This window comes from Amphibalanus amphitrite, unplaced genomic scaffold (assembly GCF_019059575.1).
Source record: "Amphibalanus amphitrite isolate SeventyFive unplaced genomic scaffold, NRLGWU_Aamphi_draft 001910F_arrow, whole genome shotgun sequence".
Lineage (NCBI taxonomy): Eukaryota > Metazoa > Arthropoda > Thecostraca > Balanomorpha > Balanidae > Amphibalanus > Amphibalanus amphitrite.
Window position 1 is genome coordinate 40,838 of NW_024883403.1, and position 52,800 is coordinate 93,637.

Below are 52,800 nucleotides of genomic sequence, written 5' to 3' on the forward strand. Positions count from 1 at the left end.
GTTTTGATCATAGATGATGTCTTCGAGCATTAGGGCCAGGTCGGGTCAGGTCAGGTCAGGTCAACCAGTAGGGGATTGTGACGGGTTTTCGTAGTACGTGTCAACCGCCTATGACAGCTTTGTAACATGTTACAAAGGCACCAAAACGACTTCGTAAATGTTCAAATGGTTGCTAAATTCGAACTCAGCTCCAAAAACTAGCCTAGAAACATGTAAAAATCAAAAAAGTGAACCGAGGTCACCAAAGGTCAATGACCTGACCTGACCTTCAGGTGACCTTGACATCCACCCTAATGCATGGGAGCAACATCAAATCACATATTTGAACGTTTGAAACCACGAAAAGCTTGCATTGCGCGGCTAATGCGAGCCAACATACGCCGAATCGCGATTCAGGCCAAACATGGTCTCGGAAAGTTGGTCACAGGTCAGAGGTCATTTGGGTCAGGGTCATTAAATTTCAGGGTAGGTGTAAAATTGATCAATGCGAGGGTACTGAAAGTTTCGTCACGATCGGCCGCTTTTTACGCGAGCTATTTACGAAAAAAAACTTAGAGGGGGGTTGCATCAACCCCCTGTGCCGGCGAGGGTTAACATCTTTTTTGTTACGAATCAGAGCATGTTTAGAGTTCAATTACAACTCTCATTTTTTAGAAATGCTTTTTTTACGTCGCAATACACGAGACGGAGCTCCCTGTAATGGCAGTCTATTATGAGGTTCGTTCATCATATCGTGCGTAGTACTTAGCCTCCCTCCCCCCACCACCCCTAATAAAGTTTTAATTGAAACAATTTGAGCCCCTATTGACCGAGAATGCACCAGGGGCGGATCCAGAAAATCTCCAAGGGAGGGGCCATTAGAAACCAGGAGGCCCCCCCATAATCCCACCTGTTGGAGGCCCCATCTTCCCACTTGTTGGGCCCCCCCCCCAAAAAAACTGCGTCTATTGAGCTTATCTAGCTGTTCAGGCAACATCTCAACATCTGTGCAGGCTTGGAGGCCCTCTGTGCAGGTTAGGAGGCCCTGTAAAAGTGGTCATCTCTGTGAGTATAAGAGACCTCCAAGTTATGAAAAGCTTTACCAATCTTCTAACAAAGAAGTCTTCTCAGCTAGTCTTCTAAGAAATAACTAAGTGGGTAGGTTAAAAAAAAAAACTCATCGGATTTCGGCCACTTTATTTTCAGGAGGCCCCCTTTTCAGCTTTTTAACTTTTTAACTTTTTATTTTATTTTTGAAAATAATCGGCCAAGGGGGGGGGCCATGGCCCCCATGCCCCCCCCCCTTGTATCCGCGCCTGGAATGCACTCATGGGGGCAAGCTGGGCCAGCACGGACGCATACCAGACTTCCCTGCGACAGACTGATCCGCATCTGATCCAAACAGATTCGTTGAGGCATTTTGACCCCAGCTGATACGGAGAGCTTCATTGTTGTGACGACTTGAACCCTAATTGACTCAAATGGACATATAACTGTGCCAAACTCATTCCTAACTGTTCTCCATAATTTTTCAGTGTTCTGACGTGCATCAGACCCGACAGTCAGAATTCAGTGCGGTATTCTTCTTTTCTTTTGTTTTTCTTTTCTTTTTTGACTGACCAAGACACACAAATGTTATCTGCTTTAATAATTATCAAGCTGTATTTTGTGACAGGTTGGCCCCAGTTGACACGGACGGACTTTGCCAGAGTAGTTCAGTTGACCTGTAACTAAACCAGAGTTCCTTATGACAATTTCAGGCCCCAACAGACTCAGGCAGAGTTTGTCGAGTCATTTTTACCCCTAACTGATACGACATACATCATTGCGACAGATTGACCCGCAACTGACCCAGACTGCCTGGTTTTCTGCTCCGCTAACACCGATCTTCTAACCCGTCTCCGATTTCACTCGCGAATGAATCAGCCGTGTGTGCGTCAACCGACATAAGAGTACAGCGCTTTACGTTTATTTTTGCTAGTTCCAGACCCGTTCTCTTGGGACCAAACGTAAACAGAGTGCTGGTTTCGGCGAGCACTGGTCACTAAGGTGTGTATGTACCCCCGCCGAAGCCTCCGTTTCGTATACGGAGGAAGACGCCACAGGAAGTGGCCATCTGCCCGCAGAGCGACTCTGTTTGGTGATTTCAGAAGCGGCCACCACCTCCTCTGGGAACTGGGCAGATAGTGAACCAAAACAGACCCTCCGCCGCTGGTCGGCCCGCAGATACCGAGAATTGGCCCTGTGTGGCGGAGATGAAAACGGGACGGAAGACAACGCGGCGACATGATGTGTCTGATCGAAGTGGTCTGGAAGGACGCTGGGATACATATCCACAGGAAGTTGCAATCGGTTCCAGCGCTGCACCGCCACCCGCGGCGGGCTCCTTTGATCCGGTGTCAAGTGTGTCATCGGGGTGTCACCGGGGTGTGTCACCGTGTCACCCGGTGTGTCACAGCAGAGCAGCAGCACACTGCGACGCGGCGACAGCTCAGGGGAGTGGTCGACAGTGCCATCAACACACAGTGACATCGATGATGGGACGCAGAAACTCGGGCTCTCTGGTCGCTCAGGGGTCGGCCACTGCAGGTTTCACCGGCGACGCTAATGCATGGGTCGGCTTACGGAGCCAGGCGTGTGTTTACTATAAATGTTTAGCCTATAAAGTGAGGGGAAATACAATGAGGTAACTGCAGGGCGCTGAGAGATGTCATTGATAGAAGGGGAGTGGGGTACGATTGACAGAAGATGTGTGCAAAAGTGGCAATAGCCGTTTTCACGACGGCCATCTGGTACACATTTGGTGCAGATTAGGTGCAAATTTCGTCAAATTAGGCTCAGTGTGTTCTTAGTAGCTGTCAGCTAGGGTTGCACTAATTGCTTATATGCCTGCTTTGTCATATTATCAGATAGTATCATCGAATAAAACACTAAAATAAATTCATAAAATAAAGATATTTGCTGTAAAGGAGATTAGGAGAGATTTGGTCAAACTAGGTGCACTCGCCGGATAGCCCGTCGTGAAAACGGCTAATATGTACTAAAGTCCTTACAAGCAACAGTTCATTGCCAATTTTACAGAAGATCTTTGAATTGATCGTAATCGAGATATGGGATAATATTTTGTTCATAAGGTAAATAATGTGCATGTGTTGGTACTTGGCGCAAAATGTTACCAATTTTGAAGGCGTGATGAAAAAAAGGATTTGAGGCAGGCAATTGCCAGGCAGAGTGAATCGTAGAACATGGGTTGTACATTTGCAACAGGCAATACATCGTGTTTCCAATGAATCGCTCGAACAAAGAAAGGCTGCATCGCCGCTGAACAAGATGCCAGGTGGTCCAAAACAGCTTGCACTGCTAATTTAGTGTCATATTTACGATCGGGTTTCCAAAAGCTATGTTCAGTTGCAGCAAAAACAGCTATCGCAAAAATCGAAATACTTGTATGTGTTAGCACTACCCTGGGCGGCGGTAAAATTTATTGACAGAGCCGTTAGGCATTTGTTTACTTTTATTCTGACTTTGCTCACCTGTTCCCATCCTAAATCTCGTATGCTGCATTCCAGGCATCCGTCTATATTTTCAAGTAGTACTTGAGGTTGCACAGCAGAGTTTTACGATGAAAGTCATGAGAAAAGGCATCACTTGCAACACGGCCAAATTTTTTATATCTTTTATCTGGGAGACGGTTTATGATGTTGATATATTTATGACAAAGATGGTACAAAAAGTCCCTTTGTTGTAAAGTTAGTTACCATACCCTATAACCTAAATTAGTCAATCAAATAATTTTTAAAATGTTCGATGCATGCCGAACAACCACGCTGTTAACTAAATGTTAGCACCGTATGAAAAAAACAAATACAGAAGGCTTGAAGCATTGCCTAAACACTTATTTATGTATAATGCCTACTCGTGCAAATATGGGCGTAATATCAAGTATTTTTCAGGTTAGTAAAAAACCGTTGCAAACCAAAGCTAAATAAAGAATCATCATTAGGGGGGACGTGAAAAACTTTTCTTCCAAATTGACATACACTTTTAAGGATTTACGTATCCGACAAGAAATATAAATTTATTGGCTTTAAATATCAATTCACTCATCAGTATTATGATAGTACCTATTGCTGTATTAAAAGTTGACATCCGTTTGACATCTCTAAAACATTGTAACTGTCTTCTGAACGGTGGCTGTCTTACCATTCTGTGGCCATGGTACCCATTGAGATCCACTCAGTGGGCGGCGAATGATGTCATCATTTGTGCCAATCGGTGGTCACTTGGTTGCTTTTGAGGCCGAGTTATCGTAAATCCGCCGACACACTATAATTTAGTCAGACAACTGGATAAGCGCGCCTCGTCACTCAAGATCATTTTGTTCCAGCTCTGCGGTCATATTTGACCAATCCGTGGCCCATTGTCGGAATCATCAGAAGAAAAATGGCGTAAAACCGATAGCGAAGAGTGAAATGTCGAGGCCCGCTGAACCCACCAATGAACATTGTTGAACATGATTGTAAAATTCATCCAATGAAATTTGAGGATACCGTTTTGTTCCAGCCAAATCCAGGTGACTGGGACAAGCTACACCTAATGTCCCTAATTTTTTTCACATGAGCTGTTCCGTGGGAAGCACGATTTGTGGTTTCGTTTTCCAGAAATAGCCATGACATACTAAACGCCTACATCTGTTCCGAGTCAACAAAAAAGGCAGAGTCGAGAGTGCAAGCGGCAAGAAAGAAATTTTTATTGATTGTATGTGCAAAAGCATAACCTAATGAAGTCATGAATAACGCGTGATGCAAAGCGTCACGTATTCCTCGTCCGAGACGCTGCATTTTACCGCCGCATTATGCTCTTTAAAAGTAAGGATGATGAGTCGAGCCCCCTCCTCAAATCGTTGAGTTCAAATCAATATTGATGTTTACGAAATAATCCCATGTTTTTCCACTTTTTCCAAACTCTTTCCTCCGTTTTTCATCCTCCTACGTACGATCAGAGGATAAGATGTTAATTGGGATTCCCATTATCATGAGCCGCAATCTGGTACCGTTAAGCCTGAGATGCTGCTGCTATCCGTAGACCAAAACAGCATTTGTAAAAAAAAAAAAACATTTTATAGCACCACTTTAGTGTATTGTGCTGTTACCGTAAGGCCTCGTCGCATATTTGGTCTCATGGAATAAACTGTGACTTTTCTATTCATAAAACTGACCATAGATCATGGTATTATGTTTCCAAAGAAACAAAAATTTAACCACATTGTGAGCAACGGAGAGACACGCTGCTTACAGAACCGTCCTACAAAGTGCGGATTATATATTACGTTACCACACAACCAATCGACGGCCACAAACCACTAAACCCGTCTAAACCACCAGCCAGCCACCCTGTCACCAGATAAATGCATCTCAGGCATCTTGCGTGCAAGCTGTCAGACTATCTTCCACATAATTCCTCTGCGGTGGAGTCATTTTTTCCCGAGAGATACCAAAGCCCACTACGCACGGGCTCTAACTGATCTCTAATTTACCCGAATCCTGATTTCGCGCTGCGCCGGAAACCCGAGCCCACTTTGCCGGCTTTAGAAGCCACACTGTCTAGGAGCGGCACAGGTGAGCAAATCACGTGATTATGTATGCGTCGACCAAGGCCAGCTGGGAATGAATCATCTTAGGTGGCGTAGACACTCGACACTAGCCTCTTCTCGGCCCCAGAGAGGTGCAGCTTTGGGAAATCGATTGTCTGAGGATGTCTGACGTCTTTTCTGTTACAGATGACATCCATGAAAGCTGTCGATATTTGAAGATGTCAACACCCTGTTGGAATTTTCAGATGCCAGTTCACAGGCGTTTGTTTTGCGTCCTTTTTGAATAGAGAAATGTGTCTTCTCATTTGAATTCCACACTCATCCCACGAACCTGCCACCGCCCCTGTTCGCCCCCCCCCCCCCCCCACGTTACCTGCGCTGGATCCGCCCCTGCCAGGTGTGGGCGGCGGAAGTGACGCGCTGCCGCCGCCCCTGGCTGATCGCAGAGGCGGACACAGACACCAGGGGTAGGTCATATTTCAGCCCGAGGGGTTGCGTGGGAGTCGGTGCGTTTTGACTCGTGGGAGGACTTGATCTGGTGTGAGGATTCCTGGGGTCCCTCACGGGGCATCGAGCTATGTTCGGTGTCAAACTTCAGCAAACAAGAGGCTGAAAATAACTGCAGATGACCTGATCGTGTTATTAGATAGGAGGCAACCTTTTTTAGGTATGAAAAAATTGGATAAGTTAGCTCTGAAGTTATTTTCGAAGGGTCGTTAGGACATTGTTCTAGGAATGGACGCAGAGAGCCGACTTTGACAGGTGCTCAATATTTATTTGCAACGAGGGATTGTGTTGGGCCAGCTAATACGAGTCAGATTCATTGCGAGCCTCTCTGCGATCACAAATTGATTTACAGGGTGATTTTTTTTACTTGTTAACCCGCGCCCTGCTGGGGGGGGGGGTGTTTGAACACCCCCCCCCCCTTGTGGTTTTTCGCGAATATCTCAAAAACGGCGGCGCTCCGCGCCGCCGTTTTTGGTACACCTTATCATACATCAATTCTACACATGTTGTGAAAATTTCAGACCAAGGTCATTCAAGGTCAGGTCACCAGGTCCCTTGAAGTGACCTCACCTCATAAAAAGTTTCAATGTCTGTCATAGCTACACCGAGTGACCGATCGCTTTGAAACTTTCAGCGATTGCTAAGAGCAATAGCATGTACAAAATGTATATCTTAGAATTTTGATATCGATGACCTAAGGTCAGGTCAATTTCGCGACCTCCCCATTATAAGTCAATGGGAGAAAATTGAAATACGCCTCTTTTGGACGAAAGACATTATAAACACTCCCAAACACTGAATTACAAGTAGTTTAGACACACTGAACATGAAAATGGTGTCCGTGACCCCTATTTATGCCCTGAGGTCATCTTAGGTCACGAATGGTATCAAACAGTTTTTCGCAAATAACTTTTGATAGAGGCATGCTAGAGCGATGAAAACGCCTTAGATGTGCTCAGCTCGACGATACGGATCGACTGATATGCAACATGACCCTTTCCGGTCAGGTCATGACCTTGACCTGAGGTCAAATTTTCAAGTTGACCTTTCAAGGTCAAGTTATAGTTCATTCGATGCGTCTTGACGAGAGGAACACGATGCCGGTAAAAGTAAGCTCGTACAAGGCTTGGGTCAAAAGTTATTGCAGAAAAACTGTTTTCGAAAAAATCGGCTATTTTTGCAGTTTTTGCCCCCTGCAGGCAAAACCGTTGACGTTAGGTCAAATCTGAGAGAATTACTCAGAAAGGGCGTTAATAGGGCTATCGAATGCGCTTTTCCGCGGCGCTGTAGCTCTATCGGTTCCCGAGTTATGCGTTAGCTTCTTGGAAATTGTCGACGTTCGACCTGAAAATCGGCGAAATTTTGCCTTCAATGACCTCTGGTGACCTGACCTTTGACCTGACCAAAAAATTGACCGAAGTGATTTCGTCATTATTTTTGACGCTCTTTCGAACGCCGCCTTCCGCGTATCGCTACGTGGCCCAGGAGCCGAGTTAGAAGGGGGGGTGTTCAAACACCCCCCCCCCCCCCAGCAGGGCGTGGAAATCCAGGACCCCCAGCCGGGCGCGGGTTAAAAAGTAATGAGGTTTAGTGGCGTCAAAATGCAAATATATATTGTAAAATTATATACCAGCATGACGAGCATTCTGGGACATTTTGATTTCATGCAGACACGATGTGAAGGAACGTCCATCGTGTATTTTACTTATGCTTGAAGTTACCCCCTCTCTCACCGACACGAATCAGCCCGCCTGAGCACGTGTTGAACAGCACCATGGACTCCCATGCTCATTAGGCGGACTGAAAAGGTTCCTATCACCCATTTTCAGCTCTGCCAGATATTTCCAATGTTTTCTTGTTATATCTGCCATACCTGGGTCCAAAAACTAGAAGTCTAGAAAGGGCAGGTCGAGGATTTTGCTACTGGCGGCCCTGGTGGTGTCTGATTCGCTGTTTTTGTTTCTCCCTGGAGACTGATTCTTCAGAGGATGCACATACGCCAGATGGACCGTTTGAAGGTTATTTATGACTACAAGCTTGTTCGTGCATTATTTAACGTCTTTCTGAGGTATCCCCTTGATGATCGTATGCTTCGAACTGCCTCAATGCTTCAAAATCATCGTTTTGTGTCGTTCCTTACTGAACGGCGGTGGACCATGCGTGCCCGATTGGTGGGACATTTTCAGGCTCCACTGGGGCCGAGGCCTTCGGTTAAAAGGGACAAATCATGACACCATACAAAATGTCCCAGATTTATCTATCACGTGCATTGCTTTTTTGCACAAGATTTTTCGATTTAGGGACCACCATTGACGTTTACTTTTTAACAGTTAAAAAAAATCACCCTGTACTTTCCACCTCATGTTACTACTCAAACATAAAACCCGATAAGTAAAACAAAACAGATAACCGTACGTTGATCGAGCTAAACAGACGTTTTGCTTCACCCCCTAAACGTTCTAACGTTCACTGTTTCACCGGTATTGTTATCTGCGAGCTTATTTATTTATTTTCTGTGGCTCGGCTGCTCACGATGCCCCGCCTTCATGTGTCGATACACGTGTCTACACGTGGTAGACCACCCCAGTAGTCACGTGGTACACGTGCGACCCATGGTATAACAAATACCACGGACGGGAATACATTGGAATTCCCGAATGTTTCTCGTGCCCTTATCGCGTCCCATCCCAGCGTTCTACCAGTGGTTGCAACAGAGGCGATGTGGCGGCGGTGGGAGCCTAGGTCTGTCACCTCAGTGACATCCTGCCCCCTGATGTCTAATCACCTGTCACGTGTCACGTGCAGCGGCTGATGTCACATCACCGAGAAATGACGTCATATTTACTGTCGTTTGGCGGTGTGCCCTAAGAGTTGTCTTGTCATTGCTTGCAATAAATATAAACAGCCAGCTGGTTTTAAATAAACTGTGTCGTCTTTTTGACCTATGTCCTGGCGGTTGCATTGCCTTTGACAGTGTCGTGAGTAAGGGCCCGAACAATTTTTTGTCTTTTTCCATGGTAGAGCAAAAAGAAAGCGATTGCCAAAATCATCAGAAACCCGTAATAAATCTGGTCGTCGTTTTTCTTTTGGCGCAACCTGAGATCACGAGCGTTAACCCTCGCCCCGCTGATGGGGGGGGGGCAATTTACCCCCCCCCCCCCGTGGACTGTTTTTTCCTGAATAGCGAGACAACGGCGGCGCGCAGCGCCACCAAATTTTTCAGTGCCTTCCCGAGAATTAATTTGACACCTTCACACAAAATGTCAAGTCTTAGGTCACCTTAGGTCAGGAGTTATTGAGGTCAAACTGAGGTCTTGTTCGAGCAAACAAGAGCACAAAACATGAAATCTTCAAACGCTCACAAAAGATACAGTTACTAATCAATTTCGAAGTTCATTATGTGTTCATGTAGAGAAAAACGGCGCTACAAAACTGTTATTTCGGATTTTCAACATTTTTAGACTTTGGCCCAAAAAATTAAAAAAGGTGATTTTTTTCTTTGGAAAAACGCAAAAAATCACAAAAGTTTTCCGAATTTCAAAAAAACGGAATGTATGTGATAGTCCCTGCGCTCTTCTATCTCCATACCAAATTTTAGATCGATACCTCCTTTTTTGGCCAAGTTATAGCGAAAAAAAAAAACTGTTCAAAATTGATAACATCACATTTTTGAACTCAATTTCTAGCAATTCCAGACTACGTAGCGCAAAAGAAAGACCACCATTGAACTCCCCGCGACGAGCTGCATCGAATCGATACCCATTTTATGCAAAAATATCAACTTTGAAATTTGACTTAATTTGACCTGACCTTGACCTGACCAGTGAACTTCACCAGAACATAATCTTAACTGGTCCCAAAGGCTGCCTGACCCACATAATCGCATTGGCATATAAAATGAACCATAAACATGCATCACATGGTATTTTCATATTGTGACCCTTAGTGACCTGACCTCTGTGACCTGACATGGTATCAGTGACCTCAAATAGCAAAATATATGTTTGACGAGCAATTCCCTCTCGATGATTTTCAATAAAATGCATTTTACTCTATTTTACAACGCATTTCTTGAAATGCCTGTAAACGGTGAAATTCGACATTTGACCTAGCCTGTGACGTCATCGGTCTGACCCGGGGTCAAAAGGTAGTGCCCTGTTGCGGCTATCCAACACATTTTGCTGCCTGTCGCTATGTTGCGTGGTTCTCGAGATCTTAGGGGGGGACCAAATTGCTCCCTTCCCCCCTCCAACAGGGCGGGTTGTTCGGCAGACCCCAAAGGGGCGCGGGTTAACCCGCGCCCGGCTGGGGGTCCTGGATTTCCACGCCCTGCTGGGGGGGGGGGGTGTTTGAACACCCCCCTTCTAACTCGGCTCCTGGGCCACGTAGCGATACGCAGAAGGCGGCGTTCGAAAGAGCGTCAAAAATAATGAGGAAATCACTTCGGTCAATTTTTTGGTCAGGTCAAAGGTCAGGTCACCAGAGGTCATCGAAGGCAAAATTTCGCCGATTTCCAGGTCGAATGTCGACAATTTCCAAGAAGCCAACGCATAACTCGGGAACCAATAGAGCTACAGCGCCGCGGAAAAGCGCATTCGATAGCCCTATTAACGCCCTTTCTGAGTAATTCTCTCAGATTTGACCTAACGTCAACGGTTTTGCCTGCAGGGGGCAAAAACTGCAAAAATAGCCGATTTTTTCGGAAACAGTTTTTCTGCAATAACTTTTGACCCAAGCCTTGTACGAGCTTACTTTTACCGGCATCGTGTTCCTCTCGTCAAGACGCATCGAATGAACTATAACTTGACCTTGAAAGGTCAACTTGAAAATTTGACCTCAGGTCAAGGTCATGACCTGACCGGAAAGGGTCATGTTGCATATCAGTCGATCCGTATCGTCGAGCTGAACACATCTAAGGCGTTTTCATCGCTCTAGCATGCCTCTATCAAAAGTTATTTGCGAAAAACTGTTAGATATCATTCGTGACCTAAGATGACCTCAGGGCATAAACAGGGGTCACGGACACCATTTTCATGTTCAGTGTGTCTAAACCACTTGTAATTCAGTGTTTGGGAGTGTTTATAACGTCTTTCGTCCAAAAGAGGCGTATTTCAATTTTCTCCCATTGACTTATAATGGGGAGGTCGCAAAATTGACCTGACCTTAGGTCATCGATATCAAAATTCTGAGATATACATTTTTTACATGCTATTGCTCTTAGCAATCGCTGAAAGTTTCAAAGCGATCGGTCACTCGGTGTAGCTATGACAGACATTGAAACTTTTTATGAGGTGAGGTCACTTAAAGTGACCTGGTGACCTGACCTTGAATGACCTTGGTCTGAAATTTTCACAACATGTGTAGAATTGATGTATGATAAGGTATACCAAAAACGGCGGCGCTCCGCGCCGCCGTTTTTGAGATATTCGCGAAAAACCACAAGGGGGGGGGGGTGTTCAAACACCCCCCCCAGCAGGGCGCGGGTTAATCAAAGATTAAATTTTCTGAAGAAATCACTTGCAAATCAAACGCTCTTTACTCCTGCAGTTGCTAGAGATCAGCCACGCAATGCCCACTCGAAGGGGAGGCGTTATATGTGCATATGCTCCCATGCGATTACTTCTAAAAAGTATGCAACTTGAGACGCACAAAGCATATTATACGGAAGTTCACTGTTAGATGTCTCAAATCAGTCGGCTAAACATTTCAATATAAAGTATTGCTTCGGATGAAAGCTGGTAGCCTACAAGTCACAGGTATGCCTACAATTTGAGATCGGGCTGGCAGGGATAGAGTAACTCGTGCTTCTGTGCATCCCCCATGTCAGTTACCATTATCTTCCTCCACCTTTTTAACCGCAATAAAATACCAAGGTCCCCGTTCACTCCAGCAAACATCCCTCTCCTTTCGTGGATTATTATTCGTATTACTTTGATATCGAACAAACTCGAGAGCACTCTCGATTCTACCGTTATACAATACGTTAATTCTAGCGCGCACATTGGTCCTGCCTGACAGGTGGGCCAGCCGCGGTAACTGGCATCTCTACTGTGGACCGGTCCCTGGGAGCTCACATCTCACTTTGGAGCTTACTCTCACGGCCCCAGCGTCGAGCCGAACGCACACATGTGGGCCGTTTATCCGCCGAGAGCATTGTTGTTGTGGAGGCTCAGTGGCCGAGTTGTTCGTGGCTGGCGACGGGTCGGTGAAACACACACGGTTGGCTCTCATTCCCAACAGTTATTGTTCACTGTGGCCGAAGAGAAGCATGTTTCTGAAGACTGAAGTTTTCCTCCGGTCGCGGCCGGCTGGAGCCTGGTGTGGAAGCGCCACTGCACTGAGGCGACGGCAGCGGCCTCTGTTCTCGCGATGGTAACGGCAGCTGCGACGCTTTGCGACCGGATTCGGCATCGAGAATTGGGAGAAGCGGGATGGAGCGGGGCCAACAGTCACCGAGACACCCACGAGAATCACCAGACCGGCGAGCTCTCTCAAACATCCACTCTGTCCATCGCTAGAGAGCCGTGAGTTCGTACGGCAATAACACACCGGTCGGTGTCGCGGTGTGCACCGCTCACAGGAACGGCAGCACGGCTGAGCGACCGCGTCACCCTAGCGGCAAACGCGGGAACTAGTAGTGCAATCTATAGCCGCCAGGCGCCCAGACAAAGCAAAGCGGCGTGCGGGATAAAACATTTCAGCGATTCAAACAGACCCTCTATCTCACAGCTCACACCGTATCAAAGCAGAGTGCTGACGTGTGAGAGCCTCATCGCGTCACAAACTATTTTGACAAACATCTCTGAGTGTAGCCTCTTAGCACTCATCGGCCACTGACGCGCGCGGTCACCGAAAAAGCAGCGCACAAATTTCGACAGATCACGGGAAGTGGTCCCTGCTCTCTAGATACACAATAGCACGGCTCTGGGGGGTCTGAGAGGCCGGTATGCAGCCTGTCCGGCGCACACACGGCCTCAGTAGAACTCCCTGTTCTGTGTGTGTCGGCATTCACCACATCGCGCCGTCCATACCGTCCGGGTCAGACGGAGCCACAAAAATATGACGTCATCGGGAAAGGCGGCACACCACTGGAAGGGCCAAATCTAGTCAGCTGATAGCGCTGGTTTTGTGCTGAGAACGGCTGTAGTTGAGTAATTCGTGTCGCTAGCAAGTGTGCGATCAATGACTGTGCACTTGGTGCACGTTTGTGCATGGTATGTTTGTGCCTCTTGCGCTTGAGTGTATGTTTAGCACAGGGATTTTCATCCAGTTCTCACTAACGCACGAGTGATCTCGTTGGTCGCTCTCACTTTTTCGCTGCACTCTCAGAACGCTGGGCGTCCATCTGACATTGTTCCTGATGCCTTGGTGACACTGGCGTACCTGACACTGGACTCCTGTACTTGGTACTGGTACTCGTCGGTACCAATACTTTTCTATACTTCTCAGCACCCCATCACACCGCGGCAGTCCCCTTCTCCATTTACCACCCCTTTCCTCCCTCGGTAGCCGTCCTGAGCTTCTCACCTAGCCAACTGAGTGTGACACGACCCCCGCGCCCGTCGCCAACCATCCCACGATGTCCGGCGTCCCTTCGGTGGTCGGCGACGAGCCCCGGCGCCGCGGCACCCCCACTTACCAACTAGCTCATCTTCAAACCGATCGCGACTGGCGGAGCAACGCTCCAGCGCTGGCGGGGACCGTGGGCAGACGGTCCCGGTCAAACGCCGAAAGGGTCGCGCCGCTAGTCGAGAACGCTAGTGTCCTCTCGCCGCCGGCTACCGCCCACAGGTCGACTTGTATTCAGTGGGCTCATGTAAGTCGGTGGACGGCGGGCGGTGCCGAACGGCGATTTCCCCTCAAATTAGACCCAACCGCGGTGCGAGTGTGATGATTTCGGTTCGCATGTGGTGTCTCGCAGTGTCAGACAGTGCCACTCTCTCCAGATGTTGGTGAGTGTCATCTTTCGCAGTGTCAGCGGGAAGTGACTCATGCTTTTGTCAGGTCACTCTTTTGTGCGTTTTGTTGGTTGTATCGACAAGCCAGCTTTCTCATATTTCTCGCCTGATCGCTGTTAGATTCGCAGCCTTGTTCTAGCGGCTTTGATGTTTGAGACTTGCTCCCAGGATAGGTTGCAACGTGTTATCGTCCCGCCTGATTTTCCCAATGACGTCATATATCTGCGGCATCGCCAGCCCTTGCTGCGGCGGCTGTCCACGACCCGAGCGTAATTCACTGCACTGCGCGCAGAGAAAGAGGACAGAGCGCGAGAGGAGCGAGAGTGCGGGAGGACGTCCGTTCGCGCAGGCCCCGCAGAAGGAGAGTCGAAGAGCACGTCGTCTGTGGCGCTACAAATATCCCAATGTGGCGTACGTCTTCACGAAGGGTGCGTCAAGCCGACAAGTTTCTCTGCGGGAAAGAAATGGCACGGGTTAGAAGGTATTGCAAATATATCCCGTTGGGCTGTTCGTTTGAGCAATGACCAGGAAATTAGGTTGGTTTGAAGATGCATTTACTAATTACTATATCAGGTTGCAAAGCCGAGAGGGTAAAGAACTGATTTGTCCAGATTGTTTTCTTTTGTAATGGTCAAGGACGAAAGACTTGGCAAGAAATATTTACAAGTTTGCTCATAATTCGATACATTTTTTCTGACTGTAGCAACATAACAAACATTTTCCTTTTGAAATTAGTAAGGATCTCAAAAGAAGCGACACCGGTACGAAAGTGCATGGTAAATAGTGACGGACATAAATATTGGCAGGCTCAAACGAATTAATAATTAATTCATGTATCCTTCCGATTGAAGAAATAAAACGAGCAATGTCTCCAGTCTTCAAGACAAATTATGCCCTATGAATAGGTAACGGTGCAAATTACCTACCATACAGTAATTATTAGACAGTAATTATTTGTAAGTGTTGCATAAATTACTATGCATGACAAACGCGTTATACAAAAACAACTTGCATTCCTGGAGTCGCTGAGTTACATGCACAACTTTAAGTCAAATTGACTTTCCAACTGCAATTTTACCAAAAACTTGACAGATACTCGCTATTGTCGCGAGTCGATCGTAGTGTCATCCAGCGAGCACTTCATTAAAGGGACAGTATCATCGAAAAAAAAATCCATGTATGGAGCTGATTTTTTTTTTTACTAGCATTTCTTATATTTCTGAATCAGAAAAACATAGTTTGAGGACCGAACTCGGTGAAAAATATTGCAACCACATTTCATTTTCATGATTCATTTTCATGAGCGAACCACCACTATACAAGCATGGCCGCCAGTTTGGAAGCATGCAAAATTACTACAGAACTGGCGCAGATAATACATTATTGACGCTACGCTTACGCGGTCGTTCTTCTGATTGAGTTGTCCTTAGGGAGAGGTAGCCTTAGGTATTGCCTATAAAAATATAACGTGACAATTGGAGGGAGTGACAATTAGACGTGACAATTGACAATGGGAGAAAATATCACGTGACAATCACGTGATAAACGTCATACATTGGAGGGAGATTGTGATTCAAGCTGGAGGAATTCCTTTGTTGAGCCGCTAGAATCCGAAGGAAACAGCGGAAATTGCCTACGACTATTTAATGAATTTAACGGTGATGAATAAGTGCGAAAAACGTTTTGGCTTTATAAAATTTGATAAAATGACCAGGGTAAAAGTTTTATTACTGGCGGTCAATTCAAAACGGCGCAAACATTTAAACAGTGAAGATAGTGAAGCACGATTCAAAGTGTGGTACACTTTTCGTACTTTGAGCGGCGATAGCGGGATAACGGTGTGGAGTTTCGAGGATCGGTCTTCAGTTCCCGGACCAGAAAGGTGGGGCCTATGCAATGTCAAATTTCATCAAAATGGTGATACTGTCCCTTTAACTATCATTTCGGACGGACATCACGCTGCCTAGTGGCCACAAATGTGCTGAGAGTTTGGTACAGGCATGCCTCAGGCAGCTGGCTTACACAGGTCCGTCTGAATGTTCAGCCATCGAACCACCACGCGACGAGTCGGTTCCGGGTTGCTGACGCACGAAACAGCGTGAAAAAGAGGGCAGCACAAGCGAGGTCAGTCAGCTGCTGCCGTGCTGCCATTTCCTGGCGGGCGTACCGCGAAAATTGCACGTGCAAGCTGAGAGGCTGTGATCGCTGCTGCCAAAAATGCCGTAGGGCAACGGCAACTCTGATGTGCACAAGAAATGCTATAGGTATCGATTCGAAGAGACGTCTTGTAATAGTTGAGTGACAACTGTAAAACAAAACAAAATGATTTGGCATCCTACAACCATGTTTATGTTACAGGGAGTATGCGATTTCAGTTAGTTTGCAACGACCCTAGGGTGGTTGTAACCTCCCTGAACGATCAGTTTGTTTGCAACGACCCTAGGGACGTTACAAAATAACTGCTCGTTCCGGGACGTTGTAACGAAACTAGGGTCGTTGCAACCTCCCTAGTTAGTATGCAACGAACCTAGGGTTGTTACAAAATAACTAGGGAGTTTAAGAATTCATCGAGTCTCGTTTTCACAGTCAACAATCTTGTCCAATGGAAATCTTGTTCAATCTAGTTCAGTTTAAAAGAAAAGGAGAACAAAATTTGAACATTGAGCTCAGGAGTATATGTGGTGCCCGGGACAAAGCACGTAACTGTGATAATTTAGGCTGCATTATATCGCCAGCAGATGCTAACATGAAGAAAATATAGTTACTGGGGTAAGTGTGATGGATATTCGTCGATATCCGTGTGCGGGTTATCCCTCACACTTTTAGGGGTGCGGGTCGGATAAAACCCCTCGTTTTTTCGCGATTATCTCGCGCTAAAAGCGGCCGATCGTGACGAAGCTTTGAGTGTCCTCAAACTTATCTTCGTTACTGGTTAGGTACACATTCCCTATACAGTTCATGATCCTGAAACCAATGACCTTTGACCGTTGATCTAATTTCTGAGACCATCGCAGACCGAAATGATTTGCCGTTAATGTTGGCGCAAATAAAATTGCGTTTCCAGACTTCTATTGTGATTACATATACATAAACGTGCCAACATGTGAACTGATGGTTGTCCCATGCATCATGATGGGTTTCAAGTTGGCTTGTCAGTTGTCGGCCAGGTCAAGGTCATTGACGTTTGGTGACTTCGGGTGACTTTCAAAATTTACGATTTTAGGGAAATTTTTTAGCCTATTTCGAATCCAGCATTCGTTGAGACATTTTAGAAGTTACTTATAGTTGTGGTGCCAATGCAACTTGCTACGAAGCTGTCGCTGGTGGTTTAGGTACAGCTGCTACACTCAGAAAACACTTTGAGAACATTTTTGAATAAGGGCTCATATGAGTGCCAAAACAGGGCTCAAATCTGTATGATTTTAAAATCGGGATCAGTTAGGCGCCCTTTTCGGGCTCAAAGTACATTAGCCCCGAAAGCGGCATCAGTTCGTCTTCCTTTTCGGGCTCAATTCGAGCTGCGTTTTAGGGCTCCATACGACATTCCGCCATTCCGTCTTTTGCTGTTTTCAGTGCCATGTGTTGGTGTACCTACCGCCGTGATTTCAAAATGAATGGTAAGTTATTAGTTATCAGTTATCGCTATCTTTTAGAAAAAATCAAGATGTTGATGCTCATGCCATTTTAATCCCTTATCAATTAAAATTGTGGTGGCATTTGTTCAGAAAAGGTCTGATCTACAATTGTGGCGCCGTTGATACGAATACGCACGGGTTTGATTATTCGTTTTTCTTGTATTTGCGCCACATGAAAGCATCATATCTGGATTCAGGATGTCAAATAGTGTAAGAATGTGCAAACATTTTGTCTGGTTCTTCGTGATGATGTGATTGAAGCGATGCTTTCAAGGGTAGGTAAGGATTTTGTTACTTGTTCATAATGGTTATCTTGATGCTCAACTAAAATTAATCCTAACCTTGCCTACTAACCTATTAAGTTAAACTTAGTACCAATACCTACCAACCTACAACCTATTTGGATCTTTCATATACTTATAACATGCTGCTGCTTCTGCTAACATGCTGCGGAATGCTGGTTGACATGATGGAATGCTGGTATGACAGTGTTCCATGTTTCAGAATTTTAGGTGAATAACCATACATGATGGGGAAAATGTTTTCATCCTAAAAATATGACAAGTGGCTTTATTTCATCTTTGCTAAAAAAATATGTCAAAAGTTTGATTCAACAGCCAGCTGCCAGGTTACGCATGACTTGACAGTTGATGCATCTACTCTACATCATTTCATTTCAGATCCTGTGAAGGTTCTGACAAAATCTGAGGTAAAAATGGCATTATGCAGTTTTGCGGAAAGACTAAATCTATCTCATTTTGTCTTCAGATTTTTTTTATTGGGACACCCAATTGAAATCCAATTTTAGAACGGACGCCATTTAATTGCGTCCCAGAAAAGCTATTTCTGGCACCTAAAAGCTGACTCGCCCCAAAATTGGTCCTCAGCACCTATTTGGTGAATACCAGCACCAATCATGGAAAATGACCTTAATTAGCTGTTTCTGGCACCTATTCATCGGTACGCCTTACTCTTTTTTCTGAATCTGGCACCTAAATGCTGAGCGTAGCACCAATCTAGTAGAAAAATGAACTACTGGCTGGTAGAATCATGTTGCTCTGGTATAATGACCCCTGGAGTCTAGCCTAAAGGTTGCCAGTGCAGCTACACTCTAAGACAGCCCCGTAGTGATCTCAGCATTGTATATGACGTTTAAGTAAGCAAATAATATTGATTTGTTTGAAAAAACAATGTCATTTAAATATTTGGTGGGACATTGTCCGTTGTTTGCCGCGCAGAGTTGTGCCGTGGTTGTGCCTTTTTCATCCGTTTCTTACTTATGTCATATGTGTGCATGAAGCTTTGATTTTGTTTTTGGTTATTGTGTGGCCGGTCAGTCAAACGCCCCTGTAGAAACCGGATGCTGCGTTTGATCGAGATGGAGTCAGACGATGATTGCAGAAAGCTAATAATATTGAAAAGAGGGCCGGTTGCGTGGCATGTCTGTTCAGAGTTGACATTTTGCTTTACTCCAGTTTATGACCTGAGAGCCTGGCTGGAAGTGACGGATCCAAACTTTTCACGTTAAAATGGCTGAGGGTGCAATAATCTCTAGTCTTTACATAACGGGCTGGTATAGGAGCGTCTTGCTATGCTGCACCATAGCTGGCTTGTGATTCTCTTTTGGCTAGAAATGGCATTAATCATTATCTCCAATAGCGGAAATGGCACTTGACATCACCGAATGCAACGTTCATGTTGTTAGGATACATAAAATCAGGAAGATTACGCGAATTAGGTAGGCAAACGTGGAATAAAATAGGTGCTGGATGTTTTGGTTTTGGTGCTGAATCAGCAAACAGCAAATACGGAGTTCAACTAGACGATCTGGCAACTTAAGGCTGTGTGGAAGCAATTAGGTGCCAGATTCAGATATTAGGGGCGAATAAGCATTTTGGGGCTGATCAGCAATTAGGTGCCAGAAACAGCTTTTTAGGGACCAAAAACAAATATTCCCCTTTTAGAACACTGTGACACCATGCCTGTGTGCCAAGTAAGAGGAAGGGTCTACAAGTATACATCAAGATAACCAATTATGGACAAGTTGAGACTTGAGTCATGAGCTCTTATTTGTGGTTACAATACCTTCAACTGCATGATTTTGCACAACTTCCATACAGGCATCCAGACTGGAAAAGGTTCAAGTCCATACTTATTCTGGTGCTTGAATATGGCAGTTCAAAGATGGAAGGCATATGATGCTACAAAATGAAAAAAAAAATAATTCAACTTACAAAAAATAGGTATTCATATCTATCCTAAACTAAACTAACCTAAACTTACCTAACCTAATCCAACCCAACCCAACCACCCCAACCAGCCCAGCCCAGCCCAACCCAGCCCAGCCCAGCCCAGCCCAGCCCAGCCCAGCCCAGCCCAACCCAACCCAAAACCTACAGTCTAAAACCTAGAGCTAAAACCTGCAGCCCAAACTGGAAAACATCCATATGGTGCGCCGGACGCCCGTGAAGCCGTCATGCGCCGAAGTTCGGCGCAAGCTATTTTGCAATTTGCGCTGAAATTTCTGCATTATTTGCGCCGAAGGTTAGTGCCCTTTTGCGTCAAAATTAAGCCACTTATACAAAAAGCACGTTTACATCTGCTGGCCAAGGTTTTATAAACCAGACAGAACGCTCTGGGCCTTAACCACTCCTGACTCCCATGTTTGAGCGTCCAAATTAGTTGATGTTTCCATGGAAGCTGAATACCACAATACGTGTAGCGCACTGTAGCATCGTGCCGTGAAATAAGGCTCGGGACGGAAGTTCCGGGGTCACAAAAATTGGTGTGGCGGTGTTGTCGCGGCTGGCGGGCTCCAGCAAGGGGTTTAAGTTTACGACACCACTCTTGTTTCAGGAGAGGTGTCAGCGATTCGAGACTACTTGGGCATGCGGGCAGCGGGGTCGGCGTGGCTGCCTGCGGCTGCGGCCACACATCTTGGCGTCCTGGAGGCGGAGATGCTGATGGTGGCATGAGTCATCACTGGCTGCCCGATTTCCATGCTCCAAGACTCGCCGTGAGGGCCGAGGCGGGCGTCGTGCCGATGGAGAGATGAGGAGGGATGCGCTGGCATCGCGCCTACTGGCGAAGGCGCTCTCCCTCCCGTCGGAGGACCCGCCGCGTCGTGGCGGAAGCCCCCCCCCCCCAACCGTGACTGAAGTCAGTGACCGGCTGGAGAGAGCGCGGGGGAGCGGTGTGGGACCACTGGAGTGGCGCTGCCCGCCGAGGCGCGCTTATCCACGAGACTGCCCCCGTAGACGCCAACAGACGGCGTCACGGTCCACCTGGACCTGCTGCCGATCGGGGCGTCCGCGACAGCGAGGAGGAGTGCTGCGGAGGCGTGACTGGGAGCGCTCCCCCAGCGTGCGACGTGGGCCTGGGTCGACGGGTCTGCGACCGGGGGAGTAATAGGAAGGCGGCGCTGGGGTCCTCACCGAGCACCCAGACAGTACAACATTGGTACTGCGGGAGGCGGCGGGGAGGATTTGCTCCATTTACCGATCTGAGATGGTGGCGCCCAAAACGGCAAAGCAACATCTCCTGAAGCACCCGTCCTTCGAGGAAGACCCCATAATCATTTGCTCCGACTCGCAGGCGTCGCTGGCGACGCCACGAGGTGGACAAGTGGCCCAGACACCCCCCCCCCCCCTCATCCCCTAGGTGCCGCCATCTGGGAGTATATGATGGCCCTAGTGGCTGTAGGGGGCCGAAGAATCCACCATAGAAGGAGGGCGGCGATAGCCCGATTAAGCTGGGCGTCCAGTGGAGCCTCGGCTCTATCATGGGCATTGGGCAAGGACTCTGCGAGCACCCCCGTCTCCTCCATCTTCGACGGCACTCCAGTCAGAAAGCTGTCCCCACCCGAGTTTCCCAGCAGCATGGGCCACATGAAACCGAACAGCGCCGAGCCGCTCGACGCTGAGGACCAGGCGAGAGTAACAGTGAAAAGGTGAAACGCTCGAAACGGCGCGCGCCGCCGGCCGAGGGCGCCGAGCCGGCCCAGGCCGGCTGCGGGTCAAACAGAAGCCGTCTCCGCGGCGGCCGCCCAGTGACAGCGACTCGGACTGACGTCGAGGCACCGCTGCCGCCTCCGCCGACCAACCCGCCGCCCAGCAAGGGCAGTTTGAAGGCGGCTGCGCCGGTGAAGGTGGCGCGGCCTGGCAGGGGCCGCGGCCGGCCCACTCCCAGCTACCCGTCCCGCGAGGTGCTCAGTACCACCGACTCGTCCGATTCTGAGGCAGCGCCGTCGGCGGGCCGCCGCCAGCAGTGACGACGACCGGCTGGCGGCGTTCGCGCGGGACTTGTCCGACTCCTGGTACTCGGACTTGCCGCCCAAACTGGACGCCGGCGGCGTGAGCACCAGCAACGCCAATAAAAAGTCCACCTTCATCCGGCTCTTCTCGCACCGTGTCAAAAGGACTACGCCGCGCGGCCGGCCGGCCAACTCGAATGAGCGCAGCGAAGGGCACACGTCCCCGACGGCGGCACTGGCGCCTCCCGCCGCGCCGCTGCCGGCGTTGCTGGCAACGCCGATCCAGGCCCATCGATTTCTACTGTTTTGTTGCCTACGTGCCGCTGCCGCCGCTCAGCCAGCACAATGGCGTGCCGGTGTTGCGCTGTCGGATCGAAAAGCGGCTCGTGCAGCGGACGGACGGGTGCGGCCCGCGCGATAAGCCGCCGCCGCACACCGAGCTGCGCCGCGCGGACGTGAAGGTGGAGCTGGCAGCGGCCTGCTCAGTCCCCTCAACGGCGTCGACCGGCTCTCCGGCGATTTGCGGTCAGAAACGCCGCCGCTTCTGGGACCAAGGCGTCAGAGCGCGGCGCTGCCCGTGAGACGTTAAGTTAGCACAGGCAATGTCGTCTGCACTCCTTGCAGTTCATGTTGAATACACAACCATGTTGCGAAGTAATAGGCGCCGGGTTTTTCAGTTCATAGAACTTTTTCCCTGGCTATTACACCCCACAACCGAACACTGACACCTTGCACAAGTATGACTGTGTGTATGAATGTTAATAAATACATGAACCAATGTTGTGTTTTCGGTTCCAGTACCTTCTTTGGGCACCTCGGCAACAAGTAAGTAATCCGTTAGCTTTGCCACACCTAAGATAGGCTCCCACGTTGTTATTTGCTCCCGGGTTAACATAAACCGGTTTAACGTAACTTTTGCATCCCGGCCAAAATTGCCGGTTAACTGTCCCACCGCTCGAGACTGGCGCTATAGGCTGGCCGAGCAAAAAAAAAGTTTGTCCGCGGCTTCGTCTTATTCGCAGCTGCTGGACACGGGGGAGGGGGGAGGAGAGGCTGCATCGGACGAAAAGCGGGCTCTGGTATTAACTGGATTTTTTGCCAGCTGGCGCCGTATGGTGGCGCTAGCAGGGCTTCTTACATATCAATGCTAGATATAAAAGAATGAATATTTACCAATCAATTTTTCATTTACAGCCATTTGAAATATTTATGTCCATCCTACTACCGCACTTAGGTATATCTAAAATTAAATACCTTTCGTGCGTCGCCAGCTGGCCAGCCAGCTGACGCAATCCAGCTTTTACCAAAGCCCCGAAAAGCGATGACGTGAGCCCTAATATTGGCTTCACCACACAATTTGAGCCCTCAAACTGGAATCAGGTGAGCTCGAAAATGGGGATCGGGCTGAAAACTGGTATCATAGTGAGACTAGTTTTAGAGCTTGACACCGATAATGGGTACTGACTGAGCTCTGTTTCTGCGATCAATGATACCGATTTAAGGGATCGTATGAGCCCATGTGGCGCTAGCTCAGAAAGTATTCTCGAAATGTGCTGTCTGTTTTGAATATGGTACATTAGCCCGAAAACTGGTCTCTGAGCCCGAAAATCGGGACACTGTTTTCTCAGTGTATAAACAGGTGGTGCGGGTGGGACGCCTACTACCTACTTGACCCAAACCTACCCAACCCAGCCTAGCTTCATCCTCGCTCTCCTCTAGTTTTTTTTTTCGTGATAGCTCCGAACACGCCAGCAACAGAGAGCTGAAACTAGGCATACCTGACCTTTGATTCAAGCCGAATCTTGTGACACCAACCAGATTTACAGGTCAGGTCAGGTTACTGACCTATGACGTCATAAGTGAGCGGTCCTCAGATGCCGCAACTTCGCAACGCCCTCAGTCCCAGAGGAGCTTTTACAGGGGATGGAACTTACAGTACGGGCATCTTCTAGAAGTCTCACAATTTGTACCTCTAGGATTTTTCCTAAAGATCACATGAGGTCAGGTCGGTCACGTGACCTCACCACTATAAGTCAATTGAGGAAAATGAAAACTGCTATTCTGGCGCCGGGAACGATCTCAAACTATCTCAAGCACACGGATCGTGATTTCATGCACTCCTTGCAAGGTAAGACGCTTCAATTTTGCATTGTTGACGTTGCGTGACGTCATTTATGACGTCACTTGGGTCATACGAGCTTTTCGTCAATAAGTCCCGATCAAACTGAACTAGCGAGTCGGTCAAGCCACCAATGGACTGAGAAAGACCTGCCAAATCGAATAATATGCAATATGACCTCCTTTGACCAATTTCGCGACCTAGGGGTCTCTGACCTGACCTTGACCCGAGGTCAACACCTCAAGTTGACCTCACCCGAACAAAAAGTATACCATTCGACGCGCCTGAACAAGGCGAGCACGTTGATGCTAAAATCGCGCTCTGCGACTGTTTTTTTAAGAAGTTATTTATCAAAAACTGAACCCGTACCTTGGGTCACTTGATCTGACCTCAGAGGTCACCGGTTGATCTGAGACCTTAAAATCGGGTACTAGTTGCTGTGTCTCCTAACGGCACACACGCTCGTTTTTTCCGCAACGCACTATCTCCATCAGGGGCGAAAAACGACGAGTGGGTCGTACCAACCCTCCCCCGGCCGGCGCGTATGTAGAAAACCAACAGGTCCGGCGGGGTTAACGCTCGCCCTTATTTGTGTTTTGCTAGCCGCAAACGCACAGGGCGGGGCTAGGTTATTGGTTGACCTTCCAGGTCAGGTCAGTGACTCAAAAGTCGGGAAAATCGGGACTTGTTAAAACTTTGGAGAGTTAGGTTGTTTGCTGTTGCGAGCTTTTTCGGGGCGCTGATCACGAATTTCATGTTACCTTTGATCATCGATGATGTCTTGATGTTTTTAGGCCAGGTCTGGTCAGGTCAGGTCAGGTCAACCAGTAGGCGTCTTGCTAGCTGTCCATAGTAGGTGTCAACTACCACTGACAGCTTCGTGACATGGTACGAAGGCGGCAAAATTACTTCGAAAATGTTCAAATGTGTGCTAAATTTGAAATCAGCTCCAAAAACTAACCTAAAAATAAATGAACCCAGAAGAAGTGAACTAAGGTCATCAAAGGTCAATGACCTTGACGTGACCTTCACGTGATCTTGACACCCACCATAATGCATGGGACCACAATCATTCCACATGTTTGAACGTTTACAATCACAAAAAGACTGGAAACGAGCGGATAATAGCCGTTTTCACGATGGGCTATCCAGCGAATGCACCTGATTTGACCAAATCTGCACACAATTTCTTTTGCATCAAATATCTTCATTTTATGAATTTATTTCAGTGTTTTAATCGATGATGCTCTCTGATAATATGACAAAGCAGGCATATAAGCAATTAGTGCAACCCTAGCTGATAGCTGCTAAGAGACACACTGAACCTGATTTGACCAAATCTGCACCTGATCTGTACCAGATGTGCACCAAATATGTACCAGATGGCCGTCGTGAAAACGGCTAATATGCCGTTTTTACGAAGGGCTTCCTGGCGAATGCCCATCTAATTTGAACAAATCTGCACTAAATGTGCACCTAATCTGCACAAAATGTGTACTTAGATGGCCGTCGTAAAAAGTTCAAATTTTGTTTTCCTTTTCTTTTTAACTGAACTAGATTGAACAAGATTTTCACTGGACAAGATTGTTGACGGCCCTCCTGTGAAACAAGACTCGATGAATTCTTAAACTCCCTAGTTATTTTGTAACAACCCTAGGTTCGTTGCATACTAACTAGGGAGGTTGCAACGACCCTAGTTTCGTTACAACGTCCCGGAACGAGCAGTTATTTTGTAACGTCCCTAGGGTCGTTGCAAACAAACTGATCGTTCAGGGAGGTTACAACCACCCTAGGGTCGTTGCAAACTAACTGAAATCGCATACTCCCTGTAACATTTACATTATGTAGTACCTATCTTCAAATGGAAGTCGGCTGCCATAGGACTAAACGTTTTAACTTTCACTGAATAAAAGTATGTTTTAGTTCCGAAAAGCCGTCGCCATCTTGATTGGAAATTGAAACAACAGGCTGGTACCTACGTCCCTGCGATTAAAGGGACCCTCCCACCCAGGGGCGTCGACGCGTAAGGAAAACTGGTCCGACTTTTTCTCGGGGGGCTCCCACCGGTGGGGGCCCCCAGGTGTCGAGGCGCAGCAGGTCCCCCGCGGTCTCTAGCAGGGCCCCCCGAGCCGCAGTAGGGCCCCCGCGGTCTGCAGCAGGGGCCCCCGCGAGCCACAGCAGGGCACCGCCTAGTCGAAAAAGTGGTCCGACTAGTCGGAAAAGTCGGACCGGTGTCGACGCCCCTGCTCCCACCTTCAAAAAAGTAATGAATTGGCATGAAAGTGATGTCGCTTGGTTCAGAAAGAGCAAAAACGAATATCTACCAAATTTCATCGAAAAATATTCACCGGTTTTCAAGATATTAGACTTTTACTTTTGTTTACTTTTTGGGATCTCCGCTGTTCCTGGCGACTTTATTTGAAATTGCGGCATTTGTTGCGCGCAAAGCAGCATATACCACCGCGTGCTACAAAACGTTTTAGTCAAACATTTAACCCTATTCCTGGCGGGGGGGGGCCTCAGGAGCCCCCCCCTGAGGTTTTTTGGTTATTTCTCCCAAACGCGTTGAGCTAGGAAGCTCAAATTTTCTGACTTTTCCTATAAGGCTTCTACGCAACATGTCTGAAAATTTTTAGTTGATCTGACTTCAGGTCAGGTCACCAGAGGCGGTTTGGTGACCCTACCTCAGAAAAGTTTGCAATCACGCCAGAGCTAGAGTTTTTGACCGATCAATTTCTTCTCTTCAGGCTTTAGTTAGGGTACCAGTATGTGCAATTTGTTTATCTCGGAATTTTGATATCGGTGACCTAAGGTCAGGTCAATTTCGCGACCTCCCCATTATAAGTCAATGGGGGAAAAATCAACTCCCTGTTTTTACCACTAAAACGGGTCGGAATGGCCCCATATACCATACATGACTTCATATACGATCAACCTTCACTACCTTGAGGTCTGTTTTGCTGTTGGGCAGCTGTGAGGTCATGTGACGTCATCAAAGGTCACCAAAGGTTTTTGGCCAATAACTCCGTACAGGAACAAGATACAGACGCGTGGATGGTCTCATTGTGTTCAGCTCGTCAAGACGCATCGAATGATATACATGATGACCTCGAGGTCACGTGACCTGAGGTCAACCTTTGACCTTGACCTTTCGAGGTCAACATATATATCATTCGATGCGGATTGACGAGAGGATCACGATGATGCCCTTAGTTTGTTCCTATCTTGACTAATTCGAAAGTTATTCGAGAAAAACTCTCTCCATATCTAGCGCCGCCATTTTGACTTTTTCGACCCCTGTGACGTCATCTTTGACCTGACCTGAAAATGACCTTAGTAAAAATTGTAGACCTTGTCCATGCGTATCCGATGCCGTTTACCGCTTGTCGTTATCTTGCTTTGTTCTCGAGATCTCAGGGGGGGGGCCGAATCGGCCCCCCCCCCCGCCAGTTTCTTGTCCCGGCGGAGCCCGCCAGGAATAGGGTTAACGGACGTTCGAAAGCCTGATGACGTCATCAGATTCCCGTAATGGTTAAGAGATAGGGACCAAAAGGGAAGAAATTTCTTGAACACCATAAAGCTGCGGGGGTTGCGACCAGGATAAATGGTGGTTTCTGAGCCTGGCCGCAAACTTGGCTATCTCAACTCAAAACTAATGTTAAGGTGGGAGGGTCCCTTTAAAGCACAAACTGGAAACGTGGTGTTGTCAGTCGCGGTTGTGTTTGTTATTATAGAGCAGGCGTTTATCAAAACAAAGATCAGCAGAATGTTATTGGTTAGCAGTGACACCCAAAATAAATCAGGCATACGATTAAGATTTAGTAGTAGCTTAGGCGCGCCGAATGAAAGTCAATGAAAAAAATTATCTGCCAAAGACTTCTAAAAAACAAACTGCAAATTAGCCCCCCTCTCCTCCCCCCCCCCCAAGACTGGCTGACAGCAGCGATCACCTCTGTGCAAACTGCAAAAGGCACCTACCTTGGCTGGCAAACACTCTCTCAAAGCCAGGTGGGCGTGTTCAAACTGCAATAATCACCAAACAACACAGTGCTCTTTAGCCGGGGATCGTACGGGTGAAGCGGCATGTGACTCAGCTGTACACAGGTAGCCATGGAAACAGAGCCAGCAGCAGCGGCTAACACAAGCTTGTGAACAGTGGCCAGCAAACGAACGCGTATAGAAAGAATAAGGCAGAAGTGTTGCACAGCTCATTAAAAATTGGACTTTCAGGGGCTAGTGAAGTGGGGATATGACAAGGGATAGATGAAAAGGCGGGGAATAAACTTGATAAGCACGAGAGGAAAATAACCAAAAGAATGCATCAGGAAGCGGTCATCTGTAATATCTCAAACACATTACAAACATATGGAGGAATGAAGATAAACAATTGGTACAACATAAATGGATACACATAGAAAATATAAAATTGCTCGAAAAGCTTATGCAAATAAACGTATATGTACATACACTGCAAAGCTGGCTAACTTAATCAATGGCAATGTGTATGTGTAACGTCAAACAATCAACCAAAGTTGGTATGCAGACATGGACACGAAAATTGCTCGTTCAATACGTAGCATCAAAAGCTCTGAATAGACTAAGCAACTTGCAATGCTTATTGATGAGGTAACGCTTATGTTGAAGAGTTTTCAACATCATCAATAATCCTTATTGCAAGAATCCTAACCATGAAAGTTACAGGAAGAAAATTTAGATCATCAGACCGACCGTGTCCAAGTCTCAGCCAACAGAGCACAACACCCAGACGCCATGAAGCTATGAGAACGACCTCCCATCTTATTTGTTCTCCCAGTAAGACTTACTCGTTCTCCCAGGGACAGACGCTGCTTTCGTCGAGCTTCTGCGGCGGTGGCTCACCAGACGCGGGTGCCACCACGTCGCCCCGCTTCGGCGAAACCCCCTGCCTCGAGGTGCCCTCCGCCAGCTCGCTCTCCTCAAGCCGCGCTCTCCTCCTCTCGCTGGAGGATTTCTTCCGCGGCTCGCGCCTCGCACGTGACTCCTTCCTCTCGCGTTTCGCGTCGGCGGAAGCGCTTCGTGACCTTCTCCTTGCAGCATCTTCGGAAGTCGCTGCCTCAGCACCAGCACCCAAACCTGATGGCCCTGCCACTGCGGCGCCCGGAGGCTGCCCCTCGAAGATTTTGACTTTCTTCTCCTTGCGTCGCGTGCCTCGTTCCCGCGGAAGGTTGGCCTCGCACTGTTTGTCCGTAGTGGAGCCATAGTCGACGCTATCGCCCGTCTCCACAGTTTGCGCGCAGCGATCTGTCAGCGTAACGATCTCCGTGTGGAATGGACCGCCAGACGCTGAGCCTGATTTTGTCGCACCACCAACAGCGCCTGATGCGGATGCTGACCCCAAACCGACAGCTCCCTCCGGCGCCAGGTGGGAAGCGGACGCTGGAGATCCTGTTGTCGCCGACGGCGGTGACTGAGGCAGAGGTGGAGGAGGGGGCGTGGGCTCGTCGCGCTCGTCGATGGTGGCTAGCGGTGCGGTCATATCCTGGAACATGGCCGGAGGCGCGATGGCGGGGGTCCAGGCAGCAGGGACGTCGCCGGAGACCACTGGAGGTGGAGGGCAGAGCGCAGGGCCGACGACCGCAGCTGCCACCTGCAGGACCAGACAACGGGCGCTAGTTGTTGGAAGACAACAGCTGAAAGGGCATAGTTCCTGCGTAATGCCTGCGGTGCCTACATGATATGTTTAATGCTTTACTGCTGTATGCCTAAGAATGTTCCACAGTTGACTGTTCTGAATATAATACAGCATGAAGCTAGACCAGATACACCTCACAGAAACTAAGAACAAAATCAACATCATTGCGATATCAAGATCCTGATTGAGATACATTGATAACATCTTCACATGACGTTGCTCAACAAGCTCCAATGAAAAAGAGTAAAGAACAACTCTGGTTCTCATTGAAATCAGTCTTACCTGATACTCAGCAGTGGTGGGCGATGTTCCAACGGCAGCATCTTTTACTTCCACAATGTATTCGCCATCCTTCGTTTCTCTTCCGGAAGCGCCTTCCTCCGCTGCTGAAGCTGGCAGGCTCGCGGCATCCCCAGGCAGCAATGTTGCCTCTTCGCCCTTCGCTCGGCTGTGTTTTCGTTCCACCTGCGCCCCAGATGAGGAAGGCCTTCCTGGCACGAGCTCCAGAGGCGCCACTGCCGAACATTCAGCACCCTCAGGAAAGAAAGCAGCTCCAGCTAAAGCTCCTCCTTTCAACGATCCCCCCGAGGTTGGTGAAGGACCTGCGACTGAAGCTTGCTCTTTTGCCGCACCCTCTGCTCCGCTTTTGGCTCCAGATGCCAGCCCCGGGGAGCCAGCTTTTTCTGCCGGGGTACCTGCCGCTGGCGAAGAGCTTGCCAGCCCTGAAGCAGCTGCAGTTGCTGCTGACCCTTGTGCTGCAGTTGCCGAAGTGCCACTACCACCCGGCACCGTTGACGTGGTCGTGGAACCACCGGGACCCTGTACGATATTCTTTGGAGAGGAGGAGGCTAGAAAGGACTGCTCCGAAGCTTTGGGAAGGACTGAGGAACCGGGAGTGTTGCCTGACGCACTTGAACCGGCACCAGACGGAGGTGCAGAAGCACTGGTTGAAGATGGTGCCGGTGGCGTAGCCACAGCGGTAGATGAAGCAGAAGCGAATGCAAAGGACGCAGCTGTCGCCCCAGGCGACGGCGAAGAGGATGCGGAAGCGGAAGCGACTCCCGCAGGCGAAGCAGCAGCACCTGATGTTGCTCCAGACGAGGGAGCTGAAGGGGCGCCAGGGACGACCGCAGAGGCGGGGGCCGAGGCTGGCACCAGAGCCGTGGAGCCGCTGGCACCGGTACTCGGAGGCGGCTCAGAGCTCGGACGTGCTGGACAAGGACTTGGGGAAGGACTGAGCCCGGGAGCCGGTCTTGCTGAGGGAGGCGGGGTGGCCGGCGCCCCCAGAAAGATGCCGGCGTCCTCCTCCTTCCTGCAAAGGTCAACGGGCAACGGTCAGAAGTCAGTGGTCAGAGGTCATGATTCAGCGGTCAGAGGTCAACGGTCAGCGGTTAGAGGTCAGCGGTCAGAGGTCAGTGATCAGCAAAGGTCAGAGGTCAGGAGACAGGAGACCAGTGCACAGATGGTGCTGGTTTATGATAAGTTGCGTGGTGTTAAAAAAAAGAAAATAAGGAGATACAAGTCAGGTGAGACGGCGGTGTAAGACTGAAATGGCTGCAGCTTCAAATGACAATGTAGATCCACTCGACAGTGCAGCCTGGCGTAGAAGGGTTACAAAAAGATAGGATTGGGATTTGGGGTATGTGATTTGCACGCAAATTTCAATCAGAAAATACATTTAGTTAGTACCTAAGTGCAACTGTGCAAGCAGTGTTGTTGTTTTCAGATATTGGTCAGCGCATATGCCAACACCATATGTTACTCATGGAAGCCAAATGCTGATTGCCCTTGTTTTGCTAAAATAAAGTGATCAAAAACAAATTAAAAACGCAAAAGATTTTTTAAATATTTACAAAAAGCGCAACCGAATAAACTGCTATTAAAAACAAATACAAAAACGCAGCAAAGACGACCTTGTTGATGCGCATAAAACCTCACCAACGTTCCAAACAAGGAACAGGAACATAAGTACGTGTATTTAAATATGAATTGTGCCACCCATAAAATGTCTATTGTATGCAGTGTCGTTTTTTTTTAACATAAAGTGCAATTTTTGGTATCAACGATGTCGTATTACAGCGATTCCAGGTGTTGTAAGTATCGACGAATTTCAACGATTATCTTTACAGGAAAAGATAATTAGGCCATTTAGTACATTTATCCTATAAAAAGATCAAAGGATGGCACAAGATTGTGTCCTTAATCTACCACATTCTACCCTTTACAAAAAAAAATGAGGGATAGTGAAAGTGCTTCGCTACGTTTGGGTTATAAAGCTTTTCAAATTATCTCAATGTCTTCACTTCAATTGAACTTTGAAAAAAAAACTGCATTTGTCATCGTAAGCTGCACATCGGAACATCAAACCTGCCTAAATGGCGAGTGTAAGCTATTTCCACGCATCATCTAAACATTTTTACGTGCAGCTGCATGTTATGTGTTTCAACAGCTACATACACCTGTTCCTTCTAACAATTATGGTAGCCATCAAGTGTGTCCATCATATTGCGCACAAATTGTGTACGTGAACAAAGTATGTGAGCTATATTAAACACTGAACACGGTGTTAACATGTCAACATGGATCATGCACCATCGAAGAGCACCCGTTGTACACACCATCCAGGCTGCTCACAGTTAGTAGCGAAGGTTGGGAAGGGCGCACGCGCAGGGGGGGGGGGGATCATCTCTTGTGACTAGAACTATGTTAGTGCCTGTGTGATTACTGATTGGGACTTGTGAGAGTCTATCAGTGGCTATTATATTAGTAATAAGTGGTTAGTGATTAGTGATCGGTGTTTGTGCACGTTGGCTGCGGAACACGACCAAGGGGTGAACAAATGTAAAAGACTACTCGTAAACCACAATTGTCCATAAACATGATAGATGAACGCAATGCTTATGGTTCTACAGTGCTACACTGAAATGAAACATACATTAAAACGTTAGCTTATGCCAATTGCCAGTGTTGTTCAACATATTTCCACAAAACTTATACATTGGTGCACCCCGTGGTCGGTAACGAAACAGTGCATTGGTAAAGTGATCGAAGAAACAAAGAAGCTTGCCAATGCGAAGGTGCCAAAGCGACCCGAAGACGTTGCAATTGGACGTTGCCATTCTCACGACAGACGAACAGAGCACTCAGTTGTAAGAAAGATGCGGAAAATGTCATCAATTGTGGGTGTTTTTTTTTTTGCAGATGCTGAGGGTGTGTGGTTCTGTATAGTGTGTGGTTTGGAGGGTTGTAAAAGTCAGCGGATATGTGTATCATAAACCGATGACGTGTCTCTACTCTGTGCAACTGTCTCTAGAGTCTCGGATATATGCCGCTGTGAATATCACCTGTGTGCCGCTGTGTCTCTTTGTTGTGTATGTCCCTCAACTATGCTCTCCGCTGTTAGAGGCTTTAGCGACAGGCCACTTTCATTTATAAGCGTCGCAATGTTTCGCTGTGTGCCGTGTTTTTTTTTTTTTTGTATGTATGCCGTGATATTTTAGCTGTATGCTGGGGCCAATGTGTTAGTAACTCGTGTGGTCATTTGTGTCTCTCAGCCTTTTGTGTCGCTGTGTCTCTCGGCTGTGCTTTGCTATGCACGTCTGCTACGTGTCCTTGTGTTTCTCGACTGTGTGAGTACACCACTATTTCCCGCTGTGTTGCTCTGGCCTAAGGGATCAGCAATCTGACGATGGGACGCAGGCTTAACTGCCGACCAAGACCGGAGCAGGATTTCGACACGGTGCAGCCGGACACACACGCACACACGCAGCATCGCCGACAGGGCACGAGCGAACGCACGCGAGTGTGCGGGCACACACGCACGCACGCACGCACTTACAGCACAGGAACGGTCGGCCTTGGCCGTTCTCGACTTTGCAAGTCACCCCTGCAAAATGGGTAGCTCACTGAACGCACAAAACGGGCCCGAGAACAGAGCACTAGCGACAAAATAGCACTAGGCGGCAGAAACTCACCAGAAGCATGTCACAGAGTCGCGACCGGCAGTCTGGCAACTTTGTGCTAACGTAGTTTAGCTAGCCGAGGTTGTAAGCGGTTTGGGTGCTATTGCTAAGCGTAGCGAGGAATCACTATTGACTAACTTCTAAGCTCGCTTTATGGCGGTAATCGCAATGCGCCGTGTGGTTTCAGCTGCCTTTAGAACTTTGTATTTAGTCCCAATTTTTAAGCTGTAGCCTTCAAATATGAAGTTGCTGTGTTGCTTAGTGCTTAATTAGGCTCCTTACTTCATGTTCTCGCGACGATGAGCAAAGTTGATGAAGCCTAAGATAACAAAATTAACTAAGTGTTATTATGTAGCAAAGCGAGACACTATAATTCCGAAAACGCATTGCCTGGGTTACATCATGCATTAGGCTCACTTTTCCGATGTCAGTGCACTTGTTATCTCCTTTGGGAATTTATTATTAGGCAAATTTGACGCACTCACGCTGCGAGAAGGCCAAAGACTGATGACACTTCTTCTCCTGTCGACAATTCACAGATATGAGTCGCTAAAACTAAATCATTAAATACAAGAACTTCTACGAGGAGCTACAGCACACGCTAAACTTATTTTATGGCCTTGCACTAAACGCTGTAAATGCAGCTATATAGTATATACGTTAATACCTACATGTCCCCTAACATGTGGGCCTTTACCGAATGCCCTTATAACAGCATACCAAAAAAGTTCGACAGATAAAAAGCATGATTTCAATATCCTAAGCCCTAACCAATAATCTGCATATTGTCGTGCTAGACAAGGTTCTAGAGGTCTGTCATTATCAAACAAATAACAAAGATCATAGAATGTGTTGTCTTAGACTCTCTCGATGTCTGTTTCTCGCGAGAGATATAAGTATTTTGTTTGCAGTAACTACGAAGGTAGCCTGGTTTACCCGTCCTAAGAAAGAAGGCCTGACTGCCTGCCTGACAACAAGGTAGAATAGTGTCTGAAATCTGAAAGCCACAGAGTCGAGACTGCCGGGTTCTTAACCCGCGCACCGACGGGGGGGGGCGGATATCCGCCCCCCCCCTGAGGTTTTTCGCGAATAGCGGGAAAACCGCGGCGCGTAGCGCCGCGAAATTTGGTATGACTATAACCTCATCAATTTTACACATGGTGTGCAAGTTTGAACCTCCTACCTTTTAAGGTCAGGTCACCAGGTCACTTTGAATGACCCAACCTCAAGTCACTTTTTTGCAACTTTGTCACCGTGCCAGAGCTACAGTAGATGTCGGAGGCCTTTGAAACTCACAGGATATTATTAGGTCATTAGTAGCTACAATTTGTATATCTCGGAATTTTGATATCGGTGACCTAAGGTCAGGTCAATTTCGCGACCTCCCCATTATAAGTCAATGGGGGAAAAATCAACTCCCTGTTTTTACCACTAAAACGGGTCGGAATGGCCCCATATACCATACATGACTTCATATACGATCAAACTTCACTACCTTGAGGTCTGTTTTGCTGTTGGGCAGCTGTGAGGTCATGTGACGTCATCAAAGGTCACCAAAGGTTTTTGGCCAATAACTCCGTACAGGAACAAGATACAGACGCGTGGATGGTCTCATTGTGTTCAGCTCGTCAAGACGCATCGAATGATATACATGATGACCTCGAGGTCACGTGACCTGAGGTCAACCTTTGACCTTGACCTTTCGAGGTCAACATATATATCAATCGATGCGGATTGACGAGAGGATCACGATGATGCCCTTAGTTTGTTCCTATCTTGACTAATTCGAAAGTTATTCGAGAAAAACTCTCTCCATATCTAGCGCCGCCATTTTGACTTTTTCGACCCCTGTGACGTCATCTTTGACCTGACCTGAAAATGACCTTAGTAAAAATTGTAGATCTTGGCCGTGCGTATCCGATGCCGTTTACCGCTTGTCGCTATCTTGCTTCGTTCTCGAGATCTCAGGGGGGGGGGCGGTCATCCGCCCCCCCCCCCGTCGGTACGAAGTTGGCGCAGACCCCCGTCGGTGCGCGGGTTAAAACGACACGTTTAAAGTGCATTTTATATGGCACGTGACAATAATGCACAGTGCACACTGCACATCTACTTCGGTGGAGTCTAAGTGCCACTTTCCAGCGGTCATGCGTGCAAAAATGCGGCAAATGAATTTTACTGGAACCCAAATCTCATAATCAGCGTTGCAACTATAGTTCTTATTAGACAACTAAAAAGTAAAAGAACGCAATGAACACAATTTTACTTAGAACAAGCGCATACATTTCTAACTGCACACAATAGTAACTGGACGTTTGATAACTTTTGCCTTCCAAAACGTCATACATTTCAGAGGCATAGTGCAAACACTTTCATGGAGCAAAACAAAATTGATTTTTGGGGAGGGGACATACCTGTACGGCGGTTCACAGTCCGGCTTGGCTCCGCCCCCTCCAGTGGAAGCGACCGCTGATTGGTCCTCGCTGCTCAGACGACCAGAGCTGGCCACCAATTGGCTGATGTTTGGTGGCGTGACAGACGAGATTTTCTTCTTGCCGGGAGCCCCAAATGTAAAGAATCTGCCATCGGTGGAAAAAGCGTTGATGGAAAAATATAGCATATAGGTGAAGGTCAATAGAAAAAAAACACACACAGATTTGTTGCTTAGAGGCTGATACTGGATTATGTTCCGCGTCCCAAGTGTGAGACAATAATCGAAATTCAACACAATTACCGCCGCCAGGAGGTTATGACATGGTGAATGAAGAGTTTGTAGACGAAATTTACTTTAGGGCAAATTATGAGAATTTATCCAATCGAGAATTATATGTGCCTATCTTGCCCATCTTCAGTTCAAAAACTCCGGATAGAAGCCCGAAGTTTTCAGGATGTTTTTGGGTTTATGTAAGCGGTCTGATTTCGCAGTACGTCAAATAGCCTTAGTCGCCAAGGCGTCCTTAAACAGTCATACCATGATTTTGCAGTTCCAGTCTTAAGCACTATGTTATAGTGTGCTGGATGTGGACTTTATTTCTCATCCATGTAGCTTTATCCATGTAGTTTCCGTTACTTAGTTTCACAACGTCGCAACACTTGAAGATCACTAGAGTATCTTCGATGATGAAAAATTATCGTAAGCCTGATTACTTTTCCAACTGGGATCATCTTTCTGAAATTCTGAATGTTAGGATCAGAGGTGAATAAAACTCAAAAGCTGTCACCTACGCGATGTCTAGCTGTCACGAAATTTTTACGAGTCATCTTGAAACTGTAGGTGCCATATTTTTACGTTTCTTCATCACCTGGGCCCAGTACAATCAGAACTCAGGCAGGATTGTCAGTTGTCACTGATTCACTTCCCTTTGCTTCAGTAGTCAGAACCAATTATCAACGCTCCTACCAAGTTTCTGGGACCGATGGTCATGGACCTCACCCCAGTTGTGGCCCAGATGTGACGTCCCCCGTCCCAGTCGCCCGGTCCTCCCCTACTCCAGCGGCGGCCAAGGCCGCGCCGGTCCCTGCCACCGCTCAACCGGCGACGAGCGGGGACGAGCTGTCGCGCTGTCGCCGTTTTTCCTGCGTTGTCTACGGCGATTCACAACGCACCGGCTGTCGCACCGGCGGGATTTTTCAGCCCCAGCTGTCTACAAAGAGATGACGCTGCTAAATTTTTGTGCCGTGGTCCATAGTGGCCCTCTATGGGAAGACAGCTTTGATTTTAGCGGAAACGGCCTAGTTATCAATTTTAGATGCATCAACTGAGATGCTCGAATCTGTCTCGTTATTCCCATGGCTGTCACCTAAGCACGCAGGCGAGTAGCAGGTTTTTTCACCTCTGGTTAGGATGGAAGAGGCACTAGGTTCATCTAGTTAAACAGCATGGATTTATAGTTAAAATCTAGAAAACCTAAGAAAGAACATATCTCAGGCGCAATCGCCACCAATGCACGAGCCTCTATAATGCCTGCAACATATTCGATATTTTAAAACACTTCTTACACGGCTTTTTAAGACAGATTTTCTCTAAACTGGGCATTTGCCGTGATCAAAGCACGCGCAAAGTGATTCAGGCGCTTCAAATCCGTTCTTTCTTAGGGTTTCCAGACTATCGTAATGAACATATCTGCTCAAAAACCGTTTTTCTATTACAATGGATACTTTACGATAAAATGATTGGAAAAATAAGCACATGCTTTATGAGATAAGCGAATATGCTAGGAACATAATGGCAAGAAGCGGTGTCGTAGAAGCACGTGCTGGGTGAATTGATCAATTTGGGCGACTTGAGTGTACAAAAACATGCACCAAAGAATGCAACTGTACCCATCTTGATGACGAAAAGCTTGAAGGATCATGCAGGAGTCCATGATTACTGAATATCAAGGTATGATATCTACCAGATAACTTGAAATGCAGCAATCGTTTAATGGCCTATAGCCTCTTTTACAAGAACAGCTGAGTGGGTAATCATCCAACACTGAGCAGAATAATCCCCAGGGATGGATCCGCGACAGACTTGTTACCATGGCAACTGGCGTCAGCCAGTCATCTTGTTATCTAAGTTGTCATGGCAACGCCCGCTTCGCTGGTGCGCAAACGATGCACTGAGATAGCCAGCGTCTTATCGGATTGCATGTCTGTCCGCGCTTTTGAAGATTGGCGGCCGTATACATATCTTATCGGTGGAATAGTGGGATGCATCTGCTCGAAGCCCTATTTGAGGTAAAAATGGGTCATGTACGAAAATCATGAAAAGATGTCTTTAGACGGTATAAGGTGCCCGTGTCCTAAATTGATATGAACAATCAAGAAATGAGCAATTAAAAATTTTGTGCCATTGTGACATAGACAAACACTACTTTCATTGTTCTTGAGATATTTGCAAATCGTAACGATACCAAAAACTATGCGGCTAATGTAAGATGGTCGCAGATAATTAGGTAAAGAAATACTGCCACGAGAACAATACCAATCTTTTCTTTTCTTATTCCATTCAGGTACAATCTTCTAATTTTTGCTACTGGCATCCTCAGGAAAAGTGAGGGATTGTTGCTCGGAAAGGAGTCAAATGCCTACTCACTAAGGTATACTTACTTCTTTGTGGAGCTTGTGGAACTGTAGAACATCGATTGGAGAGAGGGACGCATGTGTCAGTAAAGAGGGACAGCTACACGCTCGCGCACAGACAATTAGCCGGGCCAGGCTAGCCATGCCAGATATATTGTTGCAATGTTGCTGCGTGTTAGCGAGAGAGAAACTTTGACCCATAGCTGCTCATGGACTGAGAGCGTTTTTGGGATCGACTTTTTATCACATCATAAACAAAAAGAAGATTCATTGCTATTCGATTTCGGTCAATGAATTTACATATAAAGTAATTATCGTTTTAAAAAGTTTAGCATTTTAGATAAACATCTTTAAAGCGAATCTATTTTAATCATAAGCGATGGCAAAATGAAAGAAAATATGAAGTGTGATCTTTGGTGTCTAGTTTCTGGCTGGGTGAGATTACAGTCCATTCCAGCAGATTGCTTGCTCTCTTGCATTAGCAGCTGTGGGTGTTGAGTCCCCTCTCGGGTATGTAATGCCAAACAGTGAAGCAGCCACCAAATAGCAAAACAATAGACAACAGAAAATCACTGAGAGACCCTGATAGCGCACAATGACGGGAATTGCGTGACATTTAGTGGAACGTAGATGGAAAAGTAATTACAACATTTGTGTGACAGCTGTGCTTATTGGCAATAATGTAATTGTCAATAAATGCAAACGAACAAACAGCGAAGTTATAAAAACTTAAATACATTTTGGTTGGAATTTTCCGGAATGGTGATTACATCGGCATCTCAATCTTATGAATTTTAACCCGCGCCCTGCTGGGGGGGGGGGGTGTTTGAACACCCCCCTTGTGGTTTTTCACGAATATCTCAAAAACGGCGGCGCGGAGCGCCGCCGTTTTTGGTACACCTTATCATACATCAATTCTACACATGTTGTGAAAATTTCAGACCAAGGTCATTCAAGGTCAGGTCACCAGGTCACTTGAAGTGACCTCACCTCATAAAAAGTTTCAATGTCTGTCATAGCTACACCGAGTGACCGATCGCTTTGAAACTTTCAGCGATTGCTAAGAGCAATAGCATGTACAAAATGCATATCTCAGAATTTTGATATCGATGACCTAAGGTCAGGTCAATTTTGCGACCTCCCCATTATAAGTCAATGGGAGAAAATTGAAATGCGCCTCTTTTGGACGAAAGACATTATAAACACTCCTAAACACTGAATTACAAGTGGTTTAGACACACTGAACATGGAAATGGTGTCCGTGACCCCTGTTTATGCCCTGAGGTCATCTTAGGTCACGAATGGTATCTAACAGTTTTTCGCAAATAACTGTTGATAGAGGCATGCTAGAGCGATGAAAACGCCTTAGATGTGTTCAGCTCGACGATACGGATCGACTGATATGCAACATGACCCTTTCCGGTCAGGTCATGACCTTGACCTGAGGTCAAATTTTCAAGTTGACCTTTCAAGGTCAAGTTATAGTTCATTCGATGCGTCTTGACGAGAGGAACACGATGCTGGTAAAAGTAAGCTCGTACAAGGCTTGGGTCAAAAGTTATTGCAGAAAAACTGTTTCCGAAAAAATAGGTTATTTTTGCAGTTTTTGCCCCCTGCAGGCAAAACCGTTGACGTTAGGTCAAATCTGAGGGAATTACTCAGAAAGGGCGTTAATAGGGCTATCGAATGCGCTTTTCCGCGGCGCTGTAGCTCTATTGGTTCCCGAGTTATGCGCTGGCTTCTTGGAAATTGTCGACATTCGACCTGGAAATCGGCGAAATTTTGCCTTCAATGACCTCTGGTGACCTGACCTTTGACCTGACCAAAAAATTGACCGAAGTGATTTCCTCATTATTTTTGACGCTCTTTCGAACGCCGCCTTCCGCGTATCGCTACGTGACCCAGGAGCCGAGTTAGAAGGGGGGGTGTTCAAACACCCCCCCAGCAGGGCGTGGAAATCCAGGACCCCCAGCCGGGCGCGGGTTAATAACTAAATCAGTGGAATAAAATAAATATACGTTACGAAAAAAGAATAGCAATGATAAATATTAATGTGCAGTTATTTGAGCATGTTGAAAAATGGAATTTGTATGATAAAATGGAATAACTGCTCACTGTTCAACGGCGTGCTATCGTACAACTTTTGTTATGATCTGAAGCAAGCGTCTGTACATGTTTGTGTTGTCATGACACCGGTTAAACAGCATTACATCTATCACAATGTCATGTGAAAGAAGACAGTCCCAGCATACCAAAGATCAGCATGCCATCTCACCTTTTCTTTGACGTGGGATTTGTTGCGTTTGTCAGCAGGTTTTTGTAGTGCTCCGAGCGCAAAAATCTTGGATAGCAGTCCTTTTTCAGAAGAAGGTCGAAGATGTGGTCAGCTGCGTAGTCGTACGTGAAACGTGTGGGATTTTTCAAAAGTTCTTGAGTGCGCTCCATTGTTTTTCCGTCGATGTTGATCTCACATGGTGCCCCCGGCCGCAGAAACTCGCTGAAAAATGGAAACGCTGTATTACAGTGTGTTCAAAACTAGACATAGTGGCCAGTGTTTGTGATTTGGTAGTTTTACTCAGGGCTGGTAAAAAGTGCCGATTCGGTGATAATATCGGAGCCACGCCAGCAACTGTTCGTAGGGTTTAAAGAGCCAAAATTAGGCGATTCAATGCAAGTTTGTATGTGCAAGATAACTGATAAGTTTGGTAGCATATCTTCAGTTCATTTTTACGACAAATTTCAGCATATTAGATGCTGAAACACAAATATTGATTTAGTAGCAGCATCTTAATTCACAATGAGATATTTTGCGCAATCTTTGTCTACATTCACTTTAACAGCTGACAGCCTATTCAAAATGGTTCCAAATGTTCACCGTGAACACCGTCAACATCCGTCAGTCGATGAGCCATCAGTCGATTTCAAGCTTTAACACTACGGAGAATAGGGCTCCGTAGCTTTTATCAGTTGATGAGGAGCTAGTGTTGAGAGAACGGGGAGCCACTGACTCTTCTACTATTGGCGGCTCACTGTATTACCGACTAGTTTTAGAACACGAATATTGGTCTTTATTATACTCGTAGTAAGGTCTCGTGCAAGGCTGCATCATGGCCAAATCATGGCTGCATTGGGCTGCATCTCGTGCAGGTCGCGGTTCAGAGTGATTGGGTCTGCATATTTTTTGTACATTTTTGGGTATACTTTTTGTTGTATGTCGGATTTATTTGTTGTTGTATGTTCGTTGCGAGTTGAAGGTGCTCTTCTTCTCTCCAGTATGTACATCAGGGTAGCAATATCATTGGTCGCATTATAGGTACTGTGTAGTGTGTACTGGTACCTCAATCTAATTCTAATATGTTGATGTAGACATAAGTATGACTAGTTTTGATTTTTGATACATAACTCAAGCAGCTCATGATTTTTAAATTTATTTGCCCACCATCCTAGTATATTTATTGCATTAGCTACTGAATCTTTACTTAATCAATGAATGTTTCCATTTATGTTTTTTTTTTTTGGTGTGTCAAGCTCAAAATTGAAAATAAGATAGCCTATTTATGTGAGCTATCATATCTTTTCAGAAATTTTGTGACAGAAGTCAATGTGACTTATAATGCCTTCGGTGCTTGAGTTCTGAGCTTGATACATCAGTAGAGATATATCGGTCGGATATCAGATGATGAAGAATATGACTGACCCTTTGCTAGTGAGGGAGATGATAACATTTCCTCTATTGGTAAGTCAAAATTATAATTTATATACCCTACCTTTCCGACTGTCATCAGCCAAATTAGACAAAATTAGGAAGTCATCTACATCCGTTTTGTGTGTTTGAGGCGAGCTAATGTCCCACAATGAGGCTTTATCAGTGAGCTAAAAAAAGGTGATGTTTAAACTGATGCCAAAGAGAATGTTTTCGCTTCTTTTTCCAAATCATTCTGTGAGGAGCCACTTTTAATCTAAGAAAATTTGGTCAGGGCAACCAAAACCATTTTTACCAGCCCTGGTTTTACTAAAAAAAAAATGTACGATCAAGATAACATCTCACATATTACGATAGGACGATCAGAACTTTGCCGTTAAGTTTCATCAAAATGTATAAATATCATGATCAATTATTTTCCAAATATTTTTGGTAATAGTAGCGCTGAGCGAAAATATGGTGGCTTTTCGGTTGACAAAGCTTCCACACAATTCAAGACGCCTCTCGGCTATTAGAATTCCCATGTGATTTGAGAAGTCTCTCGGGTCGCAGAGGCGGCAGACGGCCGCCTTCGATCGATGTCTGGCACACAGTTGAACTTTGCTCCGTGGCGCTCCAGGCACCAGACGACTGCAAATCCGTACGCCTTTCTAGGACTGGTATAGAAAGGGCACATAATGCCGGTTTTGGAACTATTTTCGTGGGATAAAAAGTCATTAGCGGCAAGCTGTTGAAGTGTGTTGAAGAGCATGATATTTGCTTTGATTGGAATGTCGCCTAAGTATCCACTTTGTAGTCTGATTTGGCATAGGATTGCATTTGAAAGACTTTTTTTCAATGCTGACGACACGCTAGTGAAAGAGCTAAAATACGAGCAGTCAAATGATTTTTTCGTGATAACCTATCATTTCACTCCCTCCCCAGTCCCCATTCAATCAACCTTCGTAAAATTAAGCACAAAGTTTCGACAAACGATTTACGAAGGTTTTTCATTGTTTGTCCTAAAACATCCACCATTTCCATCACTCACTCGTAGATGTGGCGGACCTCGTCGGGCACCTGACTGAGAGGCATCTTCTTCAGCTGATGGACGGCGCTCCAGAAGCGGATGTTCTCGTGGCTGAACTCCTTCCGCATGCAGGAGGTAAACTCGTGAAGGCCAGTGGGGTCCGACACCGTCTCTTCCATGCTGATGGCCCAGCGGCGCACGCGGCGCTCCGTGGGGAATTCCACGCTAAGTGGGAGTAAAGGGGGAGGTTAGAGGGGCTCAGGAGGGTGTTAATTGTTGACTATGGTCAGGGTTGTGTGAGAGTAAGACTCAGGGGAGATGGCGTCTCTCTCTCTCTCTCTCTCTCTCTCTCTCTCTCTCTCTCTCTCTCTCTCTCTCTCTCTCTCTCTCTCTCTCTCTCTCTCAGTAGCCCTCTCTCCTCTTAGCGTCTCTCTCTTGGCTTGAGTGGAGCAGGAACTGCTTCCTAACTTGCTTAAAGATGCAAAAATATGGCCCACAGTTTGAAGTTGACATGGTCATCAATCACGGTCCAAATTGTTGCGAGGAGAACCCATGGGGACTTCATTAGGTTTCGCCATCTGCAAACTCTGTTTGGTCGTTAGGCTTGCCTATAACTGCATCAGCGCAGCCTAGTTCAGCCCTCATCGGCTCACATTGACTAAATGGGATTCACAGTGTTTACAATTTACATTCACCGGGTGTAACTGAGCAGAACTAGCATTGGTAGGTATCACTGTATTACTGTATATTATTTTTGAATTTTTGGGGGAAGCGGGACTTTCAACAGTTCAATGAAACTCGTCGTGGCTTAGGAAGGCTGACAATGACTTATTTCCTCACTCCTCACAGTAACTAGCCGCGGCTTTTCCAAATTCACAGAAGCTCAAAGTGAGACGCATGAACACAAAATGACTCATAGGGATCCACAATAACACAGTAACTTACGAAATCACAAAATCACCCACAGTAGTATAAAATTACATTCAGAAGCTCGCAACGGCCTAAACAAAGAGCAAACGCACCTCGTGACTCAGCAACTAAGGACCTCCCAGACGGGCTCACGGCAGCTCACATTTACTCACAACTCCTACAATCTCACGGCAACTCACAGCGGCTCGTTGAGTTCCATGAACGTCGGATCGTCCGTGAGCCACGGGTTGCTCGGCTGGACGGGCGAAAGAAACGGGTCCAGCTCCAGATAGGTGTCGTGATGGGACAGCATGCTTTCCGCCACCTGGGAGATCTTCATACGCAGACGTCCGAGCGTCATCTTCAGAAAGCTCAGCTGATGGTGAGGAAATATGACGTCAGTGGGGTGGTCACTGGTCAAGCAACGTATTTAGATTGAATTTGATGGTAAATGGTTTGCTTTATTAGAAAAAGCCAAAAGCAATCGTGTTGCGTCATTTAATTTCGTGTTTGTGATCTACGTAGCACCTCAGCAATACTTTGTTCTAGTTATATGTTTCATCAAATCATAGGCTTCATTATTACACTGAAGTTTCGTGTACAAATAAATTGCACCTTCAATAGCCCCGTTTCCATGGGCACCCGCGATCCGGATCAGTAAAAGTGGATTAGTTAATCTAGTATAGTTAGACACTAAATGAAAATGAGAACAAGGGATTAACTGATAATATAAGCCTAATCCACTTTGAATTATCCCGCCAGTTGCTGGGGTATTTCCCCACCCACCGTTTGCTTGGGGGGAGGCGTTAAACGCCCCCAGCCGATAACTCGAGAACCAATAGGCGCAGCGAAACGCACGAGGCGGCAAACGAAAGAACGCGACGAGACGCTTCAGATGAGTACTTTAAAGTTGAATTTTGAGGTCACAGATCGGGTCAAGGTCAGGTCAAACACCTGAAATCGGGCTTTCAGTAGCATGGACTTCAGGGCTTCGCAATGGGCGCCTCTCGTCATAAACTCTGTCAAAACGGTGCACAATCCATCATATAAGGCCTACAAGAGTGTCAGCTCCATGTAGGGGTCACTCAAGCATAGGTCAGGGTCAAGGTCAGGTCAACCGGTTAGGTACATATCCCCGAAAATCAAAACTGATATTCGCAGCCTGTGACACATGTTTTATGGGTAATTTGGGGCGTAGAACACGATGGTGATATTTATTTTATCATATGTGTACGTGATTGGCTCAAAAAGTTCAATTTAAAAATTCATGTATCATGGTCGTGAAGTAGTCCCGAGAAATTGCCAAGATTCAGTTCAAGATTTTGGAAAATGCGGAACGATAATCAATAATCGAAGATAGCCATTTGATTGTACATGGTATTGGCAGTCTAATGGCGTTTACCGCATGTTCGTATGTCTATTCCGTGATTTTATATGATTTTTTGAATATATGCCGTTTTTGGTCGAAAACTCAGAAATCATGACGTCACTAAAACCCCGATATCTCAAAAATTGTCCGACCGATTTTTTTTTTGAAACTTTGTCACAATAAACTTCAATCAATTCTCTACAGGTACCCAAAAATTTGGCGCGCCTGCGGCGCGCCGTTTTCATACTATGGCCCGGCGAAAAAAGTGGGGGCGTTTAACGCCCCCCCCCCCCCAGCAACTCGCGGGTTATAGCCTGTAACGAAGAGTCCGAGGAATATTATTATGCGATTTAAATTTGCTGATCCGGATCACGAGTGCCCATGGAAACGTGGTCAATGAGTACAATAACAAATGCACTCATGGCAGGCATACGCCGGACGGTTGTGTTAGTGACCTGCACGGGTCGATAATGGTGATATAATTGCGGTATTAGCACCCACTACCACCAATTACCTTCACCTACGAGCGATGACGTATCGATGGTAGTTGGATGATAATTGGCCTAGACGATCTACACTACGCTATTACGAAAATAGCATGTGGCACGTTTCCACAGCGGAAAGGAAATAACGGAAGTTGCTCACGGTAGATGAATAAGAAATGAAGTGACGATTGCAGTGTACTTCGTTGGACAATGTGAAGCAGTGAAAATATTATAAGCTATATCATTTAGTCCTATGTGTGATCAAGAAGGCACGCGCTCCTTCCTTGACTCGGTGGCAGTAGAGACTAGAAACAGATTAATGACCACGGCCCACCTACGCACATTACTACAACATGATTAACCCGCGCCCGGCTGGGGGTCCTGGATTTCCACGCCCTGCTGGGGGGGGTGTTTGAACACCCCCCCTTCTAACTCGGCTCCCGGGCCACGTAGCGATACGCGGAAGGCGGCGTTCGAAAGAGCGTCAAAAATAATGAGGAAATCACTTCAGTCAATTTTTTGGTCAGGTCAAAGGTCAGGTCACCAGAGGTCATTGAAGGCAAAATTTCGCCGATTTCCAGGTCGAATGTCGACAATTTCCAAGAAGCCAACGTATAACTCGGGAACCAATAGAGCTACAGCGCCGCGGAAAAGCGCATTCGATAGCCCTATTAGCGCCCTTTCTGAGTAATTCTCTCAGATTTGACCTAACGTCAACGGTTTTGCCTGCAGGGGGCAAAAACTGCAAAAATAGCCGATTTTTTCGGAAACAGTTTTTCTGCAATAACTTTTGACCCAAGCCTTGTACGAGCTTATTTTTACCGGCATCGTGTTCCTCTCGTCAAGACGCATCGAATGGACTATAACTTGACCTTGAAAGGTCAACTTGAAAATTTGACCTCAGGTCAAGGTCATGACCTGACCGGAAAGGGTCATGTTGCATATCAGTCGATCCGTATCGTCGAGCTGAACACATCCAAGGCGTTTTCATCGCTCTAGCATGCCTCTATCAAAAGTTATTTGCGAAAAACTGTTAGATACCATTCGTGACCTAAGATGACCTCAGGGCATAAACAGGGGTCACGGACACCATTTTCATGTTCAGTGTGTCTAAACCACTTGTAATTCAGTGTTTGGGAGTGTTTATAATGTCTTTCGTCCAAAAGAGGCGCATTTCAATTTTCTCCCATTGACTTATAATGGGGAGGTCGCAAAATTAACCTGACCTTAGGTCATCGATATCAAAATTCTGAGATATACATTTTGTACATGCTATTGCTCTTAGCAATCGCTGAAAGTTTCAAAGCGATCGGTCACTCGGTGTAGCTACGAGAGACATTGAAACTTTTTGTGAGAGGTGAGGTCACTTCAAGTGACCTGGTGACCTGACCTTGAATGACCTTGATCTGAAATTTTCACAACATGTGTAGAATTGATGTATGATAAGGTATATCAAAAACGGCGGCGCTCCGCGCCGCCGTTTTTGAGATATTCGCGAAAAACCACAAGGGGGGGTGTTCAAACACCCCCCCCAGCAGGGCGCGGGTTAAAACAGCATCTGGCGAAGGGGGTCTGCACTCGATCTCGAAAAATCAGACTGCTGTCTTCAGTGGTATGCCTAAGTCTTGGTCCTAACACTAGCTTTTATTGGATTGACCTGAGTCTGAAATCAGAAGAAAATATATGATCTAGGCTGTTTATTAATTACTCGTCGGGTGGGCAGGCTGAAATCTAAGCCAATTAACAACTTGTTGAATTAACAAGTTTTCCCGCTCACTTTCCAAACTTTTATCCAAGTTCTAAATAAACTTCTACAAGGGACGATGTGTAAACAATTCAAGGATACGGAGAACAGTGTTGCTCAACGACCCATGCATTGTTCACTCTATTCAGGTGGCCTATTATCTTTAAAGGCGAATCTGAATATTTTCCTTCTTCCACATCGCCGTCTTACTGTTCATTCGAATGAAAATTCAGTGGACATCAGAATACTAAATGGTGCTACATTCTGGTAAGGTTTTCTCATAATGAACTGATAAAATATAAATAATGAAAGCACAAGTACCACAGGGAAGCAGTCATCTAGCTACACAAAAGGGATTACAGACCTCATGATCAGTTCCTCAACCTTTCTCCCCTACATCCTTCTCTTTCTCTTCCTATCCAGCTCCCTCCAACTAACCCTCCCCACTCCTTCCCTCTCCCTCCCTCTCTCCCCCTTCCCCTCTCTCTCTCTCTCTCTCTCTCTCTCTCTCTCTCTCTCTCTCTCTCTCTCTATCTCTCTCTCCTTTCCCTTCCCTCATCTCCCTCCCTTCTCGCCCTCTCCCAATCCTCACATCTCTCTTCAGCGTGGCCACGGTGGGTGCCCGACTCGACTGGTGTCGGCTTCTGTCCGGCACGGGAGGCATCTCCAGGGCGTTGGTGAAGCCTGGAGGAGGCCGGTACACCCTCCAGTAGGCCCGCTCCTGGCTCTCTGATACGATCTTGTCGCCTTTCTTGCGGTCCTTGGCCATTTTGAGCTGTGGGAGAGCGAGAGATGTGAATAATGGTTAGATGGTATGCATGGCAACATACGTGTAGACATATGCAGCGGGCGACATGCTTGATCATTGTGCGATTGGGAAATGTCGTTTGAAATATCAATGACGTCTCATCACTCGCTTTTGGCATTCATCTATATTGACTTTGATCTTTATTTTACTGTATTACTGAAAACAAATAGCTACAAAGCTGGTCAAGGATAATTCAATATGATCTGTCATTCGTTATACGAAATATAGGTATTAACAATTGCTGTAAAATCAAGTTGATGACTGGTGCACACTGGCTACTAACAGCATCAAAAACCTGGAGCGTGCCACTGATATGATGAGATCTGGCTCGCCTTACCTGTTCGTCTGCCTGCATCGCAACAAAGTCCCATTTTGAAGCAAGAGTCTTTTTGAGCTGATGGTACCCTTCCTGTGAACATAGAACGCGAAATTAGGTAACAGTATGTTATTCGACGTGCTCCTATCATTTCTTATTGTCATGGGGCAAGGAAGAACAATTCGGCTATTTTCCAATCGGTTTGAAAATCACTAATCAAATTATATAACTGAAAACTTAATTACCTGACTAGCATACATACACATTTGCAGACGCTTAGCATACACAATTGCAAAGAAAGTTAAGTTGAGCTTTTTCGTTGACTCCGTGTTCCAACTGAACGTGTTGGGGCAAATCCTCGTTGTATTTTAGCAAATTATACGAGCAACGTTCCGTAACAAAGATATCATGGCTTAGTTGTACTTGCTTCTCCTGAAGCCCCGTCAAAAAGTGTTTTTTTTTTAGCTCGTCGTCTTACCAGTTCACAGTCCTCGAGTCCGTGTTTCTGTTTGTTTTTGGCGATCTTCTTGTGGAGGTATATGGCGTAATCGGTGGAGTCCGGCACGTGATTTCGAGAGGGCCAATAGTATGGAGTCTGAAAAACAGACAATAACCGTTCTCGTAAATGGTCAGTTATTTGTTCGGGAGGGCTAGGATCGACGGCATTTTGTTTCATTCTCTTATGCGGTTACTAGGCAACGTATGTCATATGTAAGTTATCGGTGCCGTGTTTCAACATTTGTAGGTGTTCAGTTATGCAATATAAAGTGATGGGAACATGAATGGAAAAAAACGAATGCTTACTACAATTTCAGTCTCCACTCTAAAAGCCTATTGGCATTGACCACACTAGGATAAATGATAACAATAACAAGTCAAATGTATATTTAGACACACAAAGCTTTCGGTACGAAAATACCTTGATCACTGTGTTACAGAAATGAGGACAGAAATGATCACCCAAGTGATCACCGGCATCTTGTACACAAATATAAAATAGCACTCGAAAAATATATCACAGTCACGAGATTAGCTATCGGGGTCCTGCCACTAAGTTCACAGCGCATGTTGCTAAAGTTATAAAGCCAGTTCTAGTATTGATGGCATCACGTGCAGATATGTGAGCCGCTTCTAAGATTTTTCGTGTCGTTTTTCGTGCGCCTTTCTCTAATAATCGAGTTGCTCCCCAGTTCGGAAAATGATGAGATTGTTCGAGATTGAGATTGAGATTGTTTACAATTGACCACACTCATTGGTGCCACACCACCATATCGTGCAGCGCGAAACGCTTGAAACCCTCAGCCGAAACAGATGGCCACGTTTTAAATTCAGCACTATATCTTTGACGCTACAAACGACCCAAAAACGAATCACCACTTCCCCAAATTACTCTTGTGGCCGAGCTTTAGCGGCTGTACAAAAACCGTTAGAAATGGAGCGTAAAAGAGCCGCCCTGAACATGGCTTTATAGTTGAAATCCGGCGCCGGTTTAAATGATGGCCGCTGGAAATCGGCCATCAGCTCGGTCACACAATGATATCCAGTCACGCACGGCCTGCCAATGGATAAACCAGACGAAAATACGCCCCATCACATTCGAAAGTTTGGAGGGATTACGAGGTTTGAGGAACGCTTTATCGTTGAGGGGTAATTGGACGCTAATGATCGTATCTTTGATCAGATAGGATAAAGAGTGTTGTCTAATCGAAAGAGTACCTAAAGCAATTAAAATAAATATTTATGCATTACCAACTTTGCATTATTGCAGCCAACTTACTGGTTTTCAATGAGAAAGGAAATGCATACTCTAACCATCCCATGTCACTAACTGTAAATGTAAGGAAAGAGGAAAGAGTTGAAAGCTATTATAGAATGACCGTTTCAGTGTCTAAACTATGACCTGTCAATGACCTGGAAACGGTAGAAAGAAGAATATTATTTCATCATTGACCTTATGGCCTGCCACTGACCTGGAAACGGTAGAGAGAAGAATCATCTTTGACCTGGAGCGTCTTGGCGTCGCCGACAGGAAAGAAGTAGCCGTGCTGACAGAGAAGGGAGGCCAGATGGAGTGCCTCGGCTGCAACAGAGCAACAAAAACACTCGTCAGTGACCAATATATTGATCATTGCAATACTGGGGACTGCATTGAGCCTTGGACGCAAGGAAGCAGCAACTCACATCGATGATCTCCAGGATACTGCGGAGTGCGAGGACCTTCGCCGCATGGGATCAAAAATGAGAACAATGCAGTGATCACTGCAATACTAGGGAATGTGGGGAGTCTTGGAAACGAGGAAGCAGCAACGCACATCAGTGATCACAGCAATATTATGGAATGCGTAAAAACTTTGTTGCATGAGAGCAACAACGAACAAAAGTTAGTGATCATTGCAGTACTGCAAAGATGTGGTCAAGTCGGCGCAGCAACACGGAACCAGGAAGATACGAAGGAACAAATAATCACTACACACTACACAGTAGTGCACGCTGCAATGCTACGGAATGCGTGGAACCTTGGCTGCAAAAAAAGTCGCAACGTACATCAGTGATCTTCGGTGAACTGGCGGAATCCGTTACTGCTTGGTTGCAAGATATCGATAACAAAAACTCATATCATTGATCATTCTGCGAAATGCAGGGAACATCAGCTACCAATGCATGCTGTAATTATTGCAACGCGATGGAATGGCCTAGCATGAGCGTTACTTGGATACTCAGGACACTCGGACGATTCGGACGGCGAACTTGTGATGACCAAACAAGTCAACGCGCATTATAAGTGAAGTTCACATTAAGCATGGGCCAGAAGGTTGCTTATGATGGCATTGGGCATTTACTTCGTTTAAATTTCTGGAGAAGAGTACATGTCAAAAGAAAAACAAGAAACAATTCAAGGCTCAGTATGTCGTGGCCCAAAATCCGTGACAGGCGGTAGTCCAATATCCGCTATAAGAAGTCACCCAGAAAGATTCCACACAAATTCACTGGCCAGCAGAGCCTCACATTACCCCGCTGGGATTGGTTGGCTGTCGGTGACGTAAGCTCTGACGTCAGCGGGACGTGACCGAGTGATAGCCGGCTCTACACTTCCCTGGAGTTCGGAATCCGGTAGATTCATCGATAAATGACTGATGAAGCGCCAGTCTAACTGATATTTATTCGTGATGGGATTTCATGGAATATGAAGTTTCCAGTGAACTTAGTAGGTACGGAATTCTTCAAAGTGGTGAAATATGTAAATTGTAAATGTTAAAGAAGATCAACATATTTGTTAGGACACTGGCGCTATAGGGATACGTCTGCAGGCGTAACGCCCGTACCTGCAGCACTACGGCTTTTCATCACCATTATCCAGTTGGGGAATGATACAGAGCACAACAACTTGTTAATAATTCAAAATGATCCAATAATCAGCGTTTAGATTTAATCAGCGGCAGCACTTCGATAAAAACACCTGGCACCTGGTAACTTGAGACCGCTATTGACTCGCACATGTGCTTCAAAAACATATCATCAGTCGTAAGGCGCAATGTGTTGGTGTGTTTTCTTCGGCGCCTGTGGCCCGAAACCAGCATGCGTATGCAGATTATCTACATAGACTTTGTCGTCTTGCACCCGCATGTGAATATCGATCTGAATATCAAGTGTATTTATTCGCGTCTGGCCTTGTCAAGGCCGACTTGTTTGGTCTAGTCTGTCTGGTCGGGTGTGATT

General features: G+C 46.5%; 1 protein-coding gene across 1 annotated transcript; it reads right to left on the reverse strand.

The window, feature by feature from the left end:
* Positions 1-11,989: 11,989 nt before the first annotated feature.
* On the reverse strand, positions 11,990-51,163 carry LOC122375750 (regulator of G-protein signaling 9-like; the record flags this gene model as incomplete). The annotated part of the gene is made up of 14 exons (XM_043355245.1): positions 11,990-14,488; positions 16,060-16,118; positions 28,867-29,669; positions 29,997-31,026; positions 33,553-33,600; positions 36,088-36,252; positions 38,768-38,788; positions 41,016-41,237; positions 43,474-43,677; positions 44,562-44,737; positions 48,552-48,734; positions 49,105-49,176; positions 49,562-49,678; positions 51,054-51,163. Coding segments are annotated over 14 exons (3,212 nt in total), but the record flags the coding sequence as incomplete, so codon positions are not given.
* Between the last annotated feature and the right edge of the window lie 1,637 nt (positions 51,164-52,800).